The following is a 71,435-nucleotide window of genomic DNA, read 5'->3' on the forward strand; positions in this document are numbered from 1 at the left end:
ATGCAATGTAACCCTTGCCCCTCGGTTCCCTCCCTCCATCCTTCCCCTCGAGTTCTGCCCACCGTAAAGAGGTGGGTCTGGAGCGTCTCCTCGGGTCCTGGAGTGCCTTTCCCTGGGAGGAAAACTTGCGCCGTGAAGCGTTCCTCCCATTGTTGAACACATGAGGAAAACTACACTACTTAGAAGGCTGTGCATTATGCGTACGGCGGGAGCTGGGCCAATGACGGCCTAGGACGGGGACGATTCCGACGGCTCACGCCGGTGGGGGCGGGACTTCCGAGTTGCTCGCCGCGGACGCCATTTTCTTCTGCACTTCTGTCTGGAGAAGTCTGTAGCCACTGAGGGCCCCGGTCGGGGCCGCTTTGCAGGTCCCTAGTCAGGACCGAGCAGGGGAGTAGGATAGGAATCCCCGCCGCACCTTTGTACGAGCCTGAGCCCCTTCCGTGGGTTTGTTCCTGGGTCGCCGTCAAGCTGCTGTCTCTCCTCCCCCGCTCTTCAGCCCCGCGGTCGCCAGGGGCTGCGCCCTGGGTCTGGAACGCGGTTGCCACCGAGGAGGCGGCGGCCCTGCGTCTGGAACGCCGTTGCCACCGAGGAGGCGGCGGCCCCGAGCGCGCCTGGAAGCCCCGGGCAACCGGCCAGGGCCGGGCACAGGTGGGGTCCGTCAGGCCGCCCGGGGCTCCTCTGTCCCAGCTCTGCGGCCCAGGGGGTGACGTGATGGCGGCAGCGGTGCTGACGGACCGGGCCCAGGTGAGTGGACGGTGGCTTCGCGGTTGCCGCTTCCTTGCCAACGCTGAGGCGGTTCCCGAAGTGGGTGGGAGCCCAGGTATCCCCTGGATTTGTCTTCGCAGTCGTCGTTTGCTTTGGTGTGTGGAGCTGGTTTGCCACTTAATTTATACCTGGCCCTAAGGAGTGTTGGGCCTACTGGAAGGAGCTCCGTAGGTTGTTGAGTGAATGATGCTTCCTCTGGGGACTCCCATCATCCTTGGCCTGCAAGCATCCTCTGGTGGACCAGGTCTCATTCCAGCATGAATTGGGGGCCTGAGGGGGGAAGGGGAGGGCAGGGCAGTAGCAAGCCGACAAATGCGCGAGCAGACAAGGTATATTGTATGTTTAAGGAGGCTCAGGAGGGTGTGTAAGGTTGCCATGGTTTTCCTGCGGCCGCTGAGACGTGGAGGGCAAGAGTGTGTGGTCTTTTCCTGGATGTTCTAGCCATCCGCAACTACTGCAGACATTGTGGCCAGTCAGATGCCCTTACTGTCATCGCTACAGTCTGCATTATCCTTGGCCGCTCGTGTTCCGTGGCCCCAAAGTATCCTGGCGTCAGAGACAAGTTCTGTCGGAACCCAGCAAGGAAAGAGGCCGATGGTTGGTTCATTGTGGAATTTCCTTGGGGGATCTGGGAGACCCAGGGAGATCCCAGAGGGCATGGGAAGCTGGTCTGGAGCCTGTCGTTCCCCAGGTAGATGCAGCCCTTCCAGTGCCGCTCTGTGGGGTCAGTGAGGAATGCTGAGCTTTTTGTGCCCGTGTTCACATACTTTTATTTTGTTTTGAGACAGGGTCTCGCTCTGTCGCCCAGGCTGGAGTACAGTGGTGCAATCTCAGCTCACTGCAGTCTCTGCCTCCCAGGTTCAAGCAATTCTCCTGCCCCAGCCTCCCGAGTAGTTGGGATTACAGGCATGCACTACCACACCTGGCTGATTTTTGTATTTTTAGTAGAGATTGGGTTTCACCATATTTGCCAGGCTGGTCTTCAACTCCTGGCCTCAAGCGATCCGCCCACCTCGACCTCCCAAAGTGCTGGGATTACACGCATGAGCCACCATGCCCGGCCCACAGATACGTTTTTCAGGGCTAATTGAAATGGACTTAATGTCAGAAATGAGTGGAAATGCTTATAACTCCATCGCATTAGATTTGCTTTGATGCTGGGGGAGTGTTGGAGTTACACTGTTAGATCGTGAATCATAGTAACCCCATGTTTAGATCCTATCTATGGTGGTGAGATGTGTGACTGGGTGAATTGATAGCGCTTCCTTAGCATGAAGTCGTTGACTGTGAAGGTGATGATGGTGTTGACTGCAGGGACTGTGAAAGGATTAATAAAAATCCCAGAGCACACTGAGCATTGAATACTTTAAATTTAACAACTGTTACTAGTGGGAAGTGTTATTGTATTGATCCAGAAATCAAGGCTCAGAGAAATGAAATGCTGTCTTTGAGGTAAGAGCTGTCAAGTGTCAGTTTCAAGTGTTTGGAGCTAGGAACTTCTAGTCACTGTGTTTACACAGGATGTGAAGCCTTCAACATGGGGCAGGCACCTAGCTGGACCAGTGAGACTCAGGTACTGCTGTTGTAACCATTATTGCTATTATTACCATTTCCCTGTCGTTTTAGAGCCCTTAGCTTCTGTATTTCACAGTCCACAAGTTGTTTCCGTTGTCCTGTGTCATTCTCTAATGGCTGTTAAATAGGAGGCTTCTCTCCTTTACTCTGGTATTATGTTAAAAGCATCTATCTTCCCTCTTGAGCCCAGCACAGAGCTAGGCCCTCAGGAGGTGCTCTGTGATTCAGGCCGCCATCACTGTACACCTTTTCCAGTGGAGCACAGTCTGTGATCTCATTCAGCAGCTGAAAGGCCAATACTACTAATTCTGTTTGACTTTCCAGGTGTCTGTGACCTTTGATGATGTGGCTGTGACTTTCACCAAGGAGGAGTGGGGGCAGCTGGACCTAGCTCAGCGGACCCTGTACCAGGAGGTGATGCTGGAAAACTGTGGGCTCCTGGTGTCTCTGGGTAAGGCCTTCCTTCCCCCTCCACCATGCAGGTGACCTGCCACTTCCTTCATTCCACCTTCTGACTCCAGGCCTGGCTGCACAAGAAGGCCTCTGGAATCTACCTTGCCTCTTTCCCACAGCTTTAGTCATTTTCTACAGTAACCTCTTCCTATCTGGTCTCCTATATCTCTAGGCTAAAGACAGGGTACTCTTTGGCTCCCAGCCAAAGGAGAAGGTGGTAAAAGGAAATGGGGTGTTTTGCAAACTCAAAGGTAATTTTCAGCTGTGCCTCATGAGGGGCTGGTGTAGGAACTGAGAACCACCACGATGGTGTCCTGGCTTCTCTGTCTGGGTCTGCTCATGTCACGTCTATTCTCTATGGCTTTTTCTGCCTTAGTGAGTTCAAGACAAGAGTGGCCACCTGGATTAGGGTTCTCTAAAGGGACAGAACTAATAGAATAGATATATATAAAAAGGACAGTTTATTAAGTAGTAATAACTCATGATTACAAGGTCCCACAGTAGGCTGTCTGCAAGCTGAGGAGCAAGGAAGCCAGTCCAAGTCCCAAAGCTGAAGAACTTGAGGGCAGGAAGCATCCAGCATGGGAGAAAGATGTAGGCTGGTAGGCTAGGCCAGTCTAGTCTTTTCATGTATTTCTGCCTACTTTATATGCTGGCCTCACTGGCAGCTGATTAGATGGTGCCCACCCAGATTAAGGGGGGGGTCTGCCTTTCCCAGCCCACTGACTCAAATGTTGATCTCTTTTGGCAGCACCCTCACAGACACACCCAGGATCAGTACGTTGCATCCTTCAATCCAATCAAGTTGACACATTAATAAAAATCCCAGAGCACACTGAGCATTGAATACTTTCTCTTTAAATTTAACAACTGTTACTGGTGGGAAGTATTATTGTATTGATCCAGAAATAAAGGCTCAGATAAATGAAATGATGTTTTTGAGGTAACAGCTGTCAAGTGTCCGTTTCAAGTGTTTGGAGCTAGGGACTTCTCGTGACTGTGTTAACACAGGATGTGAAGCCTTCAACATGGGCCAGGCACCTAGCTGAACCTAGCTGTTAACCATCACAACTCCATCCCTTGTCAACTTGAACCCATACACATCTCCTGAGATCATACATAATCTTCAAATAAAGACAATAATAAGGTCATAATTATGCTTAACATAATACAAGTATCGTTCATGCAACCGAAACACATTAATCCCCAACCCAAGTGTTATTACATAAAGGTAGCAATACTTAAATGCTGATATGAAGTCAGTAAATCTTACGTCACATGATAAAGGAAATAAAATGCAGGTGTTTTCTTAGTACAAGTGTATACATCACAAACATGTTTTTAATAAAAGAAGGAGGAAATACAACAATTACAGTCCTCATTTCTGCAACTGGTCACTTGGTCGTAGTTGGTATTAATGACTACCTTCTTCTCCTGCACATTCTGTATTCACTTTGCCTTCAGCAAGCACCTCAGCAGGTCATGGTTTTTTTCCTGGTGGAGTGACCCAAACCTTCATTCCTGAAGGGTCTGGGCCATTTGTAATCCTGCCTGGATTGGGCTGTTGTAGCTTCCCATTGACCTTAATCACAGGGCATGGTAATACTAAGAGATGCCCTAATGGATCTTCTGTATTCCATGCATACTCTTCCTTACCTCCATTGTGGAGTAGTAGACTGATTTCGTCTTGATAGTCTGGGTCATTCATCCCAGCCAACACTGTAACTCCCTTCTTAGCCTATTGACTTAAAGGTAGGAGGAGCCCAAAGTGTCCAGGTGGCAATCTTAACTTCCAGTTTAATGGAATCGTTGTGTCTCCTGGTGGCAGCATTCCTCCCTCTGAAACTAGGACTTCTAGGCCAACGGAATGTAATGTCGCGGGAATAGGAAGCAAAATTTTGCTAGTTGCTCACTAGGGATGATGTTGAGTGGTGCCATTTGTACTTCCACCCCTTGATTCCTGGACCCATGAATCCTGGCTATGGGAGAAACAGTACCATATATTGGATGCTAATTCAGAGCATACATGGCCTACTGGAGAACTTTGCCCCAGCCCTGCAAAGTATTGTCACTAGTTGGAGTAATTGTGACTTCAAAAGGTCATTCCACCATTCTATCAATCCAGTTGCTTCAGGATTATGGGGAACATGGTAAGATCAGTGAATTCTGTGAGCATGAGCCCACTGCTACACTTCTTTAGCCATAAAGTGAGTGCCTTGGTCAGAGGCAATGCTGTGTGGAATACCATTACGGTGGATAAGGCATTCCATGAGTCTGTGAATGGTAGTCTTGGCAGAAGCATTGCGTGCAGGATAAGCAAACCCATATCCAGAGTAAGTGTCTGTTCTAGTGAGGACAGACCTCTGCCCTTTCCATGATGGAAGAGGTCCAATATAATCAACCTGCCACCAGGTAGCTGGCTGATCACCCCGAGGGATGGTGCCATATTGAGGGCTCAGTGTTGGTCTCTGCTGCTGGCAGATTGGGCACTCAGCAGTGGCTGTAGCCGGGTCAGCCTTGGTAAGTGGAAGTCCATGTTGCTGAGCCCATGCGTAACCTCCATCCCTGCCACTATGACCATTTTGTTCATGGGCCCATTGCACGATGACGGGGTGGCTGGGGAAAGAGGCTGAGTGGTGTCCACAGAACAGGTCATCCTATACACTTGATTATTAAAACCTTTCTCTGCTGAGGTCATCCGTTGGTGAGTACTCACATGGGATACAGATATCTTCACAGTTTTTGACCACTCAGGTCCTTCCACATCCCTCTTGCCCAGATTTCTTTGTCACCAACTTTCCAGTCATGCTTCTTCGAAGTCCCTGACCATCCAGCCAAACCATTGGCTACAGCCCATGAATCAGTATATAATCACACATCTTCTCATTTCTCCTTCCATGGAAAGTGCACAGCCAGGTGCACTGCTCCAAGTTCTGCCCACCGGGAAATTTCCCTTCGCCACTGTCCTTCAGGGATGTCCTAGAAAGGGGCTGTAGTGCTGCAGCTGTCCACTTTCAGGTGGTTCCTGCATATCATACAGAACCATCTGTGAACCAGGCCCTAGTCTTCTCTTCCTCTGTCAACCGATCATAGGGAACTTCCCGTGAGGCCATCGGTGCAGGCTGGGGGAGAGAAGGTGGGGTGGCAGGAGTGGAGTCCGTGGGCATTTGAGCCACTTCCTCATGTAACTTACTTGTGCCTTCAGGATCTGCTTGAGCCCAATCACATATATACCACTTTCATCTGATGATGGAATGCTGCTGTGCGTGACCCACTTTATGGCTAGCTGGGTCAGAAAGCACCCAGTTCATGGTAGGCAGTTCAGGTTGCATGGTGATTTGATGACCCATAGTGTAACAGGCCAAGAGCTGTCTCTCAAAAGGAGAGTAGTTATCTGCAGAAGATGGCGGGTCCTTGCTCCAAAATCCTAGAGGCCTTCGCTGTGATTCACCTATGGGGGCCTGCCAAAGGCTCCAAACAGCATCCCTATCTGCCACTGACACCTCAAGCACCATTGGATCTGCTGGGTCTTAGGGGCCAAGTGGCAGAGCAGCTTGCACAGCAGCCTAGACCTGCCTGTTGCAGAGCCTTCTCCTGTTCTGGATCCCACTCAAAACTGGCAGCCATTTGGGTCACTTGATAAATGGGCTGGAGTGGCATACCCAAATGAGGAATGTGTTGCCTCCAAAAACCAAATAGGCCCACTAGGCATTGTGCCTCTTTCTTGCTTGTAGGAGGGACCAAATGCAGCAACTTACTCTTCACCTTAGAAGGCATATCTTGACAGGCCACGCACCACTGGACCCCTAGAAATTTTACTGAGGTAGAAGGTCCCTAAATTTTAGTCAGATTTATTTCCCATCCTCTGGCACACAGATGTCTTACTAGTAAGTCCAGTGTGTTTGCTACTTCTTGCTACTGGATCCAGTCGGCATAATGTCATAAATGTAATGGACTAATGTGATGTCTTGTGGAAGCAAAAAGCGATCAAGGTCTCTCTGAATAAGATTACGACACAAAGTCGGAGAGTTGATAGGCCCCTAGGGTAGGACCGTGAAGGTATATTGCTGGCCTTGCCAGCTGAAGGCAAATTGCTTCTGGTGGGCCTTATGGGCAGGAATGGAGAAAAAGCCATTTGCCAAGTCAGCGGCTGAATACCAGGTACCAGGAGATGTGTTAATTTGCTCAAGCAATGAAACCACATCTGGTATAGCAGCTGCAATTGGAGCCACCACCTGGTTAAGCTTTCTATAATTCACGGTCATTCTCTAAGATCCATCTGTCTTCTGCTCAGGCCAGATGGAAGAGTTGAATGGGGATGTGGTGGGAATCACCACCCCTGCATCACTCAAGTCCTTGATGGTGGCACTAATCTCCACAGTCCCTCCAGGGATGTGATACTGTTTTTGATTTACTATTTTTCTAGGTAGAGGTGGCTCTAATGGCTTCCATTTGGCCTTTCCCACCTTAATAGCCTTCACCCTAACAGGGAGCCAGTGTGGGGGTTCTGCCAGCTGCTAAGTATGTCTGTGCCTATTACACATTCTGGCACTGGGAAAATGACCACAGGTTGAGTCTGGGGACCCACTGGACCCACTGTAAGTCAGGCCTGAGCTAAAACTCCTGACCTCCATAAGCCCCTACTTTAACTGGAGGACACAATGATGTTTTGGGTCCCCTGGAATCAGCGTCAGCTCAGAGCCAGTGTCCTGTAGTCCCCGAAATGTCTGATCATTTCCCTTTCCCCAGTGCACAGTTACCCTGGTAAAAAGCCAGAGGTCTCCTTAGGGAAGGATGAGAGAAGGATTAACAGCATAAATTGTCAGTAGTGTAGTGGGGTCCTTCCTCAAGGGACCTGGCCTCCCCTTCATTCAAGGGGTTCTGGGTCTGTAAACTAGCCCAAGTCTGGAAATTGATTGAAGGGCCATGATTCTGTTTTTGTAATTCAAATTAGTCTTTTGTCCATTCGACCTGGAAGTTTTCTGCTTATATAAATTAAATAGGATTGCAGTAGGCTTCCTATCAGTTTCATTTCTAGGAACACTGTGATTAATTAGCCAACGCCAGAAATCTACATGAGTCAGACTATTCTGATTGCTGCTTTGTCTCTGTTGTCCATTATGATAGCTATGCCTACCTTGCCTTTGATGGTTGAGTGCCACCACTTGGCGCCTGCCACCTCGGGATCCAGTTATTCCCAATGTATTAAATTTTTGTAGGTGAGTGACTGAAATTCCAACTGCTGGATCTGGCAATTACAGGGCTCTTCAAAGATGCAGATGCTGCCCTCGCAAATCTATTTTGCAAGCCATTGGTTAAGGTTATGTCTTATGGACCCTCCCAGCTGGGATGAGTAGGTCTAAAGTGACTAATCTACTCCATCATCCCAATCTCCCTAAGCCTTTGGATCCCTTCCTCTACATTAGACCAAGGGAGATCAAGCATTCCCAGCTCACCCATGATGGGCCATCTTTTAATCCATATTTCAGCTAGCCAAGCAAATAAGCTATTGGAACCTTTTTTAACTCCTCAAGCTGCAACATTAAATGCAGGATCCCTACTTAGTGAGCCCAAATCAATAAATTCAGCCTGATGCATCTGTATGTTCCTTCCAGCATTATCCCACACCGTTAATATCCATTCCCGTGCCTGTTCTCCAAATTTCTGCTTATATAAATTAGAAAACTCAATTCCTTTCAAGTGTAGCTCACCTCCCCATGGGTCACACTCTGAACCTCACTTCTGTGGGCCCATGGGGACTTTAGTTATAGGTCTAGAAGCAAACAAAGGTGTTGAGGGTGCTAGAGGAGAATCGATATTATCTTGCCTGGCAACTGCCTCAGGGGAGGCCATCACTGTTGCCTCAGGCAGCACAGGGTTTATCTCCTCAGACAAAGGTGGAAAGGCTGATGGCAGCATGGGTCAGGGAGAGGATGTTGCCACTACTGGGGATGCCATTTTCCTTTCTCTTTCTTCTGCCTATTAAACCTCCACTCCTAAAAAAAAAAAGAAAGAAAGAAAATGATGAACTCAGGGATTCTAACTCCTGGCTTCAGAAGCAGATACTAAGCCTCAAATCTGCTAAGATTGCCCTGAGTGAGTCTTATCTCCTGTAGAGAAAGAGCTGAAATTGTAGAAAAACAGACATAAGCTAGTCATGTGAGTGGCTGGCCTGCAACAAAAGGTGCATGCACAGCCTCACCAGGTGTCTACTGTTAAAGTGAGGGCACTGATTGGAAAAGAATGGGACCCTGAAACTTGGAATAGGGATGTGTAGGAGAACCCTGATGAAGCTGGGGACCCTGAGCTTGTAAACTCTGATGAACCTTTTTTGCCATCCCCAAATGCCATCCCAGGGCTTTGGGAGGCCAAGTTGGGAGGATCACTTGAGCCTAGAAGTTTGAGGCAAAGCCTGGGCAACATAGTGAGACCCTGTCTCTAAAATAAGTTGAAAAAAAAAAAAAAGCCACTCAGTACCCTGTTTTACTCCCCCACCCCACCCCGACCTTTGGGTCTTGTCTTTTTCTTTGTCTTTGTCTCTTGTCTCTTGTGTCTTGTCTCTTGTGTCTTGTGTCTTGTCTTGTCTTGTCTTGTCTTGTCTTGTCTTTTCTCTTTTCCTTTTCTTTTGTTTTCTTTTCTTTTCTTTTTCTGTCTCGCTGTCTTGCCCAGGTTGGAATACAGTGGCACAATCTCGGCTCACTGCCTTTGCCTCCTAGGTTCAAGCAATTCTTACGCCTCAGCCACCTAAGTAGCTGGGACTACAGGTGTGTGCCACCACACCCAGTTCGTTTTTGTATTTTTATTAAAGACAGGATTTTGCCATGTTGGCCAGGCTCGCCTCGAACTCCTGAGCTGAAGTGATCCATCCGCCTCAGCCTCCCAAAGTGCTGGGATTACAGGCGTGAGCCACCACACCCACCCTTTACTTTTTATAATAAAAATTTTTTTATACATTTGTTATATATGTGCCATATATAATTACCATATATGATTTGTTATAAACATTAGTATATAAATGCTGGATTTCTAATTGGATCAAATTATGGACATTGTTTTAATTTACTTATTGTATGTATATATATATACACAACTTATTTATGTGAAGATATTTATATATGTAGTTTTTAAGACTAAATAAGGGTGGTATTATGTTTGCTAGGCCTGGCATTTGTATGGTACATAAGGTTTAAAAGTTCACTTTCTTTTTTCTGCCCCTTGGGTTTGTAGCTGCCTTTTTCTTTTTTTCGTTATTTCTCTCTTTGTGTTTTAGGCTTTTGGCATCCAGAAGTAGTGGATCTTACTTTCTGTCCCTGGGTAGTAAAAAGAAGCTGGGGAGAGGAAGAGGTTTGATGCCTCTAGGCAGCTGCCTCTCCCTGGTACAGCCTCTGTCCCAAGTGTAATCAGTCCCCCGCTAAATGACTAGTCTCTTACAGGATGGGAAGAGAGAATAAATAACTCAGTTAAGCAGCCCACCGGTGACTTTGGTGTTGGCTTGGTTGATTGGACTTGTATCCCAACACAGTCCATCAGAGGAAGTCTCTACTCACTACCTTTTGTGAGGAGCCTCAGCCTTGTATATTACCCCGTAAACCAACCCAGAAACTAGGTGTGTTTATGTTGGAAAAGTAGACTAAGGAGATCAGTCTGTCCCAGAACGGTGCCAGCTGGGGAATTACTGCCCTTGCGTATCTAGACTGTGGCATCTTTAAACACTGGAAGGATCTGAGGAGCACTCCTTTAGGATTCCTACAGCACTTTAGGCCAGAAACCCATGGCAGCAAATGCCAGACGCAGCTGAAGCACAAGGCTGCCAGCATCTAGCAGCCTTCGCCGGGCAGAACTTTCTGTGTGGTACAATCCCTTAGTGAGCTGATCTTCAACCTTCCCATGAGCGCAGAGTCAGCCTGCTGGGTGCACCAGTTGTATTAATTTGTATCTGTGGGCCAAGTGTGGTAGCTCATGCCTGTAGTCCCAGCAGTATGGGAGGCAAGAGGGTTGCTTGAGCCCAGGAGTTTGAGACCAGCCTGAGCAATAAAGTGAGACCCAGCCTCTACAAAAAAAATCAAAAAAATTATCTGGGCGTGGTGGCACATGCCTGTAGTCCCAGCTACTCCTGAGGCTGAGATAGGGAAGATTGCCTGAGCCTGGGAGGTAGAGGCTGCAGTGAGCCATGATCACACCACTGCACTGCAGCCTGGGCGACAGAGTGAGACCCTGTCTCAAAAAAAAGCAAATTTGTACCCATGGGATTTTAATTTATAGCAGTGACTTAGTGATGACACAGAGAGGTTAATAACATTGAAAGAATTTATTATTTACAATTCGTGAAAGAAGAGGGCATCTGCTGGGCCTCATGGGGATACAGCTGGCAGCACAAGGGAGGAGAAAGCCTTTACCTAGGTGTGGTATTCTGATACATACTGGTTTTTGTCCACCGTTCCTGATTCATAACCCCCATAGCCCTTTTGTTAAAATGCTGGGTATGTTAGGCCTCAGGGACAGGCCTCTGACCTCCTGCCCTCCTTTCGCTCTAACGTTCCTCCACCTTTCTGACTGTGGGTCTTATGAGTGGGTCCAACCCTATACCCTGGGAAAGGAATGTTGATGTTTTGAAGCTTCCATAAAGACTCCAAAAGGTCACAGTTGAGTGAGCTTCCAGGTGGTCCCCCCAGGAAGGGTATGGAAGCTCTGTGCCCCTTCCCCCACACCTTGCCCTAGGAGTCTCTTCATCTGTATCCTTTGCAATATTCTTTATAATACACTAGTAAACATGAGTGTTTCCTTGAGTTCCGTGAGCCGCTCCAGCAAATTAGTTGAACCCAAAGAGGGGGTCGCGGGAACCCCAACTCAAAGCCGATTAGTCAGACATTTTGGAGGCCTGGACTTGTGACTGGAGTGCAGGGTGGGGCAGTCTTGTGGACTCAGCCCTCAACCTGTGGGATCCGAAGCTATCCCTGCGTGGATAGTATGGGAACAGAATTAGAGGACACCCCCTGCTGGTGTCTGCTGCTTGGAGTTTGGGGAAAACCCCCCACACATTTGGTCACAGAAGTCTTGTTCTGTATTGTCATGGTGTGAGAGTAGAGAAAAAACATGATTAGAGAGAGTTTTCCCTGCGTATTGGGTTTCTTCTGGAAAAGCAAGACAGGGCATGGTAAACAGTTTAGAGCTGGCTAGTTTGAGTAATTTCAGTGAGGTTTGGGGCATAGGGACTATCTCTAGTTGTCTGGCACTTGGCCCTGGGTTGATTTAGGGCAGGGGAAATACTGGCTTGGTATGTGAGAGTTTGTTAAAGAAGTGGTTGGGGGTATGGTTTGGGGTTAGGTGGATTGCACATGAAAGGCATGTGCTTGTTCCCAGGGGAGTTTATTATCCTAGAAATTACCTGTCCCTGAGAGGAGCAGTCTCTCCCAAAGTCTGAAAAGGCTTCAAGATGTTCTGAGCAAAGTCAAGAAAATATGACTACTGTATTTTCATCTGACATGAACCTAAACTTACTCGGTTTAGAAGATAAACCTTCATCTATGAAGCTGTCCTTTGAGGGTTTTTTGTTGTTGTTGTTTTTTGTTTTTTAAAGTAGAAGTCCTCTTTTTATGAAATGTTGGTGAGAGTAGATACTATTTGATGTTTCTGTAAATGTCCTTATTTAACTCTATCACAGTAGAACGTTCAGTTTTTTAAATTTTTAGTGGTTCATGAAATGCAGAGGTCTGGAATCACTGAACCTGCCCCTCCCCCTGGCTGCTGGTCCCTGAGGATGACCTCCAGCTCACATCTCTGCATCGTCATCACTACCCACCACCCACTCTGTGGTGCTAGTAATTTCCTCCTTAGAGTGGTGTTTGGAAGGGGAGCCAGAACCCTGGTGTCCAGCCCCAGCTCTGCTCTTTAAAAACTGCGTGGCCATGGCCGGGCGCGGTTGCTTACACCTGTAATCCCAGCACTTTGGGAGGCCGAGGTGAGCGGATCATGAGGTCAGGAGATCGAGACCATCCTGGCTAACACAGTGAAACCCTGTCTCTACTGAAAATACAAAAAAATTAGCCAGGCGTGGTGGCAGGCGCCTGTAGTCCTAGCTCCTTGGGAGGCTGAGGCAGGAGAATGGTGTGAATCCGGGCTGAAGCAGGAGAATGGCGTGAACCCGGGAGGCGGAGCTTGCAGTGAGCTGAGATCACACGCCACTGCACTCCAGCCTGGGCGACAGAGCGAGACTCCGTCTCAAAAAAAAAAAAAAAACTGTGTGGCCTTGGTCAAATGACTGACCTTGTCTGTTCCTCAGTGTTCTCATTGGTGAGATGAGGATTTACCACATCTGCATCCCAGGGTTGTTACTGGGGTAAAGGGTTATTGATAGGGTTTGGCTCTGTGTCCCCACCCATATCTCACCTTGAATTGTAATAATCCCCATGTGTCGTGGGAGGTAATTGAATCATGGGGACGGGTTTTTCCCATGCTGTTGTCGTGATAGCACATAAGTCTCATGAGATCTGATGGTTTTATAAAGGGGGGTTCCCCTACGCATGCCCTCTTGCCTGCTGCCATGTAAGATGTGCCTTTCTCCGCCTTGTGTCATGATTGTGAGGCCTCCCTAGCCATGTGAAACTGAGTCCCTTAAACCTCTTTTTCTTTATAAATTACCCAGTCTCGGATATGTCTTTATTAGCAGCGTGAGAACAGACTAATAAAGTTATTACGTGAAAAGGGCTCAGAACAGCACCTGGGAGACCACGCTGTGTGCAGGGAGCCATTGCAGTCCTGTTGCCATCAGTACTGTTATTGTCATCCTCATCAAGATCACTGTCGTTGGCATACCTGGACCCGGGACTTTCTGGGTAGCGTTGTGGAGCTTTGTGGTTAAACAGCACCGACAGCAGAGATGGCAGGACCTGGGCCTTACTGACTCAGCCATTCACCAGTTCTGTGCTCTTCAGCAAATCACTTTACTTCCTGAGCCTGGGTTTCTTTGTCAATAAAATGGTGTTGATCACGATGTGGACTTCCTGGGGATGCTGTGAGAAAATCCTCAGTTGGAATCCTCATTTTTTCTTTAGTCTAGAGGAAGAGCGTTATAAAACATTGCTTAGGATGTAAAAAAAATAAGACTTAGATCAATGAAATCACATACCTTGTTTGGAATGAAAAGAGTCAATATTTAGTATTTAAATACATCAGCTTTTCTCTAAGATACTCTATCAGTATTCACTTTTGGAATTACATAATGCATTTAAATTGTGTGGCACAGTCCCCTGGACATGTTTATATCCTATACATACTAGTTTTCGACTTACTATTAGGAGTAGAGATTCTGTGGCAGCATGACATGGCCTGCCCTTGGTTTCCAGGTCACATGCCAGCTTTTCATTCCCATGCACAGGAGCAGCTTCACTCCAAGGTCTGGTCCCCATCCTGAAGTCCCAAACTAGATTGAAGGTCTTTATTTCTTTTCACCCACATCCATGTGTCCACTTGCTTTCTCCATAAACAGGGTGTCCTGTTCCCAAAGCTGAGCTGATCTGTCACCTAGAGCATGGGCAGGAGCCATGGACCAGGAAGGAAGACCTCTCCCAAGACACCTCTCCAGGTAGGAGCCAAGATCTGGGCAGGTCGGAGTCCCTTCTGGCTTGAGACTGGATGGAGACCACTGGCCCTGGAATCTCTTGGGAAGCTTCTCATTGTGGCCTCTCTCTATATAACTCTTATATAACTCTATCACACTAGAATGTTCCATTTGAGAGCCATGGAGCCCTTTGACCTGTGTTTTCTCTGTCCTCCTAGCCCCATCACAGTGTCACCATACCTGGGAAGGAGTGAGATTTAAGAACTAAGATGTGTTCAGGGGTTCCAACTGTGTGGGCCTGAAATGTGGCTTGCCAGTCACCTGCTGTGTGGCCCTGATGAAGTTGCAGGATCTCCTGTCTTTGTATATAACTTCAGCTAAGTTAACAGTAGCTGCTGTATCAGACAGATTCTAAAATCTCAGTGGTTCACATATGAAAACTCTTTCCCACTCATACCAGGGACTGTGTGGGTCAGCGGGGAGCTCTGTACCACACAGTTATTCAGGACCCAGGTTCCTTCTGTCATCAGCCTGTTGCATTAAGATTATCCTAACGTCCTCGAGCTGGCAGAGAATTGAGGGAATAAGGGAAGTTAAACCCACTTCCAGAAATACCAACTCCCCTCACATTCCACGCACAGGAACTAGGCATTTGGCTTGGGTCCATGGGACTGGGAAATGTGGCTGAGCTGCTTGTCCAAGGAGAAGAGCAGAAGGTTTGGTGAGCACCTACTCTCAGTCCACTACATTGAGTCTGTTCCTGAAAAGTGTTATTAGAAATCTTTTTTTTTTTTTTTTTTTTTGAGACGGAGTCTCGCTCTGTCACCCAGGCTGGAGTGCAGTGGCACAGTCTCGGCTCACTGCAAGCTCCGCCTCCCGGGTTCACGCCATTCTCCTGCCTCAGCCTCCCGAGTAGCTGGGACTACAGGCGCCCGCCACCACGCCCGGCTAATTTTTTTTTTTGTATTTTTAGTAGAGACGGGGTTTCACCGTGGTCTCGATCTCCTGACCTCGTGATCCACCCGCCTCGGCCTCCCAAAGTGCTGGGATTACAAGCGTGAGTCACCGCGCCCGGCCTAGAAATCATTTTTATGTCATTGGGCAGTTTAAAGATGTTATGTGATACATTAATGCATAAAACTGGATAGTTTCTGAGCCATAGTAAGTGACTCATCCAAATGTCATTATTAACTTTAAAGAGTGATGCTATGTTACGTTTCCTTCTGAACTCTGGGGAATAGGGCCTTTCTTAGTCTCCCAATTTCTCTTTCCAGTTATATTCTGCCTATCAGCCTCTCCCACCTTCTTCTTCCACCCATTCCCTGAGTGTCAATCAGACACTAAGAAGCAGTAGTTTGCCCATGTCTTCCTATATCTCCTGTTTTCCAAAAACCTCAGGGTGACATTTGACCTTCTGTGTCCCACACTCAGGCTGCTGAGGGCACTGAGGCCATCTGTCATGTGTGTGGATTGGTGCCACTGCAGAGCCTTGGCCTCTGCCCGCATGGGTTCCTTGAGCTGCTCATCCAACCCTGAGTGTCTGTGCAGTCCCTGTTCAGCCCTTCAGAGTCTGTTCCAGATTGTCCCCTCTTCAGTGCCACATCTGCACTTGAAAATCTCAAAAGCACAAAACTCAACATGCCTAACAAGGAACCCGTGATCTTGCTCACTCCTGCCACCTCCCAAGTTTCCGTGAATGGTTCTGCCATCCAGGCAGATTAGGGGACTGGCCCCAACCTCAGACAAGTCAACCCCTCCACCTCCATGAGTCCCTGCATCCAGCCAACTAGACAGTTTTTGTCTCCAGGCACAGATGTCTCAGCATGTGAGTGCTGATGTGTTAGCAGGCTTTCAGGTTGAAAAGAAAGTCTACTGTCTTGTATTGCTTGATCAGCAGCCCTTACATGTTCATCTCAACTTCTCTTTTCCTTACTGGAAGAGGTCTTGCCCCAGTCGTGGCCAATTCCTATACCAGGGTCTAGAACACACTTCCTTTCATGGACATCCTTTCTTCATTTATGTTCTGCTTGTTTTGTGATTCTCTACTCAACCTAAAAATATGCTTCTTTCTTCTTTTTTCTTTTCTTTTTTTTTTTTAGATAGAGTCTCTCTGTGTAGCCCAGGCTGGAGTGCAGTGGTGCTATCTTGGCTCACTGCAGTCTCTGTGCCTCAGCCTCCCAAGTAGCTGGGATTACAGGTGCATGCCATTACACCCGGCTAATTTTTGTGGGGTTTTTGTTTGCTCGCTTGTTTGTTTTTTGTTTTGTTTTGTTTTTTGAGTTGAAGTTTTGCTGTTGTTGCCCAGGCGGGAGTACAATGGCGCAATCTCGGCTTACTGCAACCTCCGCCTCCCAGGTTCAAGCGATTCTCCTGCCTCAGCCTCCCGAATAGCTGGGATTATAGGTGCGTGCCACCACGCCCGGCTTTTTTTGTATTTTTAATAAAAATGGGGTTTCACCACGTTGGCCAGGCTGGTCTCGAACTCCTGACCTCAGGTGATCCACCCGCCTCGGCCTTCCAAAGTGCTGGGATTACAGGCGTGAGCCACTGCGCCTGGCCGTATTTTTAGTAGAGACAGGGTTTCACTGTTGTTGCCCAGGCTGGTCTGAAACCCCTGGCCTCAAGCAGTCCATCTGCATCGGCCTCCCAAAGTGCAGGGATTACAGGCGTAAGCCACTATGCCCGGCCTCGAGTTTCTTACAATTGAAGAAAATAAAACAAATGCTTGTGGCTCATGATATATTTATATATTCATTGATACATTCATTTACTATGTGGGCTTTTAATTGTCTAGATTTGGCTGGCACAGTGGCTCACACCATAATCCCAGCACTTTGGGATGCTGAGGTGGGAGGATTACTTGAGCTCAGGAGTTTGAGACCGGCCTGGGAAACAATGGTGAGACCCCGTCTCTGCAAAATTAAAAAAATTAGCTGGGCATGGTGGCTCATGCCTGTGGTCCCAGCTATTCAGGAGGCTGAGGTGGGAGGATCTCTTGACCCAGGAGGTCGAGGCTGAAGTGATCTTATTCATGCCACTGCACTCCAGCCTGGGTGACAGTGAGCTCCTGTGTCAAATAAATAAATAAATAAAAATAATTCATGAGAGACCATGAACCAGAGGCAAAAAAAATTAATAATAATTTTCTGTGTTTCATTCACAAAAACAGTGATACTGTGGATATTCATATATGTATTTCATTTTCCACTTGTGGAGGTGCATTTTTTGATCATTCTTGGAGTGAAATTATTGGTTTGTAGGCTATGCAAATACTCAAGTTTGCAAGATCATTCCCTTTGTTTTATAAAGAGCTTATGCCAATTTGCACTTAACCGGGAAAGAGAGGTTCCGTTGACCCATATCCTTTCCATTATAAGGCTTATCAATGTTTGCTCATCAAATGGACACAGAATAGTCTCGTGTTCTTGATTTCCCTTTCTTTCACTGCTGTAATGTTTTAGCAACTTACTATGATTTTTGGTTGATTTATATTTTCTTCTGTGAAAATAGAAATCATTTTTTATTTTATGATAAATGCCTTTTACATTAACCTGTTTTCCTTTCTCTGCTTGGTAGGGGTTCTTTGTACATTCTTATCCTTACCTTTTATCACTTATATGTGCTGAAAAATATTTTCTAGTTTTTAATTTTGTTCTCTTACTCTCTTTAAAGTGTCTTTCTCCAAAAGGTCTTAATTTACTGTAGTCTAACTTATGACTTTTCTTATATAATTAATGATTTTTTTGTCTTGTATAAAAAATGTTGGTTTACCTCAATATTAAAAATATATTTTATTCTAAAAGTTTTAAAACTTGGCATTTGACATTTTTTCGGTGAGGTTGATTTGGAATATATAGTGTGATAGCAATGCAGTTATTTTCGTTCTCCATGTGGCTACCCAATTTTTCTAGCTTCGTTTCCTTAATTTAACAGACCATCAAGTTCCATAGTTAAGTATAGTTGGTATTTTACAGGGAATTATATTGAATTTATATAATTTGGGTCGAATTGTCAGTTCGTATTATTAAATTCTTCATTGATATAGACCATCTTTATTGTCTTCAAATAAGATTTTATAATTTTCTTCATCTTGATCATGTGTATTTGGGGTTTTTTGTTTGTTTTTAAGAGACAAGGTCTTGCTCTGTTGCCCAAGCTGGGTGCAGTGGCACAGTCATACTTTGCTGCAGTCTTAAATTTTGCGGCTGAAGCAATCCTCCCATGTCAGCCTCCTGAGTAGTTGGGACTACACAGGCTTGCACCACCATGCCTGGCTAATGTGTTTTTAGTTTTGTTTTAAAAAAATTTTTTTTAGAGATGGGAGCTTGCCGTGTTTCTCAGAGTGGTCTAAAACTTCTGGGCTCAAGTAATCTGCTCCCCTCGGCCTCCCAAAGCACTAGGATTACAGGCTTTGGGGGGCTGAGGTGAAAAGATGAGCACCATACACAGCAGCCTGGCCACTGGTCATGTATATGGTGCCAATCTTTTCACCGGGCTGTTCCTCGGGCATACAAGACTCATTGTGTCAAGCCAGGTCCTCTTACCTCTTTCCTTATGAGCCTTCAATTGATATAACATCAGTCATATGACCTTCACTGTCACCCAGCTCGGAATCATGGGAATCAGCCTACCCTCTGTCCCTGGATTGTCATCAACACCATCCTGCAGTTTCTTTGTACTTTCTGTCTCTTAAGACTACAGTGTCCAGTGTCCTTCCTGCTTTCTCTTTATGGCAACTCTTCTTCACAAGCATAGGACTCACTTCATTGAGCACCTCTTACTGGAAAACTGATTTCTTCCTACCCAGGATTAGCCAAGCTCAAGGTTAAGGACACAGTCCTCTAAGACTACCAGGTCTGTCTAACTCTTCTGACACGGACTACAAGTTTGGGTCCCAAAGCCGTTGTCAGGTTCACTAATTAGCTTTAGACTCACAAAATTCTCTAAAACCTGTTTTAGTTACAGTCATGTTTATTACAGACAAAGGGAACAAATTAGAAGTGACACAGAATGTTGGGTTGGAAAGGTTCCCAACACAAAGCCTCAGTGTTTTCAGGAACTCGCTGTGCCCCAGTCTGGCATATGGCAATATGAGCTTAGAATGTTGCCAACCCAGGAAACTCACCAGCTCTTCATTGTCCAGAATTGTATTGAAGCTTCATTACATAACCACAGTTGATTGTCTCATCACCTGTGTGGCTCGGTCTCCAGCGTGCCATCCTTTCCAGAGATTCAGCGTTTAAATTATGACTTAAGCCCTAACCTTCTAATCACGTGGTTTAGCTTTCTGGAGTGGCCAGACCTTAACCTGAGTCATCTCTTCAGGATAAACTGTGGAGGACTCCATAATGAGTTCCCCGTTTGCATAAACTGTCAGATAGGGCCATTGGGTCCCACCATAAGTAAAAACATTTTGGAACTACTCAGTGTTTACAGGTTACTTTCCATGACTTCACACGAAAAGCGTACTTCTCTTTGGGGATTAATTTTTGTTACTCACTTCCTGTCTTCCATGTGGGCTCATTAGGTGCTCCTTCCTCGTGTTCTTGTAGCAACACAGCATGTCCTTGCTTAGTTGCTTACAGGAAGCTTACCATGCACGGTGTCATCGTTACTCTGTCTACCCAGGTCCAATCTGTAATTGTGAAGGTGGCTCCACGAACAGACGCATTGTCTCCTGACCCAGCCTCTGCCGCTAGGTCTCCCTTTCAGAATATCCCGAGTCCAAGGACCAGGATAGAAAGAAATTGCAAACCCAAGAATTTGAGATACAGAAAATAGCAAACACAGAGGCAATATTTTTATCTATGGTTTTTCACAGAAATGGTAATATTCTTTTTTCCATGTTGTCCTTTACTAACAGGCCCTTTTGTGTGCTGGATTTCTTTCAGGCGACAAAGGAAAACCTAAGACCACAGAACCTACCACTTGTGAGCCAGCCTTGTCAGAGGGAATCTCACTTCAGGGACAAGTGACACAAGGAAACTCAGTGGACTCACAGATGGGGCAAGCCGAGGATCAGGATGGGCTATCAGAAATGCAGGAAGGACACTTCAGACCAGGAATAGATCCCCAGGAGAAGTCTCCTGGGAAGATGAGCCCTGAATGTGATGGTTTAGGGACAGCTGATGGTGTGTGTTCAAGGATTGGACAGGAGCAAGTCTCTCCAGGAGATACAGTCCATAGCCATAACTCATGTGAGTCAGGTAAAGATCCCATGATTCAGGAAGAGGAAAATAACTTTAAATGCAGTGAATGTGGAAAAGTATTTAACAAGAAACACCTCCTTGCTGGACATGAGAAAATTCACTCTGGAGTTAAGCCCTATGAATGCACAGAATGTGGGAAAACCTTTATTAAGAGCACACATCTCCTGCAACATCACATGATCCACACTGGGGAGAGGCCCTATGAGTGCATGGAGTGTGGAAAGGCCTTCAACCGCAAGTCATACCTTACCCAGCACCAGCGGATTCACAGTGGAGAGAAGCCTTACAAGTGCAATGAATGCGGAAAGGCCTTCACCCACCGCTCCAATTTTGTCTTGCATAACAGGAGACACACTGGAGAAAAATCCTTTGTGTGCACAGAATGTGGCCAAGTCTTTCGACATAGGCCAGGTTTTCTCCGGCACTATGTTGTCCACAGTGGTGAGAATCCCTATGAGTGCTTGGAGTGTGGCAAGGTCTTCAAACACAGATCATACCTCATGTGGCACCAGCAGACTCATACCGGGGAGAAGCCCTATGAGTGCAGTGAATGTGGGAAGGTCTTCTTGGAGAGTGCAGCCCTGATTCACCACTATGTCATCCACACTGGAGAGAAGCCCTTTGAGTGCCTCGAGTGTGGGAAGGCTTTCAACCACCGATCCTACCTCAAGAGGCACCAGCGGATTCACACTGGGGAGAAGCCCTTCGTGTGCAGTGAATGTGGAAAGGCCTTCACCCACTGCTCTACTTTTATCTTGCATAAAAGGGCCCACACTGGAGAAAAACCTTTCGAGTGCAAAGAGTGTGGGAAAGCCTTTAGCAATCGGAAGGACCTCATTCGCCACTTCAGCATTCACACTGGAGAGAAGCCCTATGAGTGTGTGGAGTGTGGAAAGGCCTTCACCCGCATGTCAGGCCTCACGAGGCACAAGCGGATTCATAGTGGAGAGAAGCCCTATGAATGTGTTGAGTGTGGGAAATCATTTTGCTGGAGCACAAACCTCATTCGACATGCCATTATCCACACTGGAGAGAAGCCCTATAAATGTAGTGAATGTGGAAAGGCCTTCAGTCGCAGCTCGTCCCTCACTCAGCATCAAAGGATGCATACTGGGAAAAATCCTATCAGTGTAACAGATGTGGGAAGACCTTTTACAAGTGGACAAACCTCAGTTACCCTTCGAGAACTTCTCTTAGGGAAGGATTTTTTGAATGTAACCACTGAGGCAAATATTTTGCCAGAGGAAACATCTTCCTCTGCATCTGATCAACCATACCAAAGAGAAACCCCACAAGTGTCTTCACTGTGAGAAAACCTTCTGTTGCTGAATATTACTTGTCATCTGAAGAGTCATATTAGAAATTCATTCAGTTTAGAGCCTTATTCTCCATCTGATAATTTATCCTGGAGAGAGACCCAGTGGTTATTGTGCACATAGGAGAACCTTCAGCTGCGTCTTTCTCCTTAGTTTACAGTGCAATTTTATCTCAGGAATTATTTTTAAAAGGAGGAGGAGACATAGAAGAAATGAAATGCAAGCACAGATCTTTTCAGGCTTCTCTGCCAAGCCTATGGCGCTTTGTCATGGATTTCTTAGTGTATTTCGGGGAAGGGAAATGTTTCAAGGTAAAGAACCTTGACCCTTTATGTGCTTGTATGTACATTTATTGCTATCCAGTGTCAGAACAGTTAGTTTAAGAAAAGTATGCAAACTTTAATCGCACATCTTCTGTATTCCACAATAGTACTTACTCTTGAGAAGCATAACTTTATGACAACTTAGGGGGCTTGAGCCATGAAATACTCATGTTTAAGTCAGTAAGGATACACATGTTAACATTCAGGCTTTTGTCTTGATGCCCATCTTTTGGTTTACTTCATCATTGTAGCCATATGGTAAATTTTTATTTGTTAAATTTTTAAAAATTACTTAGCTCAAAATGTCAGTGGTAAATTTTTAAATTGAGTAAAGTGATTCTTCTTTGCTCTTATTTAAAATCGACAGCATTTCTAGTTCCTTTGACATTCCATATAATTTTTAGGATTAGTTTGTACTTATTTAAAAAACAGTCTTGTTCAGATTTTTACAGAAATTGAGTTAAGTCTGTGGATTAATCTGTTAAGAATTGGTATCTTTACCATGTTGGGTCTTGTAGTTCATGAGTGCAGGAGTAGGCCTCTTAATTTATAATAGTTAAGCATTCCTTAAAGTATTTCATTAATGTTAAAAATTTTCAGCATATAGATCCCTATGCATTTTTGTTAGAATTTGCATCCTAGGGTGCTTTTTTGTTTGTGTGTGTGTGTAATTTGAGTGATTGTAAATGGCATTGATGTTTGAACTTTGAATTGCACACAATTTTTGGTAGTATACAGAAATATAATATTTTTGGACATTGTTTTGCTACCCTGCAACCTTATTGAGTTCACTTATTATTTTTAGCTATTTCTTTTGACAGAATCCTTGGAATTTTCTATATAGAAATGTCATCTGCAAATACAGACCATTTTTTATCTTTCATCTTACCTGTAATATACCTTTTATTTCCTTTTTGTTTCTCTTATTGCATTGCACAAGCTGGGACTTCCATTATAGCGTTGAATAGGAATAGTGAGAAAGGCCATCCTTAGCTGGTTCCTGATAGTAGGGGGGACAATGTTCAGTTTTTTGTTTTTTTGTTTTTTGTTTGAGACAGGGTCTCGCTCTGTCACCCAGGCTGGAGTGCAGTGGCACAATCTTGTCTCACCATAGCCTTAAGTTCCTGGGCTCAAGTGATCCCCCCACCTCAGCCCTCACCACCCCCCAGTAGCTGGTACTACAAGCGTGCACCACCAGTCCCAGCTAATTTTTGTATTTTTTGGTAGAGACAGGGTTTCACCATGGTGCCCAGGCTGGTCTTGAACTCCTGGGCTCAAGCAATCTGCTTGCCTGGGTCTCCCAAAGTGCTGGGATTACAGGCGTGAGCCACAGTGCACAGCATGTTCAGTTTTTCATCATGAAGTATAATGTAAGTTTTATAAAACATATGTCCTCTATAAGGGTAAAAAATTTCCTCTGTTCCCAGTTTTCTGAGACTCTGTGTTGCTATGAATAAGTGTGGAATTTTGTTCAGTGCTTTTTCTCCACCAGTTGATGTCATTATGCTGTTTTCCTTCTACATCCTATTGATCGAATGTATTGCTTTGATCGAGTTTTGAATATTGAGCCAGCCTTGCATCCTTAGAATAAACCATACTTGTTTGTAGAGTATAATTGTTTTTATATATCATTTGACATCATTCCCTTTGTTTGTATTTTGTTGAGGAAATATTCCTCTAATTTATTGGCTAATAATGTGTAGTTCTTTTTTCTTTTGTTTCTTATGTTCTAAATGTCTTATGTGTGGTTTTGATGTCTAGGTGATCTTGACCTTTCAACATGAATTGGAAGGAGTTCTCTTCTAATTTTTGGAAGACTGTGTAGAGTTGGTGTTATTTGTTCTTGTCATGTTTGATGACCTCTAGTCAACCATTGGGCCAGAGATTTTTCTTCTGGAGGCTTTTAAATTACATATTTATTTTATTGGATAGGTAGAACTATTCGAAGTATCTATTTCTTGTGTAATAAATTTTGATAGTCTGTCCTGTTGAAGGAATATTTCATCTGTATTTGTAGCACTCCCTTATTCTTTTGATAGCAGGATCTGCACTTACATCATTTTATTTTTAATATTTAAAATGTACATACTCATTTTATGATTGAGTCTTCTTAGACATTTATCAGTTTTATTGCGCATCATGCTGAAAGATGTAATTTTTGCTTCATCTCTCACTTCAGAGAACTAGCACTTTATATTAATGATTTGTCTCTATTCTTGATTTCTTTGATTTCTGCTCTGATCTGTATTATATTCCACTTGCTTTGGTTGTATTTGGCTCTTTGTAACTTTTCAAGGTGGGGTTTTAGATTATTGATTTGAGATTTTTTTGCTTTTTTAATGTAAGCATTGCATTGTATAAATTTACCTCATATCACTATTGGTTTGATCCCACAAGTTTTAATGTTTTCATTACATTTTAATTCTAATAGTTTTTATTTTTTGAGACATTCTCTCTTAGCCATGAATTATTTAATAGTATGTTTAATTTTCTGGTGTTTGGCATATTTGTTACTGATTTCTAATTTGTTCCATGTTTGATCTGACTGTTTAAATGTGTTAACATTTTTTTTATGACCCAGGATAGGGTCTATCTTGTTTCATATAGCTGCTTGAAAAGAATGGGTGTTCTGCTGTTACTGGGTGGAGTTTCTATAAATGTCTCTATGATCCTGTTCATTGTTATTCAAGTCAGCTATGTCCTTGCTGATTTTCTGTCCAGCATTTCTGTCAGTTGCTGAGAGGGGTGTTGAAGTCCTGAACATAGGCCGGGTGCAGTGGCTCATGCCTGTAATCCTAGCACTTTGAGACCACTAAGGCAGGTGGATCACCTGAGGCCAGGAGTTCGAGACCAGCCTGGCCAACATGGCGAAACCCTGTCTACTAAAAATACAAAAATTAGCCAGGCATGGTGGCGTGTGCCTGTAATCCCAGCTGCTGGGGGGCTGAGGCAGGAGGATCGCTTGAACGTGGGAGGCAGAGGTTGCAGTGAGCTGAGATCTCACCACGGCACTCCAGCCTGGGCAACAGAGCGAGACTCTGTCTCAACAACAACAACAAAAAGTCCTGAACATGATTGTGGAAGTGTGTTGCTCTTTCAAGTTCTATCACTTTTTGTTTCGCAAAGTTCAAAGCTGTATTGTTTGGTACATATACATGTAGGTTTGCCAAGTCTTCGTGGTGAATTGACTCTTCTGTCATTATGTGATGTCATTTTTTTGCCTTTTAATAGTCTTGTCAGTACTTTACCTGATATTCTCATAGTGACTCCTGCATATTTTGATTAATGTTTGCATGGTTAATATTTCTTCATTTTATTATAAAGCTTACCTGTATCATTACTTATGAAGTCAGTTTCTTTGAACAGCATATACTCAGGCCATGCTTTTTTTATTCATTCTGCATATTTCTCTCTTAATTGGTATATTGAAATGATTTACATTAAAATAATTATTGATATTTTAGGGCTTAAGTGCGCCCTTAAATGATTTTGGTGTTCTTTTTTATTGTTCCTCTGTTATTTGGGGTTGTTTACTAGTCTTCCTATAGGTTACTTCAACTTTTTTTTTTTAATCATTTGATTTGATACATATGTAGTGTTTTTTAGTATAGATCCTCCTTGACTTATGATGGGGTTATGTCACAATAAACCCATTGCAAGTTGAAAATACTATGTCAAATATGCATTTAATATACCTACCCTGCTGAACATCATAGCTGATCTTGCCTTCAGAATGCTCAGAAAATTTACATTAGCCTGCAGTTGGGCAAAATCATCTAACACAAGGCCTACTTTATAATAAAGTTACTGCAAAGAATTTTAAATAAAAATTCAAGTGTGGTTTCTACTGAACGCATGTCGCATTCGCACCATTGTAAAGTCAAGTAGTAAGTCGAACCATCCTAAGTCGGACTGTCTGTATATATCTGCATTTTTTAGTGGTCTACTGTTACAGTGTAAATATATAACTTATGACAGTTTAATAAGTTATCAGCAATTTAGCACTTTACTTCCATTAGGTTCCTTTAGCTTACCTACTAATGTAACTATCTTAAGTAATAGTAATTCCTCTTCAAAAATTGAGCACTATGTTGCAAGATGTAATTTTTCTTTTCCTGTTTTTTTTTTTTTTTTTTTTTGAGACCAAGTCTCACTCTGTCACCCAGGCTGGAGTGCTGTGATGCGATCTCGGCTCTCTGCAACCTCTGCCTCCCGGGTTCAAGCAATTAACTGCCTCAGCTTCCCTAGTAATGGATTACAGGCGCCCGCCACCACGCCTGGCTAATTTTTGTATTTTTAGTAGAGACGGGGTTTCACCATCATGGCCAGGTTGGTCTTGAACTCTTGACCTCATGATCCACCCGCCTCGGCCCCCCAAAGTGCTAGGATTACAGGTGTGAGCCACTGTGCCCGGCCACAAGATGTAATTTTTACTTTATCTCTCACACGTATTTTACAAAACGTCATGAGAAACGTTGTCTCTTGACCTTTTTTTTTTTTTTTTTTAAAGAGACAGAGTCTCACTCTGTCACCCAGGCTGGAGTGCAGTGGCACGATCTTGGCTCTGCAACCTCCGCCTCCTGGGTTCAAGCGATTCTCCTGCCTCAGCCTCCTGAGTAGCTGGGATTACAGGTGTGTGCCGCCACACCCAGCTAATTTTGTATTTTTAGTAGAGACGGGGTTTCACCATGTTGCTCAGGCTGGTCTCGAACTCCTGACCTTGTGATCCGCCCACCTTGGCCTGTCTGTTGACCTCTTTACCCATTCCATTGTTCATTCTTCTTTCTTGAAATCCCAAACCTTCTATTAACATTTCTTTTCAGTTATACACTGAACTTTACTGTAGCCTTTCTTCTAGAGTAACAAATGTTCTTTGTTTTCCTTCCTCTAAAGATGTCTTTATGTTTCCTTCATTCCCAAAGAATATTTTTGTGGAATATAAGATTCAGAGTTGGCAGTTGTTTTCTTTTAGACTTCAGAGATGTATCTCTCTGTTCTGTACATTATTGTTTAATATAAGAAACCTACTACCATTCAAATAATCATTCCCTATTTTACAATGCATCAGTTCTGTCAAGCTTCATTCAAAGTGTTTTTCATTGTCTCTAGTGTTCAGAAGTTTGGCTATGATGTGCGTGGCATGGAAGTTTTTGGGTGTATTCTATTTGGCGCTCCCTGGTGCTTGCCCAGCTTTTTGATCTGTAGGATTATGCCTTTTGCAAAATTTGGGGAACTTTCAACTATTATTTCTTCAAATATTTTTTCACCCCCCAGTCTTGTCTTTTTTAGGGACTTCAATAACATGAGTGGCAGATCTTGTTTTACACTCCCATGGGTCCTTCAGGCTCTCATCTTTTTTCTTTTTCCAGTCTATTTTCTGTCTTGTTAATATTGATTAATTTCTATTGACCTTCCATGGTCCTCACTGATTGTTTTCTTTGTCATACCTAATCTGTTGAGTTTGTGCAGTGAGTTTTCATTTTGGTTTTGTATTTTCCAGTTGTTTAATATCCATTGGGTGGGTTCTTTTGTACACCTTCTGTTTCTTTGCTTATTTTTTAACGCCAAAGAAAGACTCTCAGAGAATAGACAACTATATTCCAAAGTCATGGTTCTCTGGTGGTTTGTCTTGACATTTGAATAGAAATGTTAAACTATCTGGGGGAATAGAAAGCCCGCAGTCTTCTGAGTTGTGCTACACCAATATTTCTATGAACAGATCTTACAACTGAGAGTGATCTGCAGATTTTTCAGAGTCATGTTCTCCATGGAACGTTTGTAAAATTCCCTAGCTCTCTGCACTGAGCTGAGATCGTGCCACTGCACTCCAGCCTGGGCGACAGAGCGAGACTCCATCTCAAAAAAAAAAAAAAATTCTCTAGCTCTCTATGCCTTGTTGTATCCTCAGGAAGGAGTCACCTCTCTTCCAGGATCACTCTTGCCTTTTGTTATTGGACACATTTTCCTACCTCCTGCCCAATCTTTTTTAGGCTCTCTGTCATACTTCCTCGCCTAATCTTTAACTTGTCTCTGATAACCAGATTCTTTCCCCCATAATCTGTATCTATATTCAAGTCTCTATCCTCATCCCCAAATGGATTTCACCCCGCTTGTCCATCAGTCTCTGCCCATTTCTTCTGTCTCCCGCAGACATGGTCTGTGTAGTTGTTCTGCACACTACCCGTCCTCACCCCTTCTCATTTCCCTCACTCCACGGACAGCTACAGGAGGGCTTCCATCATTTGTCCTCTTACTTCCTTGTTAGAACTTTGTGCTGCTGACCACCACTCTGAGCCAAAACTTCTTTCTTGGTTCTTGAAAGTTGCTGTCTTTCTCCTCCAGAGGGTCTGTATCTTCCTTCCAACTCTTAAACATTTTTGTTTCCCAGAATCCATCATTGGCCATTGCTTTTTCACTTGCCATGAGCTCTGTGAATGAGATGGTTCCTGCTGAAGACATTTACTTTCAATGATCTACAGAATTTCCCAAATCTATGTCTCCAGACTGGATGTTTCTCACGTCTGTGGCCCACTGGGCATCTTCTGCACTTTCTCTGCATTTGTAAACACTGAGCCTGTATGCGTGTCTATGTGGCCATGGCCCTGGCCGTGGGGATGCACCCATAATTATAATGAGAGCAGGCGAATGTCGTGTGGCTATGTATGAGACATTGTTGTGAGTGTTTTACATGCATCAGCTTTTTCAACATTTACAGCATCTGTGTGTGGTAGGTAATGTTGTTTCCTTCATTTTGCAGAGCAGAATATAGATAGGCTCAGGTTAAGAATTTGCCCAAGGTTACACAGTTACAAAGTTTGGATTTAGGAATGGGAGGCCACATAGACTGGCTTCAGAATTCATGTCTTTAAACACTTTATTGCTTCTCATGTTGGGTTTGTTTTCTGGTCACTATTTTTACTAAAGTTGATTCAACAGTGCTATAATCTGTTACTCTCATTCGACAATACATCTTGACTGTTTCTTCAACTTGAGGAAGGTAAACCAAAGCCACTCTTTAATGGGTGCAAATATCTGTTGTAACTATGTAGAAGATAGTGTCTGGGTTTGAGGACAGGGGAGCGGGAAAACTGAGTAGGGAAGCGGTAAGACATGCATCTGGCTTTAGGAGTGTTTGAAGTGCCTGAAGATCAGGGTGAATTTCCCAAATTTGAATCTTGTTGCCCAAGCCACATTGCAACCACCTCTTTTTCTCTTACCTCGTCCCGACATCCAGGCACTGCCCCATTCTGTTCATTCCAGCTTTTTATTTTTAGTAGACCCTCCATATATGTGTGTGTTTTGGTGAATGGCCACACACAGCAAAGTTATTTTTATTGCAATTTTGTTGTTGTTGTTTGAGACAGAGTCTCACACTGCCACCCAGACTGAAGTGCAGTGGTGCGATCTCAGTTCACTGCAACCTCCATCCCCCCATGTTCAAGCAATTCTCCTGCCTCAGCCTCCCAAGTAGCTGGGATTACAGGCATGGGCCACCACGCCCGGCTAATTTTTGTATTTTTTGTAGACACGGGGTTTCACCATGTTGGCCAGGCTGGTCTCGCACTCCTGACCTCAGGTGATCCACCCGCCTCGGCCTCCCGAAGTGCTGGCATTACAGGCATGAGCCACCACACCCAGCCTTTATTGCAATTTTTGGTTCCCTCACAGAATGTTTGCCATGAAGCTGTGCATATAGGTGGTACCATGTATGACATACCTTGACCTCAAAGATAATCTACCTGGGCTTTTTTTGTTTGTTTGTTTTGAGATGGAGTCTCACTCTGTCATCCATGCTGGTGTGCAGTGGCGTGATCTTGGCTCACAGCAGCCTCTGCCTCCCGGGTTCAAGCGATTTTCCTGCCTCAGCCTCCTGAGTAGCTGGGACTACAGGTGCCTGCGACCACACCCAGCTAATTTTTTTATTTTTAGTAGTGGTGGGATTTCACCATGTTGGCCAGGATGGTCTCCATCTCCTGACTTCATGATCCACCCGCCTCGGCCTCCCAAAGTGCTGGGATTACAGGCGTGAGCCACCGCACCTGGCCTACCTGGGCTTTTTTGGACAGATGTACATGATTTTAGAAATTGTTATGAATGACTGTCTTGGGATCCTCAAGAACACCCCCAGGTTTGACGATTTGCTGAGAAGACTCAGGTCTCAGCATTCTGTCATACTCAACAGCTATGATTTACTACAGCAAAAAAAATGCAAAGCAAATAGTAAAGGGAAAAAGCCAAAATTCAGAGAAAACCAGGCACAATCTTTTGAGTCTTGTTTCAGTGAAGTCACAGGATGTGCCTTATTTAAGTTCCATCTGGTACTTATGACAACACATGCTATATGTCCACTGGGAAGCTTATTAGAGACTCAGTGCCAGGGTTTTTATTGGGCATGTTTTCTAGCACATCCCACAATTCTGGACTTCCAGAAGGTTAGCAGGGGTTCAGCTTTTCAGCTGAAAACGTTATCCCCCTTTCAGCTGGGGGGCAAAAAAGGCACCGAAAAACAGGGCACTGAGCTACTCCTGTTTTGGGTGGGTGGAGCAGTAGTAAACGTCCCAAAATCTAAGGTCCCACACTCCAGCAAGGGTGAACCTTGCAAACTCAAAAGGATAGCAGTCTCCAACCTGCTGTTTTATGCAGTGACTTAAGTGGTACTAAAATGCTATATAAGTCAAATTTACGTAACATTAAGCAAGTAATTTTTTTTCAGCAAAAAAATAATGGTCATGACTTTGTGGTGAAGGCTTACGTAATGATTGTAATAAATTCAGGTGGCTCACGCCTGTGATCCCAGCACTTTTGGGAGGCTGAGGCGGGTGGATCACTTGAGGTCAGGAGTTTGAGACCAGCCTGGCCAACATGGTGAAATCCCATCTCTACAAAAATGAAAAATTAGCCGGGCGTAGTGGTGCATGCATTTAGTCCTAGCTACTTGGGAGGCTGAGGCAGGAAAATCGCTTGAACCTGGGAGGCAGAGGTTGCAGTGAGCCAAGATCATGCCACTGCACTCCAGCCTGGGTGACAGAGTGAGACTCTGTCTCAAAAAAAAAAAAAAAAAATTCCTCAGTTTTGTTAAGAGGAAAAAGAAAATCTTAAGTTACAGTGGAACTTATGAACACCCTAGCCTAGAGATTTAATTTAGTGATGAAAAGGTACAGAGAGAGTCTTTCAAGAAAGGACCTAGTCTGCTCGCGTTCTCTCTCTCTCTCTCTTCTCTATATATATATGTATATGTGTGTGTACATATGGACCACTTCAAGCTATATATACACACACACACACACACATATACACGTGTATGAATATATATATATGGCTACAAGTGGTGCAACTTGCAGGTACTCCCTTTGTTCACCTTTGTAAAGATGTTATTGCCAGTTCACTGTGTATTTCTATATTATATATGTAAACAATTTGTCATCCTTTTGTTGCTGCTTTTGAAACTAGTTCATGGCTTCAGTGGGGGAGAGATTTAATATGGGGTTATAATTTCTGCATTATTAAATGCAGATAACTTGCGATTAAAGAGTATGTTATTGGAATCATGGGTGCCTGAGTTTTACTTTGGAGGAGTTGAACAGCTGACTCCAGCCGAGAGGTCCCCTACAGAGACGGGATGTTGGAGACCCACGGGAATCTGGCTTGTGGGAATTGCACAGCACCCTTTTTATCATACCGCAGCATGGCCTTTCCTGTCTCGATTGTGGGAAGCTGGAGTGCCTCTGCAATGCTCAGTAGTGTGCTTGGGTTTTGAGGGTCAAAGATTTTTAATCTTTGCCACAGGCATGTTACACATCTTAAAATTGTGTGGTCTCAACTGAACTGCTCCAAGGAGAAGAAACACTGCCTTGGGCGCCCAGTGTTGGATTACAGATGTGAGCCACCACACCCAGGCTGTATTGCCACTTTCAAGTGAAGAAATGGGCAAGGCAGAATAAACAAGTTATGAATTGGCTAGCTTGAATAATTTCAGGGAGCTCCAGAGTATATAGACTGCTTTTAGCTAGTAACTAGTACTGGGGTACTAGTTCCCAGCTAAAAGTAACTGAGTAAGAAGGGGGATAGTAGCTCCACATGTGAGAACTTGCCAAAGACAGTTGAGGGGTAGGGCTGTGGAATGGCTGGTTTGCGTGTGACAGGCAAGATAGCGGAGGAGAAATACCCTCTTGAGTAAGTGTTATGAGCCATGGGCCTTGTGTTGACTGGCCAGGTGACTTTAATGAAATTCTGTCACCCAGGCTGGAGTGCAGTGGCACATTCATAGCTCACTGCAGCCTCAATCTCTCAGGTTCAGGTGATCCTCCCGCCTCAACTTCCTGAGTAGCTGGGATTACAGGTGCTTGCCACCATGCCCAGCTGATTCTTTTTTTTTTTTTTTTTTTTTTTTTTTTATCTAGAGATGAGATATCTGTGTTCGAAACCCAGTCTGGTTTCGAACTCCTGAGGTCAAGTGATCCTCCTGCCTCAGCCTCCCAAAGTGCTGGGATTACAGGCATGAGCTACCTTGCCTGGCTCAGCATGTGTTTTTATTCTGATGTTTTGACAAATGGGACCTTGCTGATCCTGGAGACACTGCTCCTCTTAGAGGTAGCAAAAGTCTCCTCCGCTAGCCTGCCTGTCACATGCAAACCAGCCATTCCACAGCCCTACCCCTCAACTGTCTTTGGCAAGTTCTCACACGTGGAGCTACTATCCCCCTTCTTACTCAGTTACTTTTAGCTGGGAACTAGTACCCCAGTACTAGTTACTAGCTAAAAGCAGTCTATATACTCTGGAGCTCCCTGAAATTATTCAAACTAGCCAATTCATAACTTGTTTATTCTGCCTTACCCATTTCTTCACTCGAAAATGGCAATACAGCCTGGGTGTGGTAGCTCACATCTGTAATCCAACACTGGGCGCCCAAGGCAGGAGGCTTACTTGAGGCCAGGAGTTTGAGACCAGCTTGAGCAACATAGCCAGACCCTCTGGCTCTCTACAAAAAAAAAAAAAAAAAATTCACGGGGCACAATAGTGCACACCCCTAGTTGCAGCTACTTGGAGGCTAAGATAGGAGTGTTACTTGAGCCTGGGACTTTGAGGCTGCAGTAAGCTGTGACTGAGCCACTGCACCTCAGCCTGGACAACAGAGCAAGACCCTGGCTCTTTAAAAATAAAATGAAGAAATGATAACACAGGCTTTACCCACACTTTCCCCTTCCTCCTGTCTCCTAACCAACCGTGAGTCTTCCTTGTTTAGCCCTGTGTGGCTTCATATACCCCCTCTTCGTGGGAACTATGAGTTACACACTCATCAGTGGCAGTCTCCTGATCTGTTGGCATCATCAACGCTAAATAATAAAATCTACATTTTAAAAAACCTACCTGAAAGCACTCATGAATTTCAAGAATTTAGCAAAGCAAATCAGCTATTTCCATGTCATTTCCAAAGAACTGTGTCAGTGCACCAAGCCAAATGGTGATACTTAGGTTGGAACTCAGTGGACAGCCATGGACGGAGGAGGGGGTCAATGCCAAAGAGGGGCTCTCCAGATGCATTGGTAGGACCCAGGCGTTTGAGGGACCATTGTGTTAGCAAAATCTCAACGATCTGAGGGGTTGGGGTTTTTAGGAAGGTAGCTCCTGATGCCCTTCTCATAGCCCGACACTCAAGAAAGCTCAAGCACAACTAATTGAGGGCCCCAAATACACAACGCCTTCCGATATCATTCTCCCCGGGCCACTTCTTAATGTTTCCAAGTTTGAAGGAAGAATGCCATCTCCCGGCCCGACCACATGGTGTTTTCTTGATTATCCTCCCTTTCATGGGCATCCTCCCTCCTTTCTTAAGCCTTTAGCCATTTGTAGCTGTGTGGTCTTTCAACATCTCTGTACTCTTGTTCTTCCTAGTTCCATGTCCTGGCTCTCAGGTATAAGAACTCACATATGTTCAAAGTGTGTCTCTTGATCTTTGAAATTAGGCTTCAGCAGTGACAGTAATCTTTTTTCATCTCAGTTTCTTGACTTTTGGCATACATGTCATTTCAGCCACCTACAAGCCTATTTTCCATCTGCATGTTCTTCTGCTGTGTGTGTGTGTGTGTTTGACATAGGGTCTTAGGCTGGGCGCGGTGGCTCACACCTGTAATCCCAGCACTTTGGGAGGTCGAGGCGGGTGGATCACTTGAGATTAGGAGTTTGAGACCAGCCTTGCCAACATGGAGAAACCCCATCTCTACTAAAAATACAAAAAATTAGCTGAGTGTGGTGGTGCATGCCTGTAATCCCAGCTACTCGGGAGGCTGAGGCAGGAGAAATGCTTGAACCCGGGAGGTAGAGGCTGCGGTGAACCAAGATTGCGCCATTGCACTCCAGCCTGGGCAACAAGAGTGAAACTCTGTCTCAAAAAACAAAAAACAAAAAAAAAGATAGGGTCTTCTGATCATGGCTCACTGCAGGCTCAGCCTCCCAAGTATCTGAGACTACAGGTGCACATCACTACGCCCAGCTAATTTTTAAATTTTTTGTAGAGATGGGGGTCTCCCTGTGTTGCCCAGGCTGGTTTCAAACTCCTGGGCTCAAGCAGTCCTCCTCCCCTGGCCCCCAAAGTGCTGGGGTTACAGGCATGAGCCACCATGCCTAGTCTTCATCTGCATGTTCTTTTGTCATTTTCAAACCCTTTCTGAATTATCCTCACACTTCTTGAGTATCAGACATCACCAGTCTGCTCTTCCATATGTCCCTATGTCTGTATGGGCTTCTCCAGCTTTGAGTTCTTTGTCTTTTCCTCACTCTCTTCCTCTAATGGAGGAGCCTCTTGGGGCTCGTGTCATGCTCCCATTACCTCTTCCTTGTGTTATTTCTCTCCACGTCCCGCACCTCCCCTCTCCTTGTAAACTCCCCGGCTACAGCACCACGCTTTTTACCACTCTGGTGAAGGTCAGCAGTGGCTCTCTGTTTATGAATCCTAAGTCCTTGTCTTTTCTGGGCTATGGACAGGACTTGAAACTGTTGTTGTCCAGTCCTTTCTCCAGATGTACTCTTGGATTCTGTAAGGTTATGTTTCTGGTTTTCTCCCCTGCACCCTCTCACTCCTTTTCCCCTTTCATGTTGGTGCATCCACGTGTATCCAGCCATTTGGTGTTGAAATTTCTTTTCTTTTTTTTTTCTCTTTGAGACAGAGTCTTGCTCTGTCTCCGGGCTGAAGTGCAATGGCATGATCTCGGCTCACTGCATCCTCCGCCTCCCAGGTTCAAGTGATTCTCCCGCCTCTGCCCCCTGAGTAGCTGGCATTACAGGCATCTGCCATTATGCCCGGCTAATTTTTGTATTTTTGTAGAGACGGGGTTTCACCATGTTGGCCAGGCTGGTCTTTAACTCCTGACCTCAGGTGATCCGCCTACCTCGGCCTCCTAAAGGGCTGGGCTTACAGGCATGAGCCCGCGCCTGACTGGTGTTGAAATTTCTAAGGCTTTGTCCCAGGCCTCTTTTTTCTCTTACTGGTCTCTCCCCAGGCCTCATCTGCACTCTTGGGTTCAGCTACCTACTTTACTGAACATACCCTAAAACGTATTTCCCCAACCCTCATCTCATACAAGTCTTACTGCTCTCCTTTCACTCCATGCTTCCCTTTCCTTTTCCCACTCGAGATGGAGCTTCCACCACCTGCTTTGCCCAGTTAGCAAATGTGTATCCTTCATTTTGTCCCAGAGAGCACACCTTCACAGAAGCCCACTAGAGCACTCAGCTAGCTCATACCCATTCTTTCATGATTATCTATTGATTTGTTTGGTTATTGAATAATGACTGTCTCCGGAACTCAATTTCCAGCTTCGAAAAAGCACAGACCTTGATCTAGATTTTCTCCTAATGTTCCATGTGCATAGTTTGTAGTCAATAGTATGTATTCAGATATTTGTTGGGTGAATGAGCCTTAATCATTTTTGACATTTTAGGTTATGTGACATTCTCTCCCCAGTACCACCTCAAGCTCGATGATTTGCCTGAAAGTCAAAATTCAGAAAAGAAAGTCACACACAACTCAGAAAAGCTGTTGTACTCATGGTTACAGTTTATTACCACAAAAGGATAGAGACCAAGATCACCAAAGGTAAAAGGCACATAGGAGGAAATCTGTGAGAAACCAGGCACAATTTTTTTTCTTTTTTCTTTTTTCTTTTTTCTTTTTTTTTTTTTTTTTTTGAGATGGAGTCTCGCTGTGTCGCCCAGGCTGGAGTGCAGTGGCACAATCTCGGCTCACTGCAACCTCTGCCTCCCAGGTTCAGGTGATCCTCTGCCTCAGCCTCCCAAATAGCTGGGATTACAGGCATGTGCCACCACACTGGCTGATTTATGTGTTTTTAGCAGAGATAGGGTTTCACCATGTTGGCCAGGCCAGTCTGGAACTCCTGACTTCAAGTGATCCACCCGCCTTGGCCTCCCAAAGTGCTGGGATTATGGGTGGAAGCCACTGTGTCCAACACAGGCACAAACTTAGCAGGTGTTCCCTCCCAGTGCAGTTGCACAAGGGCACACTGAATTCTCCCAGCAAAGTTGTGTGCAACACATTCACAGTATTGCCAGCCAGGGAAGCTCCCCCAAGCCTTGATGTCTAGAGTTTTCGTTAAGGGTCATTCAGGTAGGAATGCAGAACCCACATGAATAACGATAAATATCCAGTCTACAACCCTTGCAGAAAACAAACATATAGCATGGCCCAGGCCCTCATGCATGCAAAAGCCAGCATCCACCATGAATCATATTGTTAGCATAAGTTATCTGGTCAAACGTGCAGCAGGACCTACTTATGGTTTTCGACATAAAAATCTTACCAGGCAAGATACCCCAAGAGGTTGTCTTCCTGAAGTTGGCCCTAATTCATTCTAGGGTCAGATATCAGATAGCTGCGGACAGTGCCTGTGTCCTAAAACCTGCCAACATTATTCACAGTAGCAAATCCTATTCTGTTTATGCTGCCCCTGCCCTGCCTTGCCTTGCCTTTCTGGTGGAAAACACAACGCAGGCTCTGGGCCTTGCTTTCTCCTCTGCTGCTGCTTTCTAACCTGCTCTAGTGCTTCCACCCGCGTGGTGTGCTCTGCCTCCTGTTTCTAGGGGTCTCTTACTATAAACTTCCTCCATAAAAATCACTTCTGTATCTGAGTGTCACACCCTGCCTGATTAAATACAATCCCAGGTATATTCTAGAATACACAGAGAGCCTGTTACAACATCCTTGGGCCAGGCGCAGTGGCTCGCGCCTGTAATCCCAGCACTTTGGGAGGCTGAGGCAGGACTGCTTGAGCCTAGGAGTTCAAGACCAGCCTGGGAAATATAGTGAGACCCCATCTTTACAAAGAATAAATTTTTAAAAATTGGCTGGATGTGGTGGCATGCACCTGTGGTCCCAGCTACTTGGCAGGCTTAGGTGGAAGAATTGCTTAAGCCTGGGAGTTCGAGGCTGTAGTGGGCCATGATGGTGTCACTGCACTCCAGCCTGGGTGGAAGAGTGAGACTTTGTCTCAAAACTAAAAATAAAAATATGGCCTCCTTACTGTGGCCTCCAGGACACTACAGAATTCACGTCCATCTATCTCTGTGATTCAGTTCATCTTCAGCTGCAGCCATACTAACCTTGTTGCACTTCCCCAAACACGACAGGATCCTCCTGCTTTCATTCCCTTGTCTTAGGTGCTCTCTCTGTGAGACCCTGTTACCTCAGATGCTCCATTCCTCCAAGTCCATGCTCAGATATAACTGTCTTTTAGACGTTTCCCAACTACTCTACCTCCCTCTAACCTTTTATATTGTTTACTTTTGTGGTTGTGGTTGTTCTTTTTGAGTTACGGATTGTTGGAATTAAAAGGTCCCTGAGGGCCAGGGACAGTGGCTCACGCCTGTAATCCCAGCAATTTGGGAGACTGAGGTGGGTAGATCATCTGTGGTCAGGAGTTCGAGACCAACCTGGCCAAAATGGTGAAACCCTGTCTCTACTAAAAATACCAAAATTAGCCGGGCGTGGTGGTGTGCATCTGTAGTCCCAGCTACTTGGGAGTCTGAGGCAGGAGAATTGGTTGAACCTGGGAGGCAGAGGTTGCAGTGAGCCGAGATCGCACCACTGCACTCCAGCCTGGGCGACAGAGCAAAACTGCATCTCAAAAAAAAAAAAAAAAAAAATTCCTCAAGTACAGGAATGCATACTTATTTTGCTATGTACATATCCGATTTTTTAGAGCAGTGCCTGTTGCAAGATAGGCACTCAATCGATACTCATTAAATTAACAATATACACATATATAAAACAGCACTTTCACATGGTTATGAGTGACCTAAGGAAAAACAGAACAGGATGACGTTGTAGTGGGGGCTGTTTTAAATTGACAGTTTGGAGCTGGGCGCAGTGGCTCACACCTGTGATCCCAGTATTTTGGGAAGCTGAGGCGAGCAGATCACCTGAGGTCAGGAGTTCGAGACCAGCCTGGCCAACATGGTGAAACCCTGTCTCTACTAAAAATACAAAAATTAGCCGGGCATGGTGGCAGGTGCCTGTAATCCCAGCTACTCAGGAGGCTGAGGCAGGAAAAATGTTTGAACCTAGGAGGCGGAGGTTGCATGAGCTGAGTTCGAGCCACTGCACTCCAGCCTGGGTGACAGAGCAAGACTCCGTCTCAATAAACAAACAGACAGGTTTGGGAATGCCTCTGAGAAAGGAATGGTTGGCCTGAGCTAAGCACCATTACCCTGATCCACCTATTGTAACCACCTAATGGGTTCATTATTTTCCCTGCTCCCCAGATAGAGTCGACTTATCAAGACAGGATAATTGCAATAAAGGGTTTAATTCACATCAATCCAGCTAAATGAGAGACCAGAGTTTTATTACTCAAATAGGTCTCCCCAAATATTTTGAGACGAGCTTTTTTGTTTCTGGGTTTTTTTGGTTTTGCTTTTGTTTTTTTTGAGACAGAGTCTCATTCTCCTTCTGTCGCCCAGGCTGGAGTGCAGTGGCACGATCTTGGCTCACTGCAACCTCCGCCTCCAGGGTTCAAGCGATTCTCTTGCCTCAGCCTCTTGAGTAGGTGGGATTACAGGCATGCGCCACCACACCCGGCTAATTTTTGTAGTAGAAACGGGGTTTCGTCCTGTTGGCCAGGCTGGTCTCGAACTGCTTACCTCAAGTGATCCGCCCGCCTCGGCCTCCCAAAGTGCTGGGATTACAGGCATGAGCCATCACGCCAGGCCTTCAATTATATTTCTGCAAGATATGTTCCCTGTCTACAAGAATTCAATTTTTAATGTTTTTGAAACTTATGTGTTTGCTAAACAAATACGTGGGGGCTGATTTTACGATCTGAGGCCAAAACCACAAACTGATTACAGGGTCCAACAAATATTTGGCGAGTGGGAGGAGAGGGGTAAGTGAGCTGGAGTGGTGGCGTCCTGGCTGTGAGCAGGCACAGCCGCAGGCTTCAGGGAGCCCCATCGCGGTGACCCTGGAGAGTGGCCTGAATCGGACGTGACCTTGAAGCAAGGTGGTTTTGGGGTCGCCGGCTGCACAAGGCGCGAAGTGGTTTAGGGTCACGGGCTGCACGAGGCTCCAGCACGTCAGGAGTGGGCGTCTGTTCATTCCCACGTGCATCGCGGCTCTCTCCTAGTTGACGCATGCACACCCCGTGGGTGTATGCGTTGTTCATTCCCACAACGGCCATCACCACCTCTCCGCACCCTCTGTCTCCTTCCTTCTCGGGCCTCACCCCTGGCCCTCGCTTTCAGTGCCCAGCCTGGACCGCAGCACTCCAGTTCCGCCCCAACCCGGGAACCCTGGACTGAGGCTCCCGTTTCTGTCCTTTCTATTGGGCGCACTTCCGATGGCGTCAGGAATTTCAGCCAATAGGAGCCAGCCAGGAAGTACCTCTCTGAGCGGTTGGTGCCGGGTATAAAAGAAGGCCGCGCAGCCACGGCTGCTCACGACGCCGCGGATCCCGAAGCCTGTGTAGCGCTGAGACATCAGTGAGGCTGCAGGACGAGCAGGATTGGAAGCGCCCCGGCCAGAAAGTGACCCCCAACCCCTTTCAGGACCCTGTGAACGGGAACAGCCATCCACAGGGTTCAGGAAGGCGTCCGCGCCCTCACCTCTTCTCCCCATGAGCTCCCCCAGAGCTGTGGTGCAGCTGGGCAAAGCTCAACCTGCAGGCGAAGAGTGTGAGAGCTAGCGCCAGAGAAAGGACGCGGGAAGGCTGGGGACTGGGCCAGGGGTCGGGTGCACAGAAGACACATCTGTTGACATCTCCCCTCCCTCTCCTCCTCCCCAACGCTCTTCTTTTCTCCCACTCCATCCCTTCCCTCCAATTCTTTCTTTCACCTCTCCCTCCCCTACTCTCCCCTCCCCTTCCTTTCTCTCTGCCTCTTCTTCACCTCCTCCTCCCCTCCCTACCTTACCTTACTCTTTCTTCTTCCCCTTACCTCTCCCTCCCCCTCTCCCTGCCTTCCCCTTCCCTCTCTTTCTCTCCTCCCCTTCTTCCCCTCACCTCTCGCTCCCTATTCCCTTCTCTACTGTTCTCCTCCCCTCTCTTTCTCTCCCCTTCTCCTTCCCTCCCCTCTCCCTTCCTATCTCCCTCCTCCTCCTCTCTTTTAGTGGCTACAGCAAACCAAACAGCCCAGCAGCCCAGCAGCCCGGCCATGTGAGTCCCTTGGGATTGGTATCTGGAAAAGGAAGGAAGGTGGGACATGGGGATGAAGAACAGACTGGGTGTGTGGGGTGCTGGCTCCTGGGAACGAGAACTACTGATAGGGCTGGGTCTGTGTGAGAAGGGAAAGCGGCAGAGGAAGGATACAATGAAAGAGGAAGGGGAGCATTGGCGTCCCTGACTTTCCCTCCACCTACCCTACCTCCCAAGCTGAGGCTTTTTTCTTCCTCTCCTGTCAGGCGGCGCCTCACAATCGATGACTTTGAAATCGGGCGTCCCCTGGGCAAGGGGAAATTTGGGAATGTGTACCTGGCTCGGCTCAAGGAAAGCCATTTCATTGTGGCCCTGAAGGTTCTCTTCAAGTCGCAGATAGAGAAGGAAGGACTGGAGCACCAGCTGCGCCGGGAAATTGAGATCCAGGCGCATCTACAGTAAGGACAGTCTCTGCTTCCTCTTTCATCTTTGACGTCTGAGCCCAGCATTTTCCCCAAATACTAACCCCAAGTAAACCCTTCACTTGTACCTTGAAGACTTTTCTCTGCAGTTCATTCCATTTACACTACCTCCTACCCTGGGTCAGACACTCGAATCCTGGTTCCTGTTCTCTGTTCTCCCCTCACTTGCTCCCAGATAGGGCTGTTGTTATTCTGGTCCCAGCATAATTTGCCACTGTGACCAGGCAGTGACGGTGGCATCATATGATAGGCCTCAGGGAGAAATCTGACTCTTCCAACATTAATCCTTCAGACACCCCAATATCCTGCGCCTGTATAACTATTTCCATGATGCACGCCGGGTGTACCTGATTCTGGAATATGCTCCAAGGGGTGAGCTCTACAAGGAGCTGCAAAAAAGCGAGAAATTAGATGAACAGCGCACAGCCACGGTGAGGTGGGGGTCTGGAGGCTCTGGGGTCTCTGAGTTTATTGTGGGCTGGTGGGAGCTGTTTATGGCTGTCAGGAGGGTCCGGATTGCCTTTTGAAAAGTTTACTTCTGAATGTTATTGTGTAAATTTAATATAATGGCACATATGTTCTACAGCTTTATCCTTGGATACCCTAATTAACCTCATTGTATCTCCAGAATATTAATAAATACTGTGTATAGGTTTGGATTCTTTGGTTATAAGCAACAGAATCTAACTCCACTGCCTTATGTAAAGAAACATATTGAAAGGCTCTGAAGGAGTTCACTGAATAAATAGCTAGAACTGGCTTAGAGATAGGTACAAAGAGATTTCTAGAGGGTTCCGGAAAGGGAACCATGGCAATGATTTTCCCAGGAGCAATGGTCCAGTCAGCTTGCTGTGTCAGGATGAGTGGTCTTCCATCTTTCCTCCTGTTTCTGTTTCACTTCCTCGGGCCTCAAGTCCTGTGAGAGATCATCTGAGTGGCTCAATGTAGGTTCTGTGTCTGGCTACTTGCTGTGCTAGGACAACAGGGAGGATCTGTGTCCATGTTACCATCCATCCTATAAGACCACATAAAAAGGAGAGGAAAACCACACCCCACACACCAGTAACTGGTGCAATTTAAAAGGAGGAAATGGAGTTACTGGACCAAAAAGATTCCACTGTAATCATACAATTCATGGTAAGTGTTCCACCTCAGACAGAAATTGTGGCAGGCTTCACTTCCAGGGTGACTTTTCTTTGCACCCACAGATAATAGAGGAGTTGGCAGATGCCCTGACCTACTGCCATGACAAGAAAGTGATTCACAGAGATATTAAGCCAGAGAACCTGCTGCTGGGGTTCAGGGGTGAGGTGAAGATTGCAGATTTTGGCTGGTCTGTGCACACCCCCTCCCTGAGGTAGGTCAGGTGGTGGTGGTAGGGTGAGTTCTGCGTACCAGTTAGGAATGACCCAGTTTAATGTATTTCATGTGTCCATGTGTAAAACCTAGATACGAACTTGAGGTTTCTATTGGAATGCTGCCTTTTTCTTTTCTTTTCTTTTCTTTTTTTTTTTTTTTTTTTTTTTTTGAGACAGAGTCTAACTCTTTCACCCAGGCTGGAGTGCAGGGGCACAATCTCGGCCTCCCAGGTTAAAGCGGTTCTACTGCCTCAGTCTCCCAAGTAGCTGGGATAACAGGCATGTGCCACCACACTCGGCTAATTTTTGTATTTTTAGTAGAGACAGGGTTTTGCTATGTTGGCCAGGCTAGTCTCGAACTCCTGACCTCAGGTGATCCGCCCACCTTGGCCTCCCAAAGTGCTGGGATTACAGGCGTCAGCCACCATGCCTGGCTGAACTACTGCCTTTTTCTTTTCTTTTTTTTTTTTTTTTGAGACAGAGTTTTGCTCTTGTTGCCCAGGCTAGATTGCAATGGTGTGATCTCGGCTCACTGCAACCTCCCCCTCCCAGGTTCAAGCAATTCTCCTGCCTCAGCCTCCCAAGTAGCTGGGATTACAGGCATGGGCCATCACACCCGGCTGATTTTGTATTTTTAGTAAAGACAGGTTTCACCATGTTGGTCAGGCTGGTCTCCAACTCCTGACCTCAGGTAATCTGCCTGCCTCGGCCTCCCAAAGTGCTGGGATCATAGGCATGAGCCACGATGCCTGGCCAGTGCTGCCATTTTCAAACACCTATACTTGATATGTATTCGTAGATTTAAATAATGTGGTCCAATCAAACCTTTTATTTTCTGATCTTTGTTAATATATAACTATACCAGTAAGTTTGCATGTAAATAAAGTCATTGCTCCACAATTCCAAAGGAGTGCATTTTTCTGTATGAATGATTTTCATACAGAAATTTTCTTACCATAATTTATTTACTTGGCTCTCATTGATACACCATCAGTTTGTTCTAGATCTTTCTTAACGCTGAGAATATTCTTGTGAAAACATTCTGGAGCATGAGCTAAATCACTGTGTGAATAATTCCAAAATATGGATTTATTAATAGTAGGTCCCACTACTTCTCCGAACCTTGATCCATATTAAAAATTTGTCTCTCCAAACTCCTGTGCTTGGGAGGGACTTTCCAGGGTGTCCTAGGGTCTCCACATCTCAATGAAAGCTGGGGAAGGAGAATTTCCCTCATCCTGGGCCTCTGCTTAGTACTTATTCCCTTTTCTGCCTTCCTCTAGGAGGAAGACAATGTGTGGGACACTGGACTACTTGCCCCCAGAAATGATTGAGGGGCGAACATATGATGAAAAGGTGGACTTGTGGTGCATTGGAGTGCTCTGCTATGAGCTGCTGGTGGGATATCCACCCTTTGAGAGCGCCTCCCACAGTGAGACTTACAGACGCATCCTCAAGGTGGGACAGTCACCTTTGGGCATTCATGGGGGAGCTGGTCAGTGATGGCTGCTGGGCTGTGGGCACACACACACAGGGTTGTCTTCTGTGGTCCAGAACAGCACCTTAACAAGGCTCAAAGAAGAGGGAGGACATTGACCAAAGAAATTAACCAGACTTCTCTTTCTTCTTTCCTGGCCTCATCAGGTAGATGTGAGGTTTCCACTATCAATGCCTCTGGGGGCCCGGGACTTGATTTCCAGGCTTCTCAGATACCAGCCCTTGGAGAGACTGCCCCTGGCCCAGATCCTGAAGCACCCCTGGGTTCAGGCCCACTCCCGAAGGGTGCTGCCTCCCTGTGCTCAGATGGCTTCCTGAGCCCTGTCTGCCTCTGTTCCCTTTGTGTGTGTTCAGGGAGCTCTCCTGGCTCTGCCACCTCATTTGTCTTTATTTTTTTCTCTTTTAAGATGTAAGATGCTAATTAATAAAAGCTGAATCATTTCATACCAGCTCTTCATAGTTGTGTGAGTTATTATGTGACTGGGTAGAATCTTTATTTCTTGTGGGAACTCTTTCCTATGAGAGCTGCCCAAGGTTGTTCTCCCTGCTACCCCCACCTTCCACCTCGGGAGATGGTGACTTCATTCTTCTTGAAAACTCTTGCCTACTTTCAGGTCAGGCACGGTGGCTCACGCCTGTAATTCCAGCACTTTGGAAGGCCAAGGCAGGCGCAACACTTGAGTTCAGGAGTTCGAGGCCAGCCTGGCCAACACGGTAAAACGCTGTCTCTTCTAAAAATACAAAAATTAGCTGGGCGTTGTGGCGGGCACCTATAATCCCACCTACTTGTGAGGCTGAGACATGAGAATTGCTTGAACCTGGGAGGCAGAGGCTACAGTGAGCTGAGATTGTGCCATTGGAGTCCAGCATGGGAGACAGAGTGAGACACCATCTCAAAAGAAAAGAAAGAAAACTCTTGTCTACTTTCTGCAGATAAATTCTCTGAGGGTATATAACCTGCCACCTATCACTGTGGCTCCTTGATCCAACTTACTATTCTCCATGTTTTCAGGAGTATGCCATTTGTAAAACAGGACTGTCATCAACCCAAAGGTCCACTCTCTTTTTATGGACATCAATATGCTGCTGTCTCAGAAATAAAATGTTTCACTGCACGTCAGTACAACCCAATTCTCAAATGAATACACTAGCACCTCTGTGTTGTGTCACACTCTGATGACATTAGAATAAGTCATTCCTCATAATAAATGTAACATCACCTCTTCTGAAATTACTGCATGCTGCAATTTGGGGAGTGGCCTTCCAGCCTTCTGTAACCTTCTGTGACAGCTTCATGTGGCAGCTGCTCCCTGCACCCATTATAAACTGACTACCACAGTAAGCATCTAGACTCCTCAGCTGTAAGCTCAAATGTTTTTTGATCAATGCAGTCAGTTACACCAGTATTTCTCCTAACTTTAGTTGTTAAGCACTTTATATGGAGTTTGCCTTGTTAATGTTACTCCTATCATTATATTCTACAAAGTCTCCTCATTGTGAAATATCCAGCAGTTGCAGGCATGATTTCTGCTATGACCAGACCCACTACGTAAGCATAAATAATTCGGCCACTTCACTCAGATGAACAGCTCCCACTATTGCAGATCTATAAGTTAAATACTCCAAGACGTTGGTTCATGGTTTTTAACCTGCACTTTCAGTATTTACCTCTCTTTTTTGTTTTTTCTTTCTTTTACCTGCATGAGGAGACACAGTGCTTACCTCTATATGCTTTGCTTCATCCTATCAGTTTTCCTGAATTAACATTTTAAACACTTGGCAATTCCTAATAAATTAACTGGTTCACACATATAAACTCTTACACATTTTAGGTGCTGGATAAACACATCACTGGGCACATTTTTGGCAGGTAAGGATAGAAAAATCACTAGGGCCTCAGCACTGATCACCAGATGATATATGTTTAAATAATGAAAACTCTGTCATGCTTTACATGAGGGATTTAAAAGTGTCCCCAGGCCGGGCGTAGTGGCTCACACCTGCAATCCCAGCAATTTGGGAGGCTGAGGCAGGCAGATAAACATTTGAGGTCAGGAGTTCGAGACCAGCCTGATCAACATGGTAAAAACCCGTCTTGACTGAAAAATACAAAAATTAGCTGGCCATGGTGGCTGTAATCCCAGCTACTCGCGAGGCTGAGGCACGAGAATCACTTGAACCTGGGAGGTGGAGGTTGCAGGGAGCCGACATTGCGCCACTGTACTCCAGCCTGGGCAACAAAGTGAGACTCTGTCTCAAAAAAAAAAATTGTCACCAATATCTACATAGCTTTCTTCAGCAGCACTGATTCCAGACATTCTATGATGGAATATAAATATACTAACTTTAATATCTGTTCTGCATCCAAAGCGAAAACTGATTTAACCCTAAGGGTCATACACATATGGAAAGGAGAATTATTCCTCTCTTCTAAATTGGGCAAAATAGTATTGTCAATGATGAGTAACAGTGTTAACAGCTTGCACACTAAGCAACATTTCTCAATAATCTCATTTTACAAATAATACCTTCTAGGAAATTGATTCCATCTACATTTCCACCCAGTTAACATCCTGTCATGATACTTTCTCCACTTTCAAATCTCTGGAGGGCATTTTCTGCACACCCTGTTTCCATTTTCATAACCATATGTATTGTCAAATCATTGAAAGCTGGATTTTATTCTCTAAACTTCATAGTCATGAGAAGAAAAAAAACAGTCACCAACGGAGACTACTAAGGTTTTGTATAATATGATTTTTTTTTTTTTGAGACGGAATCTTGCTCTCTGGCCTGATCTCGGCCCACTGCCGTCTCCACCTCCCAGATTCAAGCGAGTCTCCTGCCTCAGCCTCCCAAGTAGCTGGGATTACAGGCACCCGCCACCATGCCCAGCTAATTTTTGTATTTTTAGTAGAGACGGGGTTTCACCATGTTGGCCAGGCTGGTCTCAAACACCTGACCTCAGGTGATCCACCCGCCTTTACCTCCCAAAGTGTTGGGATTACAGCTGTGAGCCACTGCACTCGGCCTGTATAATTCTTAAAAGATTGTTATGACCCTAACATGACTTTGTTGCTTTCTTGTTTGCAACCAGTTAGTTCAGGGTTGTCAAAAGGCCAAAATTACAACAAATTTAGTTTTAGATCTAATTGACTTTTGTTTGTGATTCATGAATTGAGGCAATCTCTGTTCTACACAATAGAAATTAGAGTTCCCACTGGGCAATGGCAGAACAGTGGGTTTTGTAAGGTGGGAACAAAAAATAGAACAATAGAAAAAAAAAGCCGATTGGTTAACAGATTAGTTTTTCTAAGGGTTAAAGCAGAGGGGACTTCCTAATTTCACTAATTCAGGTAGACTGAAATCTGCTTTTAGGAAAAACTGGTATCTGTCTGCTTCCTTAAAACTTCAGTTTGATTAGATGACATTTAGTATGAGAGACGCCATTTTGATTTGGTCAGTGAGGCCTGCTGTAGGAGCTCCAAAACAATGGCCTCCTGTAATTTTTGTTTAACAATGTTCACCTCTTTCCATTCCTTTCTCCATCTATGCTCATTTTTTTTCATGGTCTTGTCCAGTATCATAACTTGAAATAACAGTGTTTGCCAAAAACTTCCAAAGTTTTATGTCCAGGCACAACTTCTCTCCCAATATTCAGTCAGAGATTGAATTGCTGTGACACAGACACTTTGTGGTCATACAGGCATTTCAAACTGATCATGCTTAAAGTTGGAGTCATGAGCTCACCCAGTCCAAGACTCCCCACGTCAAGGAATGTCAAATCTACTCTACCAGGGCTCTCAGCCAATACCTAAAGCAAAAGTTGCTGGACCATGGGAAGACCAAGCTTGGCCAAAGAAGGCCCAAGAGAGACAGTGCATTTGCAACGTGTCCCAGCTGGACAGGGTCTTGCTCTATTGCCCAGACTGGAGTGCAGTGGTGCAATTACAGGTCATTGCAGCCTCGACCTCCTGGGCTCAAGAGATCCTCCCATCTCAGCCTCCTGAGTAACTGGAATTACAGGGGTGTGCCACGATGCTCAGCTAATTAAAATTTTTTTTTGAGCAGGCTGGATGCGGTGGCTTATGCCTGTAATCCCAGCACTTTGGGAGGCCAAGGTGAGTGGATCACTTGAGCACAGGAGTTCAAGACCAGCCTGGGCAGCATGGTGAAACTCTGACTACAAAAACTACAAAACAAAACAAAAAAACCCTCAATTTGCTGGACGTGGTGGTGCGTGCCTGCAGTCCCAGCTACTTGGGTGGCTGAGGTGGGAGGATCACTTGAACCATGGAGTTTGAGGCTGCAGTGAGCTGTGATCGCGCCACTGCACTATGGCCTGAGCAACAGAGCGAGACCCTGTCTCAAAAAATATATATATACACATATATATACATATATACATATATATACATATATATACATATATATATACATATATACATATATACATATATATACATATATACATATATACATATATACACATATATAGATATACATATATATTTATATGTTTATATATAAATATATATACATATATGTATATATGTATATATACCTATATATACATATATATGTATATATACCTATATATACATATATAGGTATATATACATATATACACATATATATGTATTATATATACATATATACGTATATACGTATATATACATATATACATATATATGTATATATACGTATATACGTATATATGTATATATACATATATATACATATATACGTATATACGTATATATACAATATGTATATATACGTATATACGTATATATGTATATATACTATATGTATATATGTATATACTATATGTATATATGTACATATAGTATATACATATACATATATATGTGTACATATACACATATATGTGTATATATGTACATATACACATATATACATATATGTGTATATATGTACATATATACACATATATACATATGTGTGTGTACATATATACACATATATACATATGTGTGTGTACATATATACACATATATACATATGTGTGTGTACATATATACACATATATACATATGTGTGTATATGTGTACATATACACATATGTACATATATGTGTATATGTGTACATATATACATATGTACATATATGTGTATATGTGTACATATATACATATGTACATATATGTGTATATGTGTACATATATACATATGTACATATATGTATATGTGTACATATATACATATATATTTATATGTACATATATATGTACGTATATATGTACATATGTACATATGTACATATATGTATATATGTACATATATACATATATTTATATGTACATATATGTACATATATACGTATATATGTACATATATACGTACATATATACATATATGTATATACGTACATATATACATATATGTATATATGTACATATATACATATATGTACATATGTACATATATACATATATGTACATATGTACATATATACATATATGTACATATGTACATATATACATATATACATATATGTACATATGTACATATATGAATATATATGTACATATGTACATATATAAATATATATGTACATATGTACATATATACATATATAAATATATATGTACATATGTACATATATATAAATATATGTACATATATACATATATACATATATATGTATATATGTATATATATATGTATATATGTATATATAAATATATATGTATATATGTATATATAAATATATGTATATATGTGTATATATATAAATATATGTATATATGTGTATATAAATATATATGTATATATGTGTATATATATAAATATATATGTATATATGTATATATAAATATATACATATATGTATATATGTATATATAAATATATACATATATGTATATATGTATATGTAAATATATATGTATATGTAAATATATATACTATACATATATGTATATATGTATATATGTATATATAAATATATATTATATATGTGTATATATGTATATATACATAGAGAGAGAGAGAGAGACGGAGTCTCACTCTGTCGCCCAGGCTGGAGTGCAGTGGCAGGATCTCGGCTCACTGCAAGTTCCGCCTCCCGGGTTCACATCATTCTCCTGCCTCAGCCTCCCAAGTAGCTGGGACTACAGGCGCCAGCCACCACGCCCGGCTAATTTTTTGCATTTTTAGTAAAGACGGGGTTTCATCGTGTTAGCCAGGATGGTCTCGATCTCCTGATCTCGTGATCTACCCGCCTCGGCCTCCCAAAGTGCTGGGAGTACAGGCATGAGCCACCGCGCTCTATTTTTTTTCTTTTCTTTCTTTTTTTTTTTTTTTTTGGTACCAATGAGGTCTCGCTCTGTCGCCCAGACTGTTCTCAAACTCCTGTCCTCAAGCGATCCTCCTGCCACAGCCTTCTGGGACCACAGGTGTGCGCCAGCACACTCAGCTTATTTAAAAAAAAAATTTTTTTTTTTTTTGGTAGTCTCCCTATGTTGCTCAAGCTGGTCTTGAGCTCCTGGGCTCAAGCGATCCGCCCCCCCTTGGCCTCCCAAGGCGCTGGGATCCCAGGCCTGAGGCATCGCGCCACCCGACGTCCCCCTTTGGTTACTCTGACTGGCCGCTGATCTGTATAAGAGGATCCGGAGGGGAAATAATGCAAGGTGGAAGTCAGAGTCCGGAGCCTGGTCCAGGGTCTCTGTACTGGCCCTGACCCTGGCAAATGTCCCTGCCTCCTAGGGCTCGATTTCCTCCGGCCAAGAATGGACGGTCTCGCGCTTGGTTCCTGGCCTCCGAGTTGTGCCCCCAGGACAGAGGCAGGTCTGAGCCGGGCTGTAGGCCCGCTGCGACTTTTACACCGAGGCCTGCCGGCTCAGGATCGGTCCCCTTTGCAGGTGGTTTGTAGAGAAAAACTACGTTAACTACAAGGTATTGCCAGGTGCGACGGCGGGCCCTGGGGCCAATGATGGTCCAGGACAGGGGCGTTTCCTGTGGGTTGCGAAGCTTGGGGCGGGACTTCCGGCATTTGGATGGGACGTAATTTGGGCGCGACGGTTCCGTCCACGCCGGCTCTAGGGAGGGGGCGGTGTTCCGTGGCCGCCTCCCCGGCGGCGCTGGGGAAACGAGCAGGTAGGAGGCCGACAGCGACCTCCGCGTCTCGGAGCGAACCGTGAGCCTCCCCGTAACGAGAGAGTTTGACTGTCAGCCAAGGTCACCGGGCCCGGCGCAGGGAAGGGGTGGGGCTCGGCTGAGCCCGCGAGACCCGCCCTGCTCGCCGCAGCCCCCGCCCCGCTAGGGCCTCAGGGTCCCGGTATGGCGATGGCTTTGACGGACCCGGCGCAGGTGAGTGGACAAGGTTTCGGCCTTGCTGCTTTTCTGCTAGTTCGGGGAAGCCTCCTGGGCAGGCCGGAAGCCAAGACAGCCACAGGATTCCTCTTTGTAGTTTTGTTTGTTTACGAAACGTGGAGCAGGCTCGTCACTTAGTTTATCTCCTGTCGTGGTAGTACCTGAGAGACTGAATATTGAAGCGGACAGTAGCCAGACTATACATAGATTATAGGGCTGTGACGTACAGTTTTTTTGTAGCAACCTGCCCAGGAAACCAGCCTCCTGTTCTGCAATAAACTACTCTGGAAGCCAGTCTGCCTTAAGTTAGTCTTGCAAGGAGCTAGATTACTCTCTGGTGACATTTCAGGAGGCTAAACGGTAACTCCTGGAACAGTAGGCCCCAAATAGGACTTGATTTGTAACTGACTGTTCTTCTAATTTTTGCCTCCGCCTCCAAAAGAGGACCAAGCAGAGAAAGCCATACGTGCTCAGCCTAACAAATCACATACGATGCCCCACTTCTAGTTAGCCTTTCTGCAGCTTTCCACTGCTAAAGTGTCAGGCCTCTGATAGCTGCTTAATAATTGCTTGAAGGATGGATGAAGTTCCACTCCAGGGACTCCCGCCACACACATCATCCGAACTCAGCCTTGGCCTGCAAGTCCCTACGCGGTCCACTATGGCTGACCACCTCTGTCCTTGTTTCCTTCCTTTCCTCCCTGGCTCAGCCCTTCAGACATATCAATCTGATTACGCAGAGTTCTTTCCTACCCCTCAGCCTTCACCTTTACAGTTCATTCAGCCTCAGACACTATCCTCAGATCTCTGCAAGACCCTTTCACGTCTTGTTGGCTCTGCTCAATTGTCACTTCTTTAAAGCGGCCTTTCATGGCAGTTCAGACTAAAGTAGTCCCCTTCTCACCTGCCCTTGGTCTAGCGTTTTTGTATAGAGAATCTGGCAGTAGTAGACACCTACTGAGTTGAGGTCTTAAGGATTTTGTGGGGACAAAGAGCATAAATAATAACACAAGAACTGTAACGGCTGGCCTTCATTGAGTCCTTGATGTGAACTGAGAAATGGGCATTATTTATCATCTCATTTAATCCTGATCTCCTTAAAGTGACATTCTATTATAAACACTGCTGTACACAAGAGGAGGTCAAGACTCCAACCTGTTTAGTTACCTGCTGAAAGTCACATAGCACTTAAGTAACAAACTCACATGTAGCGTGTGGACCACCAGAGCCTTTGTTTTTACAGACAGTTTGCTGAGAAGCCCTGAGGTGAACTTTGCAGTCTTTCCAGCAAGTCACAGTGGCCATTGGAAGCGAAAGGCAGACATTCCACTAGAGAGGACTGTGTAGACAAAGGCAAAGTGTGTTGGTTGTTTAAGGAGGTCCAAGAGGACTTACGAGGTTACCATGGTTCCCCCCATCCCCACCTGCTGAGACATGGCCTGGAAGGGCAAGATCCTGTGGTCTTTTGTTGGATGTTCATCCTGCCTTCAGCCCATAGGGCATTTTGGCCAGTCATAAGCCTGGGTTCTCATGACTACAGCCTGTGTTATCTTCAGCCACTTGAGTTTCCTGGTCCTGAAGCACACTGGCCTTAGGGATACATGCTGGCAGGACTCAGGGAAGGAAAAGGCTGATGGTTCATTATGCAATCTCCCTAGGGTCCAGGGGAGAGGATGAGCTGGTCCAGGCACTGCCCCTCGTCAGGCATTTGGTACTTGTGAATTTGGTGATGAGGGTTTTGCCCACATCTTGGGGATATTTTCAGGAGCTGCTAAAATAGATTAAATAGCAAAAATATGTAGAAATGCTTCACAACTGTATTATAGTAGATTCACGTGGGTGGTGGAGGATTGTTGGGGTCACAGTATTAAACCCTGAAGCAGAGGGACCTGGGTTAAAATCCTGTCTCTTATATATAAATCATGCTTATAACATGTAAAACTCTGGCCGAACTTGGTGCTCACACCTGTAGCCCCAGTGCTGTGGGAGGCTGAGGTGAGAGGATCACTTGAGGCTAGGAGTTCGAGACCAGCCTGGGCAACATAGCAAGATCCCAGCTCTACCAAAAAGAAATAGTTGGGCGCAGTGGTGCGTTCCTGTAGTCCCAGCTACTTGGGCAGCTAAGGCAGAAGGATTGCTTGAGCCCAGGAGTTCAAGGTTACAGTGAACTCTGAGCATGCCATTGCACTCCAGTCTGGGTAATAGAGTGAGACCCTGTCTCTGAAACAAACAAACAGAAAACACAAAAGACTAGGAGAATCTGTGGAGCTCCCTTAGCCTCAGGTCAGTGACTGTGACATGGAGGTGATTGGCGGCGGTGTTTAGTAATACTTCAGGGGCTGTGGGAGGATTAATAAAATCCCAAAGCCCAGTAAGCTCTGAATAACTCGTGTCTGTTATTGGGAAAATGGGAATTCTGTATTCATCTGAAAATTGAGGCAGAGATAAATGAGATCCCTAAGGTCACAAAACTGGCAAGTGTCAGTTTCAGGAGTTTGGATTCAAACTTGAGAAGTCTGACTTCAGAGTTTGGGACTTGTAGTTGCTTTAAAACAGAACATGAAGCTTCAGCATGAGCTGGACCAGTGAGGCTCAGGCACTGTGGTTGTCAACATTATTGCTATTATTATTGTCACTATTTCCTCATTTCTTTGAGGTCCTCAAACTCTAATTGTCTACATCTCGCCATCCACGAGTTATTGCCATTGTCTTCTGTTATTCTTTGATGGCTCCTATATAGGAGGCTTTTCTCTTTTACATTACAGTAATCTGTCCAAAGCAATGTCTGCCTTCCTCCTTCAGCCTGGTACAAAGTTAGGCCCTCAGGAGGCCCTCAGTGACTTGGGCCTTGATCTTGCTGCACCTTTTCCAGCAAAGCACATGCAATAGTCCCACAGCAAACTCTACTACCTCTATTTGACATTTCAGGTGTCTGTGACCTTTGATGATGTGGCTGTGACTTTCACCCAGGAGGAGTGGGGGCAGCTGGACCTAGCTCAGCGGACCCTGTACCAGGAGGTGATGCTGGAAAACTGTGGGCTCCTGGTATCTCTGGGTAAGGCCTTCCCCCTCCACCATGCAGGGGATCTGCCACCTCCTTTGTTCCACCCTCTGACTCCAGGCCTGATGGGTCAAGAAGGCCTCTCTTACTGGCCTTGCCTCCTTCCCACAAATTCAGTCATTTTCTACACTCACCTCTTCCTTTTTTTTTTTTTTTTTTTGAGAGGGAGTCTTACTCTGTCACCCAGGCTGGATGCAGTAGCACGAACTCGGGTCACTGCAACCTCCGCCTCCCAGGTTCAAGCGATTCTTCTGCCTCAGCCTCCCAAGTAGCTGGGAAGCTGGGATTACAGGTGCCCACCACCATGCCTGGCTAATTTTTGTATTTTTAGTAGAGATGGGGTTTCACCATGCTGGCCAGGCTGGTCTCAAACTCCTGACCTCAGGTGATCCGCCCGCCTCGGTCTCCCAAAGTGCTGGGATTACAGGTGTGAGCCACCACGCCTGGCCTACACTCACCTCTTCCTATACAGTCTCCATGCATCGCTTCAGACAAGAAATAAGAGTACTCTTTGGCTCTCAGCCAAAGGAGAAGAAGCTGGTGGAAGGAAATGGGGTGTTTTGCAGACCCCAAAGGTAGGATTTCCAGCTGTATGTTATGAGGGGTTGAAGTAGGAACTGAGAACCACCACGATGGGGTCCTAGTTTCTCTGTCTGGGTCTGCTCATGTCACTGTCTACTCTGTATGGTTTTTTCTGCCTCAGCGAGTTCAGGGGAAGAGTAACCACCCCAGGTTTTACTGTTTGTGACCCCTCCTTCCCCTCCAGATTTCTTGTCTGTTTCTCTGGCCTCTATGGGGCGTGTTTGAGGCAGCAAATGCTGCTCCACCTCCAGCTCATACTTGCCTCCATCTCTCACCCACTGCCCAGCATAGACTGGCCTCTGTCTGCAGTTCTTTTGTTGAGTTCCAGAGTGGGATCTGCCTGGGTGGGCCTGGTTGCTCATGTATCTGCTCCACAGCCCAGTCTGTGGTGTAAGGGTTGGTGGGATGTTCACTAAGAAGGGTTGAGTCAGGCAGGCCCCAAGGAGACATTGACCTTCCGTACCACCAGGTGTTATTCTAAACAACCTTCACGTCCTTCAATCACCTTCACATCCTCTGATTCTAAAGTCACTCTGCTGCAGCCTTGCTGGGCTTCTTGCTATTTCCCCAAGTGCCCACCCACCTCAGGCCATTGCATTTGCTGTTCTCTTTGATGAGTGTTCTCAGGGTAATTCAGCATTTCACATGGCTGCCCCTTAGCACCACCATTGCCTCCTCACCCAGCCCTTCCCTGACCACCGAATCTTGGGGAGGCCCCTTTCTCACCATAGCCTCCTCCCTTTACCTTTTTAGTGTCTTTCTAAGCTAGTGGTTCTCAAACAGGGACGATGTTGAGCTTCAGTGGACACTGGGCAATGTGTGGAGACATTTTGGTTGTTAAAACTAAGATGATGGGCCAGGTGCGATAGCTCATGCCTGTAATCCCAGCACTTTGGGAGGCCAAGGCGGGTGGATCACAAGGTCAGGAGATTGAGACCATCCTGGCTAACACGGTGAAACCCTGTCTCTACTAAAAATACAAAAAATTAGCCGGGCGTGGTGGCGGGTGCCTGTAGTCCCAGCTACTCGGGAGGCTGAGGCAGGAGAATGGCGTGAACCCAGGAGGCGGAGCTTGCAGTGAGCTGAGATCACACGCCACTGCACTCCAGCCTGGGTGACAGAGCGAGACTCCATCTCAAAAAAAAAAAAAAACCTAAGATGATAACATTGACAGCTAGTGGGTGGAGATGCTGCTAAACATCCTTATAATGCACAGGACAGATCCTTTCTCCTCCTCTTCCCCCGATCTCACAAACAAACAATTACCTGGACCTAAATGTCAATTGTGCTAAGGCGAGAAGCTCTTTTTCAGAGAGTGCTTGGACAGACACTACATCAGCTGGTGCTGAGAGACACTCGAGGAAGTTGTTCTTTTATTTCTTCTCGTCTTGCCTCCTTAGCATTTGAGGAAAACTCTGGTTTAGTGCTGAGACTTAACATCCTGCAAACTGTTGGTAATTTCCCCTTTTCTACAGAGGGAGCAGCCTTAGGCTCACAGCCCTGAACAAGCAGCATGAGCTCACAGGGACCAAAGAGCACTGTTTGTTTGTCTTGAGACAGAGTCTCGCTGTTGCCTCGGCTGGAGTGCAGTGGTTTGATCTTGGCTCACTGCAACCTGTGCCTCCTGGATTCAAGCATTTCTCATGCCTCAGCCTCCTGAGTAGCTAGGATTACAGGCAGGTGCCACCACGCCCAGCTAATTTTTGTATACATTGTTTTGATTTATTGCTACATTTTCGTGGTTACCTGCCATCAAGACAAGTGACTCTGGATTTTCCATTTACCAGAGTGATAAGGATTCCATTTTTGAAGAAATCTAAGAAAAATAAAAAGTGGATCACTTTTAAGAAAAGCAGCCCGGGCATGGTGGCTCATGCCTGCAATCTCAGCACTTTGGGAGGGCAAGGCAGGCAGATCACGAGGTCAGTTGATAGCAACCATCCTGGCCAACATGGTGAAACCCCGTCTGTACTAAATATACAAAAATTAGCTGGGCGTGGTGGCGCATGCCTGTAATCCCAGCTACTCAGGAGGTGGAGGCAGGAGAATCACTTGAACCAGGGAGTTGGAGGTTGCAGTGAGCTGAGATCGCGCTACTGCACTCCAGCCTGATGACAGAGCGAGACTTCGTCTCAAAAAAAAAAAAAAAGAAAAGAAAAGCAGTTAACAGTCCAGATCCCCAGAGCACTGATTGGGTGTCTCAGGCCTGTTCCAGGCAGTGTTCATGCTCCGTTTATTCTCACAGGATCCCTGTCCTCAGCAAAGTAAGGAAAATTTAGCCACTCCTGTGAGTCCCTCATCCAGTTTAACTTACTCAGCACAGATGGAACACCTTCATTTTATGAAGCTATCACTGAATTTTTTTGTGTAGAAAAAATTCTTCTCTTGTGAACTTTTTTTTTTTTTTGAGATGAAGTTTCACTCTTGTCTCCCAGGCTGGAGTGCAGTGGTGCAAGATCATAGCTCACTGCGATCCTCACACCTCACCGTCTCCAGTAGCTGGGACTACAGATGCGAGCCACTGCGCTGCTATATGAAGTTTCTTTAAATATCCTTATGTCACCATATCACAGTAGGATGTTCAGTCTTTAAATATTTTAATGGTTCATGAAATGCTGGGGTCTGGAGTCACTGACCTGCCCCTCATCCTGGCCGCTGGTCCCTGAGGATGAATCCTCCAGCTCACATCTCTGCCTCGTCACCACCCTCTGCCACCCACTCTGGTGCTCGTGGTTTCCTCCTTACTGTATTTCTTGGGAGAGTAGGGTTTGAAGCCAGAACCCTGGTGTCCAGCCCCAGCTCTGCTCTTTAAAAACTCGATGGCCTTGGGCAAGTTACTGAACTTGCCTGTGCCTCAGTGTTCTCATTGTTCAAATGAGGACACCATATTCGCATCCCAGGGCTGTTGCCAGGGTCAAGGGTTATTTTATGAAAAGGCTCAGAACAGCACCTGGGAGACCAGGCTGTGTGCAGGGAGCCATTACAATCTCTGTTTCCACCAGTACTATTACCGTCGTCCTCATCATGATTATTGTCGTTGGCATGCCTTGACCTGGCACTTTCTGGGCAGCGTTGTGGAGCTTTGTGGTTAAACAGCACAGACAGAGATGGCAGGACCTGGGTTTCCTTATTGACTCAGCCATTCACCAGTTCTGTGCTCTTCAGCAAATCACTTTACCTCCCCAAGCCTGGGTTTCTTTGTCAACAAAATGGTGTTGATTATGATATGCACTTCCTGGGTATACCGTGAGGAAATCCTCAACTGGAATCCTCATTTAATGGCTAGGCATGGTGGCTCACGCCTATAATCCTAGCACTCTGGGAGGCCTAGGCGGGTGGATCACCTGAGGTCAGGAATTCAGGACTAGCCTGGCCATCATAGTGAAACCTCATTTTTACTAAAAATACAAAAAAATTAGCCAGGCATGATGGCACGCGCCTTTAGTCCCAGCTACTCAGGAGGCTGAGTGAGTGGAGATTGCGCCACTGCACTCCAGCCTGGGCAACAGACGCATTTAGTCTTTGGTTTAGAGGAAGAGCATTATAAAACATTGCTTAGGATGTTAAAAAAAAAAAAAAAAAAGACTTAGATAAGTGAAGACATACCTTGTTTTGAATGAAAATAATCAATGTTTAATATTTAAAGTGTATCGCTTTTTCTCTAAGATATTCCATAAATATTGTTCACTTTTTAATGCATTTAAATGCTTGGCATAGTCCCCTGGACATGGTTATAGCCTATAAATACTAGTTTTTGACTTACTATTAGGAGTAGAGATTCTGTGGCAGCATGACATGGCCTGCCCTTGGTTTCTAGATCACGTGCTAACTTTTTGTTCCCATGGATGGGTGTAGCTTCATTCCAAGGTCTGGTCCCCATCCTGAAGTCCCAGACTAGATTGAAGGTCTTTATTTCTTTTCACCCACATCCATGTGTCCACTTGCTTTCTCCATGAACAGGGTGTCCTGTTCCCAGACCTGAGCTGATCTGCCACCTAGAGCATGAGCAGGAGCCATGGACCAGGAAGGAAGACCTCTCCCAAGGCACCTGTCCAGGTAGGAGCCAAGATCTGGGCAGGTCGGAGTCCCTGCTGGCTTGAGACTTCGAGGAGACCACTGGCCCTGGGATCTCTTGGGAAGCTTCTCACTGTGGCTTCTCTAAGGGTTTGGGAGCCTTGGAGCCCTTTAACCTGTGGTTTCTCCGTCCTCCCAGCCCCATCGCACTTGTCACCACTCCTGGGGAGGAGTGAGGTGTATGAACTGAGATTGGTCCTGGGGCTCCAACCTTGTGTGCCTGAAACCTGGTTTGCCAGTCATCTACTCTGTGACCCTAGTGAAATTTGTATATGAGTTTGGCTAAGTTAATACCAACTGCTGTATGCAACAAACTCCAAAATTTAAATGATTCACACATGAAAACTCTTTTTCACTCATACCAAGGTCTGTGTGGGTCAGCAGGGAACTCTGTACCACACAGTTATTCAGGACCTAGAGTCCTTCTGTCATCAACCTGTTGCTTTAAGGTTGTCCTGACATCTTCTTGCTGGTAGAGAATTAAGGGAATAAGGAAAGTCATACCCACTTCCAGACCTCCCCTCACATCTCACCCATGGGAACTGGGCATTTGGCTGTACTTGGGTCCATGAGTCTAGGAATTGTGGCTGAGCTGCCTGTCCAAGGAGAAGAGCAGATGGTCTGGTGAGCACCTACTCAGTCCACTACACTCAGTCTGTTCCTGAAAAATGATATTAGAAATTATTTTTATAAAAAACAAAAGAGAAAAACATTATTTTTATGCCATTGGGCAGTTTGAAGATGTAATCATGTGATACATTAATGCATAAAACTGCATAGTTTCTGAGCCATAGTAAGTGACTTATCAAAATAAGCTATGAGTGTTACTCATGTCATATAAACATTGATGAGTGATGATACGTTACATTTCCTTCTGAACTCTGGGGAATAGGGCCTTTCTTACTCTCCCAATTTCTCTTTCCACTTATATTCTGCCTATCAGCCTCTCCCACCTTCTCCTTCCACCCATTCCCTGAGTGTCAATCAGACAGTAAGAAGCAGTAGTTTGCCCATGTCTTCCTATATCTCGTGTTTTCCAAAAACCTCAGGGTGACATTTGACCTTCTGTGTCCCACACTCCGGCTGCTGAGGGCACTGAGGCCATCTGTCATGTGTGTGGATTGGTGCCACTGCAGAGCCTTGGCCTCTGCCCGCATGGGTTCCTTGAGCTGCTCATCCAACCCTGAGTGTCTGTGCAGTCCCTGTTCAGCCCTTCAGAGTCTGTTCCAGACTGTCCCCTCCTCAGTGCCACATCTGCACTTGAAAATCTCAAAAGCACAAAACTCAACATGCCTAACAAGGAACCCATGATCTTGCTCACTCCTGCCACCTCCCAAGTTTCCGTGAATGGTTCTGCCATCCAGGCAGATTAGGGGACTGGCCCCAACCTCAGACAAGTCAACCCCTCCACCTCCATGAGTCCCTGCATCCAGCCTATCTCCACAGCCTTTCGATTTCACGTCATGCATGCCTCCTGAATTCATCCCTCTATCACCTCCATGAGACCTATCCTTCTGCTTTTTTCTTTTTTGAGATGGAGTTTTGCTCTTGTTGCCCAGGCTGGAGTGCAATGGCGCGATCTCGGCTCACCGCAACCTCCGCCTCCCAGGTTCAAGCGTTTCTCCTGCCTCAGCCTTCCGAATAGCTGGGATTATAGGCATGCACCACCACATCCGGCTAATTTTGTATTTTTAGTAGAGATGGCGTTTCACCATGTTGGTCAGGCTGGTCTTGAACTCCCGACCTCAGGTGATCTGCCCGCCTCGGCCTCCCAAAGTGCTGGGATTACAGGCGTGAGACACCGGGCCTGGCCCCCTTATGGTCTTACTCTAAACTCTTACCATCTTTTTTCTAGGGGATATTAATAGACTCCCAAAACTTAATCTCTGTATCTGCTTTGTGCCTCTGGTCAGCTCTTTGTCCTGCGTGGGGTACTGCAGCATTCAGACCTTGTTCCAGACAGTTAATATTTCCCCAGCAACTCAGCATATGACTGCTGATGTATTAGCAGGTTTTCATGTTGACAGTGTCATCTACTTACATTGTTTAATCAGCAATCCTTACACATTCCTCTCAACCTCTCATATCGGTAGCTTCTCTTTTCCCCTGGTGGAAGAGGTCTTACCCTTGGCCACGGCCAGTTTTTTCAAGAGTTTATATTATACGTTTTCATGGACGTTTTTTCTTCACTTATATTCCGCTTGTTTTGTAACTTCATCCTTTCTGTACTCAACATAAAAATATGCTCAACTTCCTTACCCTTGAAGAAAATTCAACAATTCAGTGTTCATGGTTCACAGTGTATTCATATATTCATTCACTGTCTGAGCACTTAATTGTTTACATGTTTTTATATCAGTGATGCTGTGGACATTTATGTATGTTGTTCATCTTTCACATGTGTAGGGACACATTTTTGATGTTTCTGGAGTGAAATAATTGGATTATAGATTATGCAAATGTTCTAGTTTGCAAGATCATTCTCATTGTTTTCTAAAGGGCCTATATCAAAAAATTCCTCTCAGGAATTTTTGGAAGGTTCCATTGATCCATATCCTATCTAATACTTGAAACTATAAGGCCCCTCAATTTTTTGCCGATTAAATGGACACAAAATATTATCTGTTGTGCTCTTGATTTGCATTTTCCTCATTGGTAGGGTGGTTTAGTGTCTTTCATGATTCTGAGCCAATCTATATTTTCTTCTGTGAGATGTTATTTGGTGATAAATGCCTTTTTTTCAATTAACTTCTTTGGCTTTCTCTTTTTGATTTTATTTTTGTACATTATAGATACCTATCTTTTATCAGTTACATTTGCTGCCGGTATATTCTTCTAGTTTTTAATTTTGTCCTTCCACTCTTTTTAAAGTATCTTTTGTTCAATTAGTTCCTTACATAGCATAGTCTGATTTATGTTTTTTTTTTTTACGTGATTAATGATTTTGTACCTTGTGGAAAAAATGTTGCTTTACCCTAATGTCAAAAAGGTATTCTTGTTTATTTTATTGTAAGTTGTAAAACTTGCCATTTGGCATTTAAGTCTTTATCAATCTGAAGTTGATTTTGAGTATAGAATGTGATAGAATACAATATTTCCATTCCCCGTGTTGGTAGCCAATTTTTCTAGCTCTAATTCCTTAGTAGTCTCTCATCACTGAGGTGCTGTGCCTCTTTGCCATCTACCAAAGCCCCATCTATGTGCAAGGGGATTTCTGAGCTCTCTGTTCTTCTTTATTCCCAGTTTGCATTATGTCTGTGCCAGAGTGGTACCTCTGCCTTATGAGCTCTGTCCTGAGAGTGGCACTGCTCTTCACAGCTGTCACCTAGGTCAGAATCTTGGGAATCAGTCCCCCTGTGCCTCATCTTTCCCTAGATTCTCATCACCACCACCCTCTCATGCACTATAGCTCATTTGCATATTCTTTCTCCTAAGGCTATAGTGTCTTTCTCACATTCTCTCATGACAAGTGGGACTTACTTCACTGGGTACCTTCTGTTGGAAAACTGCCTTGATCTTTTTCTACCCAGGATTAGCCAAACTCAAGATAAGGACACAGTCCTCCAGGACTTTGTCAAGTCTACCCAAATCCTCTTAATTCCAACTGCAAATTCAGGGGTTTCCTGAAACCAACCTTAGGTTTCATAACTTGCTAAAAAGACTCACAACACTTTCTAAAACCTATTATACTCACAGTTTTGTTTATTACAGACAAAGCATACAAATTAGAAGAGGACACAGGATGTGGGGCTGAAGGGGTTCCAAACACAAAGCTTCCTCAGTAACTTGTTACCCACCCAGCATTGAGTGTAAAATATGTGCACAGAGCATTGCAAACCCAGGAAACTCACTGGAGCTCTGGTTTTTAGAGTTTGTTGAGCTTCATTACACAAGCACGGTTAATCGAGACATTGCCCACATTGCCATGTGAAGTTTCCAGCCTTCGTCCCTTTTCCAGAGTTCAGCTGATATCTTGTGGCTCAGAGACCTAACCTTCTACTCACTGGTTGGTCTTTCTGGTGCCAAGACCTCAGCCAGAGTCATCTATTTAGGATAAACTATTTAGGGACCTATAATGAGTTACCTTTATATAAATATTTAGTCTGGAATTGAAGCGATATCTCCACTCTAGGCCCTGTCCCCTCACCTGGTCTCTCTGCCTGGTCTCCCTTTCAAGGAGTCAGGAATCCAAGGAAAATAAAAGAAACAAATTACAGATCTTGGGTTCAAGATGGCAAAATATAACAGACATAAAGGCACCATTTATAACTTCATTTTTTTTACTGAAGTGGTGAGTTTGTTTCTTCTCTTTTTACATTACTAACAAGCCCTTCTGTGTGTTGGATTTCTTTCAGGTGACAAAGGAAAACCCAAGAGCACAGAACCTACCACCTGTGAGCTAGCCTTGTCTGAAGGAATCTCTTTTTGGGGACAACTAACACAAGGAGCTTCAGGGGACTCCCAGTTGGGGCAACCCAAGGATCAGGATGGGTTTTCAGAAATGCAGGGAGAATGCTTGAGACCAGGGTTAGATTCCCAAAAGGAGAAGCTTCCTGGAAAAATGAGCCCCAAACATGATGGTTTAGGGACAGCTGATAGTGTGTGTTCAAGGATTATACAGGATCAAGTCTCCTTAGGAGATGATGTCCATGACTGTGACTCACATGGATCAGGTAAAAATCCAATTATTCAGGAAGAGGAAAATATCTTTAAATGCAATGAATGTGAAAAAGTGTTTAACAAGAAACGCCTGCTTGCTCGGCATGAGAGGATTCACTCTGGAGTGAAGCCCTATGAATGCACGGAGTGTGGGAAAACCTTTAGCAAGAGTACATACCTCCTGCAGCACCACATGGTCCACACTGGGGAGAAGCCCTATAAGTGCATGGAGTGTGGGAAGGCTTTTAATCGCAAGTCACACCTTACACAGCACCAGCGGATTCACAGTGGAGAGAAGCCTTATAAGTGCAGTGAATGCGGAAAGGCCTTCACCCACCGCTCCACTTTTGTCTTGCATAACAGGAGCCACACTGGAGAAAAACCCTTTGTGTGCAAAGAATGTGGCAAAGCCTTTCGAGATAGGCCAGGTTTCATTCGACACTACATCATCCACAGTGGTGAGAATCCCTATGAGTGCTTCGAATGTGGCAAGGTCTTCAAACACAGGTCATACCTCATGTGGCACCAGCAGACTCATACCGGGGAGAAGCCCTATGAGTGCAGTGAATGTGGGAAGGCCTTCTGTGAGAGCGCAGCCCTGATTCACCACTATGTCATCCACACTGGAGAGAAGCCCTTTGAGTGCCTTGAGTGTGGGAAGGCTTTCAACCACCGATCCTACCTCAAGAGGCACCAGCGGATTCACACTGGGGAGAAGCCTTATGTGTGTAGTGAATGCGGAAAGGCCTTCACCCACTGCTCTACTTTCATCTTGCATAAAAGGGCCCACAGTGGAGAAAAACCTTTCGAGTGCAAAGAGTGTGGGAAAGCCTTTAGCAATAGGGCAGACCTCATTCGCCACTTCAGCATCCACACTGGAGAGAAGCCCTATGAGTGCATGGAGTGTGGAAAGGCCTTCAACCGCAGGTCAGGCCTCACAAGGCACCAGCGGATTCATAGTGGAGAGAAGCCCTATGAATGCATCGAGTGTGGGAAAACATTTTGCTGGAGCACAAACCTCATTCGACACTCTATCATCCACACTGGAGAGAAGCCGTATGAGTGCAGTGAATGTGGAAAGGCCTTCAGTCGCAGCTCGTCCCTCACTCAGCATCAAAGGATGCATACTGGGAGAAATCCTATCAGTGTAACAGATGTGGGAAGACCTTTTACAAGTGGGCAGACCTCAGTCAACATCCAAGAACTTTTATTGGGGAAAAACTTTTTGAATGTCACCACTGAGGAAAATCTTTTGCAAGAGGAAGCATCTTACATGGCATCTGATCGTACATACCAAAGAGAAACCCCACAAGTGTCTTCACTGTGAGAAAACCTTCTGTTGCCAAATGTCATTTGTCACCTAAGGAGTCATATTAGAAAATCACACAGCTTAGAGCCTTATTCTCCATCTGAATTCATCCTGGAAAAACACCCAGTGGTTATTATGCACTTGGGAAAACCTTTAGCTCCATCTTTCTCATTAGTTTACAGTGCAATGTTATCTCAGGAATTTTTATAAACAGAAAGGTGACATAGAAAAGAAAATGAAATGCAGACACTGCTTTTATACTGTTGTCTTGTATGTACATTTCTGTCCTGTGTCAGGAAAGTTAGTAAGGGAAGGTCTGGAAGCTTACTCAATGTCTTTGTTCTACAACATTGTCTCTTCTTAAGAAGCATTGTTTTTATGAGAAATAATCAAGCCTTGAGTTATGAAATACTTTTATATTTAAGGATTAAAAGAAACATGAATGCGCACATTTTATTGTACCACTTAATACTGTTTAGGTCTTTGATTTTTTAAAAAAATTCTTTTTTAATGGGTTTTAAACACTAACACTGAGAATTTTTCTTGATTCCCATCTGTTGGTTTACTTGATTGCTATAGCTGTATGGTAAATCTCAAAATTAGGTAATGTGATTTCTTTTTTCTTACTATTTTTATTTAAAATTCATTTAGCATTCCTAGTTTGACTTTCCGTATACACTTCAGGATTGGTTTTTCTGTTTTTCAAATATTCTTGCTTGGATTTTGATAGAAATTGAGTTAAATCTATAGATCAATGTGTTGAAAATTGGCATCTTAGTCTTCCAATTCATGAACATAGCCTATCTTTTCATTATTTAAATTTTGTTTGATATATTTCATTACTGTTTTATAGTTTACACAGTATAACTCCTGCACATTTAAAATAAGAATTATAGCTGCATAGTTTTTTGGGTGATTGTAAATGGCATTGATATTTAAAGTTTCAATTTTCACATGATGTTGGCTAGTATACAGAAACATTATTTTTTCAATCTTATTTTGCTGTCTTGCAACCTTCCTAAACTCATTATTTCTTGCCATTTCTTTTGGGAGAATCCTTAGGATTTTAAATATAGAAATGTCATTTGCAATTTGGGACAGTTTTATTTCTTGCTTCCCATCTGTATACCTTTTATTTGCTTTTCTCATGTTATTGTACTAGGTAGGATTTCCAGTGTGACGTTGAATACGAATAGTGACAAGCTATCCATGCCTTGTTCCTGATATTAGGGGGAAATGTTCAGTTTCTCATTATTATGATGTTGAAAGTTGCTTCCAAAGAGTTTCTCTATCGAGTTTAGAAAGTTTCCCTCTATTCCTAATTTGCTGGGATTTTTTTGGTTATTATTAATAAGTGTTGAATTTTGTCATATGCTTTTTCTCCACCAATTGATTTAATTATGTGATGTTACTTCTATAGTCAGTTGATACGATGTGTTACCTTGATTGAGTTTCAAGTATTGAACCAGCCTCACATCTTTGTGATAAGCCCTACTTGATCATGGAGTATAATTTTGTTTGTGTACTATGCTACAGTATTTCATTTGCTAGTATTTTGTTGAGGAAGCTTTCCTCTGATTTCATGAGTGATAATCTGTAGTTTTCTTTCTTCAACTGTTACTGTTTGGTTTTGATGTCTCGATGATAACTAACCTCCTAACATGAATTGGAAGGAATTCTCTTCTGTTTTTTTGGAAGATCATGTGTAGAATTGGTGTTATTTGTTCCTTTAATGTTTGGTAGCTTTCTCCAGTGAAGAAGTGGGACCTGGAGATTTTCCTTTTGAATGCTTTTTAATTATGTATTTATTTTATTTAATAGGTATAGAACTATTCAGAGTATTTCATATTGGATGAATTTTTATAGATTTTCTTAAGGAAGTGTTCATTTTATGTAAATGTTCTAATTTGTAGCATTCTTTGAAATATTTCCTTTTATCCTCTTGATGGCAGCAGGATCTGTACTTATGTTCCTTGTTGTATTCTTGATATTGGAAATGTATCACTTATTGTTGTCAGTCTTTGTAGACATATGTCAATTTCATTGATCATTTCAAAGAAATAGCACTTTATATCACTGATTTTTCTCTGGTCTCTGTTCTTAATTTCACTGGTATCTGCTCTGATGTGTATTGTATCCTTTCTCCTACTTGCTCTGGTTGTATTTGACTCAGTGGTTTCCTGAGGTGGATGTTTAGGTTATTGATTTGAGGCTTTTTTTCTTTTTTAATATAAGCTTTAAGTTCTATACATTTTTCTTACACTGCTGTTTCATCCCACAAGTCTTAATATGCTTTTGATTGTCTTACTCAGTTCTAAGATTTCCTGATTCCTTTTGAGACATCTTCTCTAACCCAGGAATTATTTAGAAGTATATTGTTTAATAGTGTTTGGAGTATTCCCTGCTATTTGTTATTGATTTCTAATTTGTTTTGCATTTGACATTACTGTTTAAATTTGTTGACTTTTTTTCCTTATGACCCAGGATATAGGCTGTCTTGTTTTACATAGCTGCTTGAAAAGAATGTGTGTTCTCGGTCATTTGGTGGAGTTTCTGTAAAAGTTTGTATGATCCTGTTAGTTGGTGGTGTTATTTAGGTCTCCTGTATCCTTGCTGATTTTCTGTGTAGTATTTCTATCAATTGCCAAGAGAAGGATTTTGAAGTCCTGAGCTATAATTGTGGAATTACCTATTCCTCCTTTAAGTTCTATCAGTTTTTGCTCCACATAATTTAAAGCTCTGTTGTTTGGTATATACACATGTAGGTTTGCTTAGTATTCTTGGTGTATTGACCCTTTTATAATTAAGTAATGTCCCTTTTTGCTCCTGTTAATACTCTTATCAATTTTTATCTGATATTTGTGTGGTCACTCTTACGTTTTGGTTAATGCTTGCATGATTTATACTTCATCATTTTTTTAAACCTTATCCATATCACTATATTGGGAGTAAGTTTCTTGTGAACAGCATATATTTGGGCTGTGGTTTTATATCCAGTTTGCGTATCTTTTTTTTTTTTTTTTTTTTTGAGACGGAGTTTTGTTCTTGTTGCCCAGGCTGGAGTGGAGTGGTGCGATCTCGGCTCACTGCAGCATCCGCCTCCTGAGTTCAAGTGATTCTCCTGCCTCAGGCTCTTGAGTAGCTGGGATTACAGGCATCCGCCACCATGCCTGACTGATTTTTTGTATTTTTATTAGAGATGGAGTTTCACCATGTTGGCCAGGCTGGTCTCGAACTCCTGACCTCAGGTGATCCACCTGCCTCAGCCTCCCAAAGTGCTAGGATTACTAGTATGAGCAACCACACACAGCATTTTTTTTTTTTTTTTTTGAGACGGAGTCTTGCTCTGTCGCCCTGGCTGGAGTGCAGTGGCGCAGTCTGCAACCTCTGCCTCCCGGGTTCAAGCCATTCTCTTGCCTCAGCCTCCCAAGTAGCTGGGATTACAGGTGCCTGCCACCACACCTAGCTAATTTTTATATTTTTAGTAGAGACGAGGTTTCATCATGTTGGTCAGGCTGGTCTCAAACTCCTGACGTCAGGTGATCTGCCCACCTCAGCCTCCCAAAGTGCTGGGATTACAGGTATGTGTCACTGTGGCCCCAGTTTGCATATTTCTGTCTTTTATTGGTGTATGTAGACCATTTAAAGTTTACAATAATTATGTTAGTGCTGTGTCTGCTATTTTATGATTAGTTTTTTGTGTTTCCTGTTGCTTCTTTCTTGGTTTGTTTGGGTTTTTTTTTTTTTTTTGTCTTTAACATTTTTTAGAATTCCATTTGATATATTTGTAGTGTTTTTTAAATATATTTCTTTGTATTAATTTTTTTAGTGGTTGCTTTAAGTAGTATAATGTACATATGTAACATAATTACAGTTAATGGTATGAAAAATTTAGCACTTTGATGTATAGAAACCTTACTTCCATTGGTCCCTTCACCTTGCCTGTTAATATAATTGTCTAAAGTAATTCCTCTTCAAAATTGAGCACTATGTTGGAAAATGTAATTTTTGCTTCCACTGTCAAATATATTTTACAAAAGTCACAGGAAGTATTGCTTGTTGATCTCTTTACCCATTCCACTATTCTTTCTTGAAATTCTAAGCCACCTTCTATTAACATTTTCTTTCTGTTTGGCGAACTTGTGTAGCCTTTTTTCTAGGGTCAGTCTGCTGGTGTCTCTAAAAGTGTCTTTATGTTCCCTTCATTCCTGAGGGATATTTTTGTGGGATAATAGGATTTAGGGTCTGCAGTTCTTTTAGTATTTGAGAAACATGTTTGTTCCTTCTGTCTGCTATGGTTTCAGATGAGAAATCTGTTGCCATTTGAACCATTGTTCCCTAGTTCATAATGTGCCATTTTTATCAACCTGCGTTCAAAGTGTTTTGTTTTTTTTGTAGTGTTCAGAAGTTTGGTTATGAGGTGTGTGGCATGGAATTTTTTTGAGTGTATCATGTTTGGTTTTTGTTTAGCTTTTTGATTTGTAGGTTTATGCCCTTTGCCAAATTTGGGAATTTTTAACCATTATTTCTTGAAATATTTTTTCATCCCTACTCTTTCTCCTCTCTGTGATATGAATGGTAGAGCTTTTGTTACTGTCTCAGAGGTCTCTTGTGCTTTCATGTTTACCCCCTTTTTCTGGTCTGTTTTTCCCTTTTTTTCATATTGGTTAATTTCTGTTGACTTTTTTTCAGCTCACTGATTCTTTTTTTCTGCCATATGCAGTCTACTGTTGAGCTTGTCCATTGAGTTTTTGTTTTGGTTTTTGTATTTTTCAGTTGTTTAATTTCCATTTGTTTTGTTTTGTTTTGTTTTTTTGAGACAGAGTCTTTGCTCTGTTGCCCAGGCTGGAGTGCAGTGGCGTGATCTCTGCTCACTGCAAGCTCTGCCTCCCGGGTTCATGCCATTCTCCTGCCTCAGCCTCCCGAGTAGCTGGGACTACAGGTGCCTGCCACCATGCCCAGCTAATTTTTTGTATTTTTAGTAGAGACGGGGTTTCACTGTGTTAGCCAGGATGGTCTCGATTTCCTGATCTTGTGATCCACCTGCCTCGGCCTCCTGAAGTGCTGGGATTACAGGTGTGAGCCACTGTGCCTGGCCTCCATTTGGTTCTTTTGTACATCTTTGATTTCTTTGCTTAGTTTATAATACTAAAGGGCTCAGAAAACAGAAAAAACTAAATTCCAGAGTCATGGTTTTCTGGTGGTTTGTCTCAATATTTGAATAGAAATCCTAAATTATCTGGAGGAGTAGAAGTCTTGTAATCTTTTATATTGGGCTTCTTAAATATTTCTGTCAACAGATCTTATATCAGGGTGATCTGCATATCATTCAGAGTTACGTACTCCACGGGAAGGTTGTATGTAAAATCCTCCAGCTCTGTAAGCCTTGTTATATCCTCAATGGAGAAGGGGTCATTCCTTTTCTAAGATCACTCTTACACTTTCTTATTAGACACACACACCCTTCCCCAACCAAACTTGTGTAAGTCCTCTGTCTTTCATACTCTTGTTTAGTCTTTAACTTCTCCTTATTAACCAGCTTCTTTCCCATAATGTATAGCTTTAGTCAGATCTCAAGCCTCGTTTCCAACCTATTTCACCCTTCCTTGCCTATCAAGCTCTGGTTATTCTTTCTTCCACACACATGCCCTGAGTAACTATTCTGTGCACTGTCCCCACCCCTTTACATTTCCTTTTACTCCCCAGATACTACTGAATGGCTTCCACCACCGTTGCCTGACTTAAGCACGTCTCAGAAAGGTCCCTTTTGACCCCCTCACTCTCTTTTTGGACCTCCATACTGCTAAATCTCTGACTTGAAGGTCCTTTCCTGGCTTCTGTGAATTCCTGGCTTTTTCCTTTTTAGGGTCTGTGTCTTTCTTCCATCTGTAAAACAGCTTTACTTCCCAGCATCCATCATGATCATTGCTGTTTTCTAACTTGTCCTTCACCCCATGACTGAGTTAATTTGCGCTGAAGACACTTTACTCTCAATTACCTACAGTGTTTCCCTAAATCTGTGTCTCCAGGTTGGATGTTTCTCATGTTGTTACCCACTGGTCATCCTTCCACACTTTTTCTGTATTTGCACTCACTGAGCCTATATGCATGTATCATGTGGCCATGACCTTGGCCGTGGGGATGCACCCATAATCATCATAAGAGAACACAAATTATTACTGTGTATCAGACATTGTTTTGAATGTTTTACATGCGTCAGCTCTTTTAACCTTTAT

The 71,435-nt window shown here is 44.4% G+C and overlaps 3 protein-coding genes across 6 annotated transcripts in view; all 3 read left to right on the forward strand.

The window, feature by feature from the left end:
- The first annotated feature begins 260 nt into the window (after positions 1 to 260).
- On the forward strand, positions 261 to 31,746 carry ZNF264 (zinc finger protein 264). 3 transcript variants are annotated; one of them, XM_003316700.5, is made up of 4 exons: positions 261 to 747; positions 2,668 to 2,794; positions 14,282 to 14,377; positions 20,245 to 31,746. In XM_003316700.5, exons 1-4 carry the CDS (start codon positions 715 to 717, stop codon positions 21,870 to 21,872), a joined length of 1,884 nt encoding a protein of 627 aa, XP_003316748.1. In that variant the 5' UTR covers positions 261 to 714; the 3' UTR covers positions 21,873 to 31,746. The 3 variants fall into 3 exon arrangements, with proteins under 3 accessions (XP_003316748.1, XP_024207456.1, XP_054528988.1); XM_024351688.3 differs by having other exon boundaries at positions 270 to 747; positions 20,217 to 23,813; XM_054673013.2 differs by lacking the exon at positions 14,282 to 14,377 and having other exon boundaries at positions 272 to 747; positions 20,245 to 23,813.
- Positions 31,747 to 40,117: 8,371 nt separating this feature from the next.
- AURKC (aurora kinase C) lies at positions 40,118 to 44,625 on the forward strand. Its single transcript, NM_001280237.1, is given in 7 exon segments — positions 40,118 to 40,381; positions 40,815 to 40,860; positions 41,106 to 41,297; positions 41,614 to 41,752; positions 42,530 to 42,678; positions 43,963 to 44,137; positions 44,324 to 44,625. Coding segments are annotated over 7 exon segments (930 nt in total). The 5' UTR covers positions 40,118 to 40,323; the 3' UTR covers positions 44,495 to 44,625.
- Positions 44,626 to 51,189: 6,564 nt separating this feature from the next.
- ZNF805 (zinc finger protein 805) overlaps positions 51,190 to 71,435 on the forward strand; it is a 21,587-nt gene continuing 1,341 nt past the window's right edge. The window contains exons 1-4 of one of the 2 annotated variants that reach the window (XM_003316703.6): positions 51,190 to 51,511; positions 54,443 to 54,569; positions 59,118 to 59,213; positions 63,587 to 71,435. The exon at positions 63,587 to 71,435 is cut by the window's right edge and continues 1,341 nt beyond it. In XM_003316703.6, the coding sequence (XP_003316751.1) occupies positions 51,482 to 51,511; positions 54,443 to 54,569; positions 59,118 to 59,213; positions 63,587 to 65,217 (1,884 nt within the window). In that variant the 5' untranslated portion in view covers positions 51,190 to 51,481 and the 3' untranslated portion in view covers positions 65,218 to 71,435. The remainder of the gene's footprint in view (positions 51,512 to 54,442; positions 54,570 to 59,117; positions 59,214 to 63,586) is intronic. The other variant, XM_016936948.4, reaches the window with a different exon arrangement.

Source organism: Pan troglodytes, chromosome 20 (assembly GCF_028858775.2).
Source record: "Pan troglodytes isolate AG18354 chromosome 20, NHGRI_mPanTro3-v2.0_pri, whole genome shotgun sequence".
Classification (NCBI taxonomy): domain Eukaryota; kingdom Metazoa; phylum Chordata; class Mammalia; order Primates; family Hominidae; genus Pan; species Pan troglodytes.

What these genes read in the sequence shown, in the direction of transcription:
- ZNF264 (XM_003316700.5), top strand. Translation starts at nt 715, where the DNA reads ATGGCGGCAGCGGTGCTGACGGACCGGGCCCAG. An exon ending in TGGGCTCCTGGTGTCTCTGG is followed by an intron (nt 2,795 to 14,281) that starts GTAAGGCCTTCC and finishes CTCCATAAACAG; the next exon opens with GGTGTCCTGTTCCCAAAGCT. An exon ending in CTCCCAAGACACCTCTCCAG is followed by an intron (nt 14,378 to 20,244) that starts GTAGGAGCCAAG and finishes GATTTCTTTCAG; the next exon opens with GCGACAAAGGAAAACCTAAG.